We start from the raw sequence: 64,143 nt of genomic DNA, 5'->3' as shown, positions 1-64,143 counted from the left end.
GCTCGATTGTCAGGTGAGGCAACCATGCGTCGTGGGTCAACAATCCAAGAGATATGCGCCCGGTCTAAGGTAGAACGGAATTGGTTGTCAGTCACGCGTTCATAGGTGAGAATGATGATGAGTGTCACGGATCATCACATTCATCAAGTTGAAGTGCAACGAATATCTTAGAATAGGAATAGGTTGAATTGAATAGAAAGTAGTAGTAATTGCATTAATACTCGAGGTACAGCAGAGTTCCACACCCTTAATCTATGAAGTGTAGAAACTCTACCGTTGAAAATACATAAGTACAAGGTTCAGGCATGGCCGAGAGGCCAGCCCCCCTAAATGTGATCAATATGATCCAAAGGTAAACTAATAATGCATAAGATGTCTAATACAATAGTAAAATGTCCTATTTATACTGGACTAGCTACTAGGGTTTACAGAAGTAAGTAATTGATGCAGAAATCCACTTCCGGGGCCCACTTTGGTGTGTGCTTGGGCTGAGCTTTAGATTTCCACGTGCAGAGGCTCTTTTTGGAGTTGAACGCCAAGTTGTAACGTGTTTTTGGCGTTCAACTCTGGTTCGTGACGTGTTTCTGGCGTTTAACTCCAGAATGCAGCATAGAACTGGCGTTGAGTGCCAGTTTGCATCATCAAATCTCGAACAAAGTATGGACTATTGTATATTGCTGGAAAGCCCTGGATGTCTACTTTCCAACGCCATTGAGAGCGCGCCATTTGGAGTTCTGTAGCTCTAGAAAATCCATTTCGAGTGCAGGGAGGTCAGAATCCAACAGCATCCGCAGTCCTTTGTTAGCCTTTTTCCAGAGTTTTGCTCAGGTCCTTCAATTTCAGCCAGAATTTACCTGAAATCACAAAAAAACATACAAACTCATAGTAAAGTCCAGAAATGTGAATTTAGCATAAAAACTAATGAAAACATCCCTAAATGTAACTAGATCCTACTAAAAACATACTAAAAACAATGCCAAAAAGCGTATAAATTATCCGCTCATCAATGTCTCCTAGGACTAAGAAGAAGAAGGCAAAGAGGTATGTTGGAAGAAAAAGAAAACATGTTCTATCCCAACAAGAAGCAGAGAATGAGCCAAACAGTGGGCCTAGTGGAGATCAAGGTAATGGGCCAGGTGATGTCGACCCAAATGATGAGGCAAGGGATAAGCCCAATTCAGATCCAGTGGCTGAGGAATTGGACTCAGACCTGGAAAAGCCATATGAATATGAGTCTGAGGCATTTAACTCCCCAATTTCTAACTCAGATGAGGAGCATAAGGCAAGATATCCTGATTTCAATGAGGATGCAGAGTATGGTGAAGTTCAGTTTCAGGTTGGACAACACTTTGAGACCGTGGTAATGTTCAAGCAAGCACTTAAAGATTACTTTGTATATGAGGGAAAAGAGCTTATGTATTTGAAGAATGAGCCAAAGAGAATTAGAGCAAGGTGTGCTGAGGAGGGTTGTCCATGGCTGGTGTTTTGCTCTCATAATAGCTAGAGTCTAAGTTTTCAAATCAAGACATTTATTGGAGAGCATAACTGTGGTAGGAATTTGAGCAGCAACATGGCTGATAGATCTTGGGTGACAAGTAAGTTGGTGAAAAGGTTGGTAACTCAACCTCTAATGACTCCGAAAGAGGCACTAGAGCACATGAAGCAGGACTATAATGTCCATATAAACTATAGGATGATATACAGAGTCTTGAAAGCTGCTAGAGAGCAGGTAATTGGAAAGGAGCGAGAGCAATATGGAAAGCTACACGACTACTTAAATGAAATTCACAGAAGCAATCCTGGTTCCACTGGTATGGTTGATGTAATTCCTCAACCGGAGGGTCGTCCACTCTTCAATAGGTTGTACATTTCACTGGATGCTTGCAAGAAAGGCTTCAAGGCGGGCTGTCGCCCTCTGATCGGATTGGATGGATGCTTCTTAAAAGGGTACTTTGGTGGTCATCTGTTGTCAGCTGTAGGGCAGGATGCCAATAATAGTTTCTTTGTTATAGCATTTGTTGTAGTTGAAGCTGAGAACACTGATTCCTGGAAATGGTTTCTTTCAATCCTGCATGATGATATTGGTTCTGTGGCTGCCAATGGGTGGAACTTCATGTCTGACCAGCAGAAGGTTACATTACTTATTTCATTGTGTTTCCTTTTTGTTATATGGTTTGTGTTCTGTGCTTACTTGTTAATTCAACTATTCTTATGAATTGTTATTGCAGGGGTTGGCTAAGGCATTGCATGAGGTAATGCCACAAGCCCATCACAGAAATTGTGTCTTACATGAGGCAAGGGTATTGTTTGAAGTCCAGAGGAACCAGACCAGAGTGGCTGTTAATTTGCAAAGACATACATGTGCTTGCAACGTTTGGCAACTAACAGGTATATTCATCAACTCATTTCTTGGAAAAGATTTAAGTAAATATTGATTGAGTAAAAGTCATGTATGGTTCTATCCTACCAGGGTTGCCTTGCAAGCATGCAGTGGCTGCTATCTCAAGGTTAAGGAAACAAGGGCTGAGGCCAGAGGATTTTGCACATAAATGGCTTACAATGGAAGCTGTTCGGGCTACCTATGGGGACTCCATTAAACCAGTGAATTCTGAGGAGTTTTGGGAAGAAACAAACAGGCTGCGTCCAGAGGCACCAATCATTAGGAGACCCCCTGGGAGACCAACCAAAAATAGGGCAGTTGATGTGGTGGCTGAGTCACAAATGCAGCAGCAAGGTCACAAGGTGAGGAAGTCATTCCAAGTCACGTGCAGTAAATGTGGGCAAAAGGGACACTACCACATGACTTGCAAAGGACCTCCTGCAAATCCGAATTGGCAGCCAAAACGAAAGAAGGCAAAGCAACAACAAACTGGAAACCAATCATTACAGCCACCTCCGGATCAGCAGGAAGCACACGTAAAAGGAGTTCTACATATTTTTCTTTCCCATTGTAGTAGTTGTTATTTCCTCTATTCAATTGAGTGCTATAGTAGCTGAGATTGTTATTTTTGGATTTGCATAGGCCGGGGAAGGAGTTGGAAGCAATGTTCCCCAAAATGTTACTGCCAGTTCTATTGATCCAGTGGTAGTTTTTGTCTGAACTTCATGTTCCCCTAAACTTAAGTTTTTTTTTCTATCATGGCTGTGCTTACTTTGCTTCTCATATGTCTTTCACAGGGTAAAGCAAAAAGGCAAAAGAAAAAAGTCCCAAAGACCTCTAACACTCACTCAGTCCAACAAGAGACAAGGGTTGACACTGAATCTTCACTCCCTGCCCCACCACCAGTAGAGGTAATTCTTTATTTTACAGATTCATGCCCTTTAACTATAAAATTACTTGGCCCAAGAGCATATACAATAAATTGAGTTGTTTTCATGTGGTTTAGGGTTAGGACTACAATACTGAGCCCTCAAACCCTGCTACCCCAACTGCACTCAACCATGGGCCAAATTTCAGACCTAAGCAAGCTATAACTAGACCTCCAGCACCTACAGTGCACCACCCTCAACAGCAGGCCACAGTCCCAACAGTTCAGCCACCTCTACAGCAAGCAACAACCCCAAACTCACAACCATCAACTCAGCAACAAGTTCCACCTGAAGGAGCAACTGACTCAGGGACTGCCACAACTCCCTTCATGTTTATCCCCACACCAGGCCTAAATGCACCCCACAAATTCAAGCCAACATATGGGTTTAGGCCACCAAGGATTCAGAAATGACATAATCCTAGTTATAGTTATGAATATTTTGGTGTAAAGTTTTTTGGTTGTCAACTTATTGGAAGTAATACACTAAACAATATGGAACATGTTTTTTGTTTTGTGAATTCAGACATGTGCTGATGATTTTGGCTCACTATGTAAATGCCTTTGTGCTTAGCAGTATGAATATAAACATTATGCTTTTACCTTATACAGCATTGTGCAGAGTTATCTTGGGTTCAGTCTTTACATTATTACAAAGAAAAATTCACATACAATTCATTTAGAATCAGCAATTATAGAGCAAATTAACCCAAATCTTAACAGATATCCATGCATCACTTAAAGCAACACAATATACCCTAAAACACTACAAACACAACTGCTGTTAACACAATTAACATTGCCAGCATAACAAACACACTATGGCTATTACTACATCTTTTTTATTTTGCTTCATATTCATCTTCAATCTTGAATTCCAGTTGCTCCAACCTTTTATCCATCATCATCATTCTTCCTTGAATATCATTGTCATCTTCATTGCCACAACCATTAGCAATCAGTTCGTCCAGCCAAATAAAAAAGTTGCAGTGACGTTGCTCCATCTTCAAATGCCATTATAGTGAATACAACTTGTTAAACAACGTAGGAAGTTGATTACATAAACTGAAGATAGGTGCACACTTACGCCATAGTAGGAACAATCCAGGAAGATTTTGTCTGGGTTCTTGGTTGTCCCAGACTGTTGCATGACTGCATAGGTGCCACACTTGCATTTAGGGTGCTAGAACTTCGCCTTCTTGTCCTCACTTGCATTGCTACTCGACCCCACCAAATTCTTCCTTCTAAAACGGCGTGTGTTAGAGGTTGAAGATTGCTCTGGATCGCTCATGCTTCAAGCACTAGTGTTAGGGTTCAGAAATGGGGAGACTGAGATTTCGCCCTAAACGAGCAAACGGACTTCTTTTTTAAAACGACGTCGCTTTGCTGAGTCTACAGGGACTTATTTGTCCATATGCTTACAAAGCAATCCACGTTTGATGATCCAGAGCCACGTCACAGCCTGCACGTTACACCTCAGCATTTTCCGTCGACTTTGAACGGAGAAACCAACTCAAGAGCTAATTGGTATCATGGAGCAAATGGATAAGGGCCGATTTGATAATTTATAAACGTCAGGAGCGTGTAGTCAATTTTTAAAATGGACAAGGGTCAAAAAGGGTATTTACTCTATTTATAATAAATTTGCAACCCCTTCTTGATTGTATTTAAATCAACTGTTTGTTCTTTAGCGTGTTTTCATTTTTTTAATGGGCAGATGGTAAATTCGACGACTTCTTCATGATTGTTTTCAAATTAATTATTTGTTTTTTAGGATGATTTTTTTTAGTGGATGAGCTAGCGATAAAGGATATTTTATAATACAAAAATATTATTTATATACTAAAATTAATTATTAATGTATTTATATATAAATATATATAATTTAATTTTAATATAGATTTTATTTTATATTAATAACTGATTTTAATGATTAATTTTAATATACATCGACGATTTGATTGTTTTTAAATCAATCAATTGTTTTTATTGTTATCCTTATTATTTTCTTCTACTTGTCTTTTTAAATTGATTTTATAAAAAATATTATAAATCATGATTTATTTTTTAGTTAGAGATGTGAATATTTTATGAAAAGTAAATTTGTCTGTAGATGAGTTTATATATATAATAATTTTTAAATAAAAAAAATAATTTATAAACATATCTTTAATACGAACGAGATATTTTTTAAAAAATTAAAGTGTCTTATTTTATTTTTAGATTAGATATACGACTAATCTTTTATTATTTACTTATTTATGCTAAAGATAAAATACAATCATAATTAATTTAACTGTACTGAAAACGAGATATACAATAAAATTACAAATCTTAGTGTAACTAGTATCATAATTTTAATATTTATAATTTTTTTAAAAAATGTGAGATAGAGGAAGATATTTTTTTACAAATTCAACTATCGATTACTTGATTGTTTTTAGATCAATCAATTGTCTTGATCTTCATCGTTATGATGTTTTTTTACTTGACTTTTTCAAATTGATTTTATAATTATTATTATAAATCATGACTAATTTTTTAGTCAAAGTAGGTGGATGAGGATATTTTCTAATTAATAAACTTAGGGGTCTAAAATTTTTTAAACTAAATACTCAATCAAGTTATAACGTGTTACTTCTTGAAATATATATATATATATATATATATATATTATCATTTTTTTTTCAACGTCGTTTTTTTTGTTTGACTTTTGGTTTTACTTTTTTTTATTCTTTTTTATTATTATTATTGTTGTCTTTTTTTCATCTTCTTTTTTCATATGTTTAAAAAATTAGAGTACAAAAATTTTTATTTATAGCACAGATATATTATAAAAGATTTTGGTGCACAACATAAAATTTTTTAAATAATCACATGTCTAGAATATTAATATCTAACCAACAAAATACATATAACACAGAAATTTTAGTATATAACACATAAAATTTGATACACAGCTAGGGGTGGCAACGGGGCGGGTAGGGGCGGGTTTTTGCTCTACTCGACCCCGCCCCGCCATACAACAACCCGCATAGAACCCGCCCGCTTCTACCCGCGGGTAGTAAAACGTTGAACCCTAACCCGCCCCTGCGGGTACCCGCCCCGCCCCTATAATTATTAAAATCCAATAAATAAAATTAAATTTCAAAATTTATATAACTATCATCACATACATAATATAAATTAAAGTAAAAATTTAAATATGATACAATATTATTAATCATTTACTAATTATTTTACATATATTATACATATTATATATTAAAATTATATATATATTATATATATAGCGGGGCGGGTAGGGGCGGGTATTACCTAAACCCGACCCCGTCCCGCCCCTCCCAAGAACCCGCCCCGAGTGGGTAGGGGCGGGGTGGGTACCCGTGGGTTCGGGTGGTATTGCCATCCCTATACACATCACAAAATTTTTTTAATAACTACATGTCTAAAACATTGACACCCAACTAACAATATATATATACAGCACAAAAATTCTGATATACAGCAAAAAAAATTTTGATACATAGTACAAAAAATTTTGATGGACCATATTTAGAATATTGACTCACTCAACTAACAAATTATATTCGCGGCAAAAATTTATGTGTTATGTGCAAAAATTTATGTGTTATGAATAAAAAAAATGTTGTGCTATGTGTAAAAACTTTTTTATTTCTTTTGTGGGAGGTAAGGGTGTTATTGGTTCGATTTTGGACCAAAAACTAACCGAACCAATATGATCGGTTTTCTTCCATTAGCAATCAATTAGTATGTTGTTTTTACACCAACTGAACCGAATCGGACCGATCCAAAAGTAGTTTGACTCGGTCAATTATTTGATTTTTTAATCCTAATTAAATAGACCATTAATCACAATAAAATGAGGTCCAAAATAGTTAATAAACTAAGATAACAAGAATACATCATATTCAAATTCAATACAATTTTAATCCATCTCAATAACTAAATATAAAATAAACACACATAACTAAATATAAAACAAACACACTTGAAAATATCTAACAAATACTATCTTAAAACCAAACTACAAACTAACAAATACACTTTAGAACTAAATAAAAACAAAGCCAACCACCATAATTAATCTGAATCCATACCAGATTCATCATCATCTTCTTTAGTTGGTGCAATTTCTACAAAACAAAACAAAAAAATCAATATAAATTATAAACTATAAAGCAAGGAGCATAATTTATGAAAGGAATTTCAATTTTTTTTTTGTATATCTAATTTAAATTTCTCAAACTCCTCAATAAGCTCCTAAAAATTAGTTGTCATAGGAGAAGCACGAAACCAATTTTGTGTGCAAATCAATGTCTCTATTGTCTTTAATTTGGAATTAAAGAACTCCTATAATTGTTAAGAACGTTTCTACCAGTGCTAAAAGCTCATTCTGAAGCAACAGTTGAGATCAACATTGCTAAGACATCTCTAGCTATTTGGGATAAAATATCACTTTCCACCAAATCAAGATGTAAAAAGTATTTTGATTACGAGACTTCTCTAAACCATCCATCAAATACAAATTTACCTCATTCTTGTTAATGATCTCATAGAAATGCACCTCCTTAAAAAAATCACCAGCCATGTTACCTTTAAGTACTCTCACATCTGATACATTATCCGTTATTGCTAAAGTATAAAATCTACTCCCATTATTTGTATTCACATAGCAGTCAACACATGTTGGAGAAGGTCTCTTTCACTTTTGCACTCAAAAAATTAGCATCCTCTTTATCATAAAGCTTTTCAAAACTTAAGTTCACAAACTTCAACTTGTATCTAGATCAAAAATCACAGCAGTAAAAATGATCATATTGATATTTTTTTATGTTACCTTAGTATTTGTCATATTTAAGTTTCATTCTCTTAGCCATGCTCCCAAGTAACAGATTTCGACTACCACAAAAATCTTTGAACACTCTCAAAATATTACAAAACTCATGAAAATATTGAGAAGTCACAAACAAACTATTAGACACACTCTTTGTAACATCATAAAAGATTTTCAAAAACTCCACAAAATATTTTGTATTGTTCCAATCAACATTCCTCGGTATACTACTTTGCATTAGAGCATATTATGTATCTCTCTCTCCTAACCTCTTGAATGCCTTTTGAAACTTCAAACTACTTTCTAGCATGTGTACGTAGAGTTCCATCTAGTGTGGACATCTAATTGAATAGTACACTTGTCTTGTATCCTAGCCTCCTTAATGAAATTTTTGAACCTATTCATGCGATTAGTGGAAGTACGCATATATCTAATAACATTTATTATCTTGCTAATAGATTCATGCATCTCTTTCAATCCATTATCAATAACAAGATTTAGAATATGTGCACAACACTTAACATGTAAATGCTCTCCTCTCAAAGGATGTAAATTCTAATCCTCCATTCTAGTTATTAGATAAGATATTGCAGTATCATTAGAATTAGCATTATCAACAATAATTATGAATCCTCTAGATATCCCCAACCCAAAAGACATCTCTTAATTTTTCTTCCAATTGTTTCTTCTTTGTGGTTTTTAATAAGACAAAATTGAGAATCTTCTTTTGCAATTTCCAATCATGAATCAACCTTCCTTTTCTTTGATCTAGGATGAGGCGGAGGTTTGATAAGCACACCGCTATTTGTTGACGAACGCACCACAGACTCAACATTTTTGCCTCAAATTTCAGATGTGGGTTCATTGCTTACTGGCTGCATACATATAAACTAACAAATGAACAACAACATGCATTAAATTATTATCTAAAACAAATGTTATCAAAAAACAAAAATTACAACAAATCTGTTCTCAAACAATGAGAACAAATTATAGTAACAACAATAACAAATTTAAAAATTAGAAATTAGGAATAACAACAACAAATTTAACTCAATAAATTAGGACCAGTGAAGTACAAAATCATCAACAACAGAAGTACTGAAGTACATAACTTGAGATCACTAAAAGAAACACGCTGAATATTGTCAGATTTAGCGGCGACCATTAGACTGCGTTTGGTTCATGAATGGACTGAGACATAGACACAAATACATAGACATTGAAGACATAAACACAATGAGACACAAAATTTTTAAGTTGTTTGGTAATTAAATACAGAAACACAACAATGAATTACAATCATATAAAAATTTCAATATTACCCTTATCACAAATACCACCATCCTATTTTTTCTCCACTACTATCTAAACCACCACCACCACCACCACTTCTCTGTTACCATTAATAACTCTTAAATTAATCAAAAAATTTAATCAAAATAGAACGACACATATATAATAAATATCAATCAAAATTCAATTAAATAAAAAATTAAATATATAATTTTTTCTGTAAAAAAAAAGACAAAAAATCAAGGGAGGAGATGAAGTTGAAAATAGGGGGTGGAAGTAGAAAGACAGATCTGACAGGGTGCAAAGGTTGAAGCATTTTTGGCAGAGGCAGCACACTGATTCTAGCTAAAATGCCTGCATCGGCGGTTCTACAATTCCAGAAGGTAGCAGTGGTGGTTTTGGCAAAGCTGGCGACAATGGTAGTTTAGGCATAGGCGAAGAGAAAAGTTCTGCGATTCTGGGAGAGGAGTGGTAGCGGATCTCAAAAAGGCACGAACTGTTCGATCTGCTAAACTGGGAGAGGAAGCAGTGGCAACTCTGACAGAGGCAGTGGTAGGATGGTAGTGATAGCTTTGCGATTTTGAGAGAGGCAGCAGCAGTAGTTCTGGTAGAGGAGGCGGCAACGGTTTTGGAGGAGGAGCAACAGTAATTTGGCAGAGGAGTGACAATGATTCTTGTAGAGACATAGATTCAGGAAGATAAAATGGTTTGGAAGAAAAGAAAGATGAAGAAGATGACGGTGTAGAAATGGGAAAGGGATAAAGTAAGGAAGAAGGTAGATTTAGGAATTTTCTAAATTGACTAAGGATAAAATTGTCCAACATTTTATTATGAATCTGTGTCCACCTTTAAAAATCTGTGTCTCACACTTTTGAAGAGACACAAGTTACATGTCTCTAGTGTGTAAGTGTGTGTAACTGTGTCCTTCATAAACTTATGTCTCATAAAACAAACGTGGTACGCGTACCACCATGTCCATGTCTTTGGTAGACATGAACAGCAAACAAACGCTGCCTTACTGTCAGATTTAGAGGCATTTTTCACGTTGGATACAAGCAAGATTTATTTTTTCGAATTAGGTACCGTCAAATTTTATGTTCTGCCACTAAATCCGACGGTAATTAGTAGCGTGAAATCTTATTTCAATAGCGGCAACTTTACCCAGAGATTTTCCGTTGGATTCGGCTACCGGTATATCGATTTAGTGAAATGCCGTCGAAAATTTTTGCCGGTGAAATTGGGGTAAAATTCAAGCGTGAATCCCTCTCCCTCATTTCTGTGAACTCACTCTTTCTCTTCTCTCTCCCCTCTCGTCTTCTCTTTCCGGCCCTGAAGTTGCTGGCGTCGCCACCACCAGCTGGATCCTCCACTGCCGCCGCTAGAGCTGTCGGTCACTGCTGGAGCAATCAGGAACGTCACCGTTGTTTGCGTTCATGGTCACTGCCGTCTGTGATGGAGACGTTGCCGCCATCACTGCCGCCTCCTGTCACCACCATGCCTCCACCATCCTGCAACCACTATCAGAGGTAATTTTGGCATAGTTTTTTATATTTTTTTAAGATTTTTTTGTAAGTTTGGGATTTTGTTAAGTAGTTTATGAAATTATTGATAAAATTAGTGTAATGAAGTTTGTGCTTAAAATTTGATATATATTTTTTCAGATTTTTTTTGTGAGTTTAGGATTTTGTTAGGTATTTCATCAAATTATTGAGTAAATTAGTATAATAAAGTTTGTGACTAGGGTTTGGTTTAGTTTTTTTATTTTTTCATATTTTTTGTGAGTTTAGGATTTTGTTAGGTATTTTATTATCAAATTATTAATTAAATTAGTATCATGAAGTTTGTGATTAGGATTTTTTATATTAATTTAATGTAAATAGAAATTAAATTAAGTTAGTTTAAGTAGGGTGAGATTAAGAGTGTTGGAGCTGTTGGAAGACTTTGTTTGGTTTATTAAATTAGTTTTACCCTGTGAATTTAATAAGTTTTTTTTTTTTGTTATGACAGTGCTATTTCTCTGAGATCAATTGGAGTTCACTTCTTCTGTATTTTGTGCATCCATGTTTCAGGTAAGTTTTCCATCTCTAAATATAATCAATTGTTAAGTTTTATGCTGGATTTACTTTTTCTAGGATAGCATTTTAGGATAAAAGTGGGAGAAGGTTGTGTAGAGGCGCCTTCTCAAAACCCTTTTTTGCTGAAAAATTGTGGAGTTATAAGGGATTGTGCACTAGAACGGTTAGGATTTGATGTATTATTGAATTTGTGTTTGTTCTAATTTATGCCTGTAGCTGTTTTCTTTTGTGAAAGTTGTTAAATTTATTTGGTGGATGTCTCTGAATTAAGAAAAAGTTCTACCAAAATTTTGTTTAAATTATTTAAAACATGTTTGGTTTGTGAGAAAATGATAATCGAATTTGGTTGGAGATTCTAATTATAAGAGACATCCTACCGAATTTTCTAAAAATTTTAATAAGTTGTGTTGTTGGATGAATTCTAGGGTGTTTGTTGCAAGATGATTCCAAGTCATCGTCTGTGGATGTATGATAGGGACAACAGTGGACAAGAGGGTTTAAAACCTAAATTCTTTGAGAGGGTTGACACATTTTTTGCGTATATCTTCAACATGAAACTGTTTAGGTCTCAAGGGATATCTAGGTGTCCGTGCTATAAATGTCAGCTGACTAAGTGGTTAGGACCTTCAAATATAACACTTCATCTCTACCGTAATGAGTTCAAGGATGGGTATTGGATGGACAAAACACGAAGAAGTGGATGAGCAAGGAATTAACCAGTCTGCCTCGAATTTCAATATGGTTGGGGTTGATCGACGAGGGTTCGGGTGGTTAGAGAACCATACATGGAAGAAATGATTTGGGAGGGTAACCAAGAGAGATACAACGAAATGATGTTTGATGCAATAGGTGTTACTGATACGGAAGATGCTGAACAAGAGCCTAACCCAGATGAAAAGAGCTTTTATCTTCTGTTAGAATCTATTGTAAACCCCTTGTACGAGAGATCTATTCATTTGAAATTATCAGCATGTGTTAGAATGATGAGTATTAAGTTTGTGTCAAATTACACCGAAGAATCTTTAATAAGTGAGCCACCCTTTGCAATGACTTAGTACCTATCGGGACTAGTGGCATCCCTCAAAGCCACTACGAAGTAAAGAATTTAGTTTCGAAATTGGGCCTAAATTCGGTAAAAATCGATTGTTGTTTGAATGGTTGTATGTTATATTATAAGGGGGATGTAGATCTAACTGCTTACAGATTTTGTAATGCACCGGAATTTCAAATCAAGAGAGAGCGGATTAGTAAATAGCAGTTAAAAGAGAATTCCAAACAAACAAATGCACTACTTGCCCTTAATCCCTAGGCTAAAACGGTTGTATGCATCGATGTGTTCAACCCCTCATATGACTTGACATAGTAACAAGAGAGATGACGGTTTTATGACGCACTCGTCACATGGAGATGCTTGGAAGCACTTTGATCGAGTCCACCCTACATTTGCGAGCGAGCCCAGAAATATTAGATTAGCTTTGTGCTCTGATAGATTTGCACCAAATTCTAATTTCGGTAACGCATACTCTTGTTGATCTGTAGTGGTGACTCCTTACAATCACCTCCCAAAATGTGCATGAAGGACCCATATATGTTCCAAACTTGTATCATACCTGATCCAAGCAATCCAAATGCTAAAATATATGTCTTTTTGCAATCCTTGGTGGATGAGTTGATGAAGTTATGGGTTAATGGTGTAGAAACGTATGACATGGTGCACATTGAAAAGAACGTATTTGATAATATCATGCACATGGTAATGGATGATAAGAGGACAAAGGATAACGATAAGACAAGGTTAGACTTAATAGACATTTGCAGATGGCCAGATCTGAACTTAACGAGACTTGATAACAGCCGGTGGGCTAAACCAAAGGCAGTGTTTGCTCCAACGAAGGACCAGAGGCAAAATATTTGTAGGCGGATTAGAGGACTGAGGTTTTCTGATGGTTACACCTCTAACTTGGGAAGGTGTGCAACGTCTCACAAGGTAGACTTACTGGGTTAAAGAGTCATGATTGTCATGTCTTTATAGAGTCATTGCTTCCTGTTGCGTTCCGAGAACTTCCTACCAACATATGAAAATCTCTTACAGAAATAAGTGAGTTTTTTAGGGATTTATGTACTACAAAACTTAACGTAAATAATCTCACAATCATAGAGAAGAAAATTCTGATCATACTTTTTAAGTTAGAGAGAATATTTCCTCCTGAATTTTTTGATGTCATGAAACACTTAGCAATCCACTTGCCGTACGAAGCAAGAGTATGTGGACCAGGTTTTATCCTACCTGATATGAGTTTTTAAGCCTTCGTAACTATTGTATTTAGTAAGTTACTATCTTTGCCATCTAATCAAAACTTTATTACACTGAAATTTTCTTATTTATCGTATTGTATCATAGCCTATTCCAATAAACAAATCCTGATACGTCATTGAACAATTTTCACAATTAGTTCAGAGAATACATCAGAGTGTATCGAGCTGACACAACAGATTCAGAACTAGTTACATTTAGTTAGGGTCTAATGAATAAGGGCACAAGCTACCCGATATACAATGTTAATGGATATCAGTTTTTATTCTTTACAATGGTCGGTTGGAAAGAAAATAGATAACATTGGGGTTTGAGTTCGTGGGGATTCAGGCAGTGGTCGTTCTGATTGGAATGATGTGTTGCACAATATAATTCAATTAGAGTATTACAAGGTGTTTCTGTTTAAATATCAATGGTATGATCCAAGTTCGGAAAGCAGAAGGACTACAATATCACTGAAATAAATGTGACCAGGAAATATAGGCACTATGATCCATTTATTCTACCTCAAAATGCACGATAGGTATAATATTTATCTTATCTGTGATCATGCAAGTCTAGTTGGGTGGTTGTAGCTAAGACTAAGTCAAGAGATCGCATCGATTCTGATGGGACAGAAGGTCAAGAACCTTTCCAAATTCATTACCCAACTCCTTTGAAAATAGTGGTTGATACTAGTGATCCGATCACCTTTAGGCCGACTATTATGGATAATGACATTATTAACCTTAGGGTAGATGACGACACAGTACCATTGGACGATGACAATATTCAAGAAGAAGACGAGATTGATGGAGACGAAGAAGAATAATACGAGTTCGATGATTAGGAAACTACCTCGGAAGAGGAGGATAATGAACCAGAGGAAGAAGATGACGAATCTGAATAAGATTGATGTCAATATAATTCTATCTTATGTATTTCGTTATCAAACTTTTGTTTCATGTTTATGTTCTGTATATTTGATATTTTACATCATATATAAATCATTGTTTTCAGATAAAATACTAATTTATTCAATGTTAATTGAGAGTTGACTATCAATTGTTAACAATCGGGGTCCATCATACATTGGAAAAAAAATTCATACTACTAGCGGATTTATCAACGAAAAATCCCGACGGTAGCGACCATTCATATTTTTTTTAAAAAAATAAAAAATATTTTCTGTCGGATTTTCCGACGGTAAAGTGGCGCGAAGGCTCAACTTATGGCGCTAATGTTACCGTCAGATGTTTTTTGTTGGTAATGTTCATCAGATTTTTTGCCCATGTACCATCATATTCCGATGCTAAATTTGCCGTATGTTACCGGCAGATATCAAAATCTGACGGTACACATTTACCGGTGAGATTTATACCGTCGAATTTAATCAGACAAAAAATCCGCCGATAAACATAGTACCGAAGGATTTTTTTTATCTTTCCGCCGGTAAATCCGACGGTACTCAATATTTTTCTTGTAGTGAATAACAACAAATTATAGTAACAAATTTTTACAATACCAGCCATAAAAAATTAGGACCAACAACAAATTGTTATCTAATTAAAAATTAGGACCAGCAAATAAGCAATAACAGCAACAAATTTAACTCAACAAATTAGATCAGCAACAACAACAAATTAGGGCCAACAAATTGGCAACAAACAACAACAAATTTAACTCAACAAATTAGACCAGCAACAACAACAAATTTAACTCAACAAATTAGGGCCAGTGAAATACAAAACAATCAACAATAAAAGAACCAGCAACAACAACAAATTTTTTTATTCCAAAAATTGGTGAATATACTGACTTTCGAAGAAGACATTGTTAAGTTGCAGGAGAGGGCTTAATGACGGCGCAGAGTTCTCGGTTGATTGGAGACGACACGAGATTCTCAACGACAGAGAGGTCTGCTTGGTGATGGAGAGGGCTTCTTGGCGACGGAGAGGTGCTTGGTGACGGAAAAAATTCCTGCGGTTGGAAATCGCGACGGCGCGACGAGGAACACACTACCGCCACAGATTGCGTGAAAAGGATGGAGGGGCAGAAGGAAGATGGAAGAGGAGGGAGGAAGGCACTACAATCTATGACTAGATGGAGGGAGGGAGAGAGATTCTGATATTCTTCAGAAGAAGAAAAGTGAGGGAGGGAAGCACTTGATCCTTTGTGAGTTAGTCACTCCTTTAGAGTTAGTGATTTTGATGTTAGGTTAAAGAATAAAATAGTAAAATCATTGGTACTGCAAGTTAATCTTCAGTTTGGTTCGATTTAGTTTGATTTTTATCATGCCAACCGAAAATCAAACTAAATTGATCTTTTTTTAGAAAAAATAAAAAATCGATTTTTATATTAGTTATTGTAAATTTTGATTCATTTTTGTGATAATTTTCGAATCAATTCGATAACTTATATTCTTAGAGATAGATGGGTGGGATTATTCGATAATTGATAATGACGTTGCAATTTTTTTTAGCACATTTGATAACATCTAGGTCTATGGAGATTATCATTGTGATTAAGAATATTTTCACAATAATATTAGTTATACATTGAAACTTATAAATGAGCTAATTAATATGATTTAATAGCTAATTTTATGTGTATAATTATACATAGTATATTTTTTTTATTTGAGAGTTTAAGCGTATGCTTTTTATTTCTAAAAAATTTTAAAGATGTTTAAAATATTCATGATGTTTAATTTAATTTAATAATATCTTCCGTATTTGAAATCATATTGATTTTTTTGAGTGAAAAATTTTTTTTTTTTAAAATAAAATATTTTTTCTGAATTTAAAATCTATTTGAATGAATTTTTTCAAAAAAATACCTTTATTAAAAAAAATAAATTATTTGTTTTTTTAAATTAATAATATTTTTTTTAAAAAAAATAAAAATAAGAGATATTTTTAATACTTAATTTTTTTAAAAAATTTATTTAAATATAAAATAATTTTTATTTATTAAAATTTTTAAAAAAAATAAAAAAAACAAATACTTTTTTAAAAAACTAATTTAAACTGACCCTAAATCTATTATTTTATTCAAACTTTTGATAATCAATTATTAGTTAAAACTATTTTTCTTAATAGTTAATACTACATCTAATCGTATCATCACAAACTACTTTGGAAATGGATCCTCTCAATTTTTCTTCGAGAATAAAGTGTGATCTTCCATCATTAATTTTATAAGTGGGACAAAAAATAAATATGAGAGAGAAAATAATAAAATGTGAGATTAAACAATTGACACCATCCAATTTTTTCTCCACTGAAAAGGATCCACTCCCCGATGTTACCCTTCTCTCTATCCATCATGATGATTACCATCACCATCTATCATAGTTAAATTATTTGTAGTTTTATAATAATTTTTTATTATTTTTTATGGTTTAAAAATTTGAAATTAAATATCTATATTAAATTAAAACCAATTAGATCATTTTTAATTATATTTTGTTGAAAATATTCTTTAAATATTATTTCTGTATTTGACGTAAAATAAATTATGAATTATTGTAGGATTATTATATTTATTTTTAAAAATAACAACTAATAAAAATTTAATTGTAAATTTTTATCTAATATAAAATTTTAATTATAAATTTTTAAATAATAAAGATTAATTGAATATTAAACATATTATTACCATTATTATCTACAATATCGTCATTATTAAAAAATCACTTTTAGCAACTATTTATTTTATTTTTAGAAATAATAAAAAAAGTTGTTAACATAGTTATTAACAATTAATATTAGCCATCTTATATTTCATTTTTAAAAATTTTAGTGGTAATTATACAATTGTCGGTAAAGACATTTTTATTAGTCACAAAAGGTATATAATTACCATTATAACATATAACAACAACAATATTTACGACAAACACATAAGTTAAATAAAATATATAGTAATTATTATATTATTGTCACTAAAAATAACTTTTGTTGTAGTGTATTTTTACTCTTCTCTTTTTTCTTCCTCCCTTTACTACAACTATTCTCATTTTGTTATCTATTATCATCATTATGTCTTTTTCTCTACCTTCTTCTCCATTTCTATCTTTAACCTAAAAGTTTTTTTTTTGCCATCTCCATCTCCTCTGCTACTATCATAACAAACTCCTTCCTCAACCTCGCCTACATTGTCACTACGTATCTTTTACTGACACTAACCTTCATTGTTACAAGTACAACACCAACATTATCACATTCTTCATATCCAAAATCATCATTATCGATATTCAATTTCTTTTCTAAAAGAAAGGTAAGTATGCGATTACAATTAATATTTCAACAAAAAAGTTAATGAATTTATTTTTAATATTACCTTTAAAAATCATTCATCATCATCCTTAACCTCTAACTTTTTCTTTCCATTGTTAGAATAATAGAGTAAGGATGGCAACACTATCCGAACTCGTGGATATCTATCTCGTCCCTATTTATTTAGAGCCGCTTCGGTGCAGAGCGAATTTTTAACAGGCAAGGTCTTAGGCGGGACGGAGAGTTGGATTTAGTTAATACCTGTCCTAAATGATCATAGGCCAGACAGTTCAAAGCTCTAAGAGGGACAAAAACCCATGGCTTGGTATGACTAAGGAAGTTAGCTTATCCCAATTTCTAACGCTGTAAGCGTCAGACCACCGACGAATAATAGGTACCCCCACACCCCAGGCAGAGTTAGTGATGATAGTTATAAAAATTTTGAAATTTAATTTTATTTGTTAGATTTTAATAATTATAAGGACAGGTAAGAGCAGGGCAGGTATCCGTAGAGATGGATTAGGGTTCAAATTTTTACTACACGTGGGTAAGAGCGGAGCGAGTTCTATGCAGATTATTGTAGGGTGGAGCAGAGTCGAGTAGGGCAAAAACTCACCCTTACCTGCCTCATTGCATCCCCTATAATAGAGTAGTTGTTAGTTGGGAGCTAGGGAGTTAGTAGCTAGTTAGTAATTTATGATGGTGTGTCTATATGTATAGGATCATTCTAATACGACTATGTTATGGTGACTACCATGACTATAGTGTTTTAAAAAGTCTGACTAAAATTAAAGTAACACTTTTTTATTGCTAAATGTCGTTTTTTAAAAAGTGTCACTTAAAAAGTGTTACCAAAATATAAAAAAAAATGTGACTTTATTTTTAATAACACTTTCATAGTCATTGTTCATATCCTAGCTCAAAAACACAGTCAGGTCCAAAATGAATAAGGCCTAATCAAGAGGTTTGGTTTAGTCCACAACTACTCGACCTCGTAAGGTTGGATGCTAGCGATAAGAGTCTAGCTCTACTTATCCAAATAAATAACCAACTCCTAAGATATATACCATGTATCTAGAAGAAAAATCTCAACAACTTTTCTAGAAAAATGAAACGGTCATCTACCAACAAATGTGGAACTACTCTAAAAGGTGATTATCAATTCTACTATAAATATATTGACACTCTCAGGTATATTTAGAATCAAATCTAAGAAAAATCTGCCTAAAACCTTTGCTAACTTAAGCATCGGAGTCCCTTGCAGATACCACCCCCCACCTCTTCACAAACAACTCGGACGGATTCATCCTCGTTGGAGAAGACATCAGACAAACCACTTAAAAGCGTTTGAACCTCACGTTCAAGCCCAAAAACAACCAATTTTAGGTAACCATCGAAACAGTCACCATAACCACCATAACATAGTCATACTAGAATTCAATATATATATATATATATAGGATAATTTTAATATATACTCTTTTGTGTCTTTTTTCTTTTCTCTTGTCACTGCTTTGAGGATTTGTCACCTCATTGATTAGTCAATATTTTTCGTTTCATCTTTTTGAATTTAACAAGACAAAAATCACTATCATACGGCACCGAATGTGCCTTCACAAGTCCCCCTAAGTTGCTACCACCATCCGACGTTCCACGTGTTGACCAAAGCTTCCTATCTGCCACCATTGTCTTGGCAACTCCAGATTTAATCGTATCTGTTCAATTTGCACCAAAATGAATGATTTTTATTGTGTAGCATCTTTACTATTAGATTTCATTGTCTATCTCACCTTGCTCATTCGATTCGTTTCGCGACCCGCATTTGACCTACTTTTTTATGTGCACTTTGATCCGTGCTTGACGATGTCATCCTAGGGTTGAGTTAGCATGTTGATGTGTCCTTCTCTTCCATTATGGTGCTATTACGTGTCAGAATCATGTTAATATGGCATTTGATATTGTTGGATCAAGATCTTCTAAAGTGAAAAAGTTGATCAAGTAATAAAGTAAGAAATTAATTATTTTTAAATTAAAAGAGTAAATGGTTACAGTTCTTGAAAAATCACTCGTTCTCTAAATTGGCCCGTGAAAAATTTTTTTTAATCAAATTCGTCCTTTAAAGATTTTAAATTAGTCATGTTAGTCTTTTCTTCACTTTGTTTGTTGATGGTGTCAAAATTTACTAATGTGACACGTTAAGTGACACCCCAATACACACCTAGAAATCTTAATTAACTATTAATATGATTAGTTTATAAAATTAGATAAAATCCAAGATTTTGAAAACCAGTTCGAACCGGCCGAATGAATCAGTCGAACCGTGAACCGACAAGAAAAACGGTTCGGACAAATAACATAACCGCTTATTTCAAAATTCGAAATTGGACCGTCGGACCAGCCGAGAACCGGTCGATCAGACCGAACCAGGACCCGACCGATTTTCACATTTCAACTCACCGTTTTGAATTTTAAATTTAAAAAAAATTGAAAAAAATAAAAAGAGCCTCACTGAGTCACCGTCTCCCTCTCTGTCTCCCACTCATCTTCCCTCTGCATCCCTCTCTCAAAAGAAAAAACCCTAGCCTCCATCGCTACTCTCTTCTTCAAGCTATCACCGCTGCCGCCCTACCGCCGCCGTCGAATCTGGTCTAGACGTCACCCCACTGCTTTAGCGTCGTCTCCGCTCGTCTCAGCCGTCACATCGCATCGCATCGCATATGCTCGAAGCCGCCGTCCCACTGCAACTCGTCTCGTGTCGTTTCTCCGTGGAGCAGCCGCTGTTCTACCGCGTTGGTTCTGGTCCACCGCACTCCAGCCCTCCTCTGCTCCAGTTCTGCCATGCTCCACCCTCCTCTGCTCCAGTTCTGCCGCGCTCCACCCTCCTCTGTTCCAGTTCCGCCGCGCTCCACCCTCCTCTGTTCCAGTTCCACCGCGTTCCACCCTCTACGGCTCCAGTTACACAACGGTCCAGCCACCCTTCTCTAGTTCCGCGGCTGTCCAACCACTCCTTCTCCAGTTCCGCAACGGTCCAGCCACCTCTTCTCCAGGAACTCTATGTCTATACCTTCATCATTGTTTTAGTTTAGAAGATTCATATGGTTCACCCTTTTACTTCTGTTATGTTGTTGCTCTATTGTCTTTAATATTTTTGGTTTTATTGTGCTTTTTTATTCTTGAACTTGTTAAGTTGATAATTTGCTAAATTATTGGGCTGTTGTTTTCTTAATTTGCTAAATTGATAGGTTGTTGTGATTTAATTTGTTGGATTTTTCTATTCAAGTTTTGTTGTTGTTTGTTTGATATACCTATTATTGTTCTTCAGATTATTAGGTTGCTGTGTTTTTTTTTAAATTGTTAATTTGTTGATTTTTTAAATTGTTATTGTGATTCTTGGGATATAGATTGCTTTTTTTTGTTATTAGGTTGTTAGTTTTTATTCCAATCTTGCTCTTGTTAATTCATTAAATTATTGTTATTGTAATTCTTACTGTTGAGATTGTTCTTGCTAGTGAGTATATTAATTTGGATTTGTTGAAATTTGTTAGACTATAATTATATTTGGTGTGTTTATAATAGAGGAATAGAGAAAGTGGCAGCTAGCATTGTTTCATTGATTGTTGTTTCAATTCTCCATCTTCTCTGCTGCAAGAAGCTCACCTTCTCACTAATTCAATCTTCCTTCTTAATGGTTGTGAATTTGCTTGTTTTATTGATGGTTGAATTATTCACACTATACCTTATACTTTCTCTAATTCAATATAATTGTTGAGTTTGCCTGCATGGTTATATGATATTAATTTATTTATATTTATTATTTTATTATAAAATGGTTTTTTCGGTTCAACTACGGTCGAACTGGTTGAATCTATAAACCAGTGAATCAGTAGCTAAAACGGTTCGATGACCGGTTCGGTTTTCAGAACCTTGATGAAATCAACTCCAAATTGAGGGATTCTAATACCTCAAGTTCTCTCTACAATTAGATTTTGATTTGACCTAATTTCATAAACTTATTGTATTAATAGTCAATTAAGACTCTTACGTGTGTGTTGGAGTATCACTTAATCTGTCATATTAGCAAATTTTGACACTATCAACAAACAAAGTGACGGAAAGACTAATATGACTAATTTAAAATCTTTAAAGGACGAATTTGATTAAAAAAATCTTTCGAAAACCAATTTATAGAATGAATGATCTTTTAGGGACTAATTTAATTATTTTACTCTAAATTAAAATATCTTAATTAACTATTAACATGATTAGTTTATAAAATTAGATAAAATCAACTCCAAATTGAGAGATTCCAATACCTCAAGTTCTCTCCAAAATTAGATTTTGATTTGATTTAATTTCATAAACTTATTATATTAATAGTCAATTAAGACTCTTACGTGTGTGTTGGAGTGTCACTTAATGTGTCATATTAGCAAATTTTGACACTATCAACAAACAAAGTGAAGAAAGACTAATATGACTAATTTAAAATCTTTAAAAGACGAATTTGATTAAAAAATCTTTCAAAAACCAATTTATAGAACTGTTCCATACTGGAAGAGTCGAGGTATACGACGCCTAGCTGGCTGCTGGATTTGTGGAAGAGCTATAAGCCGTCCATGAAGCAGCGCTATAAAGGAACCTCGACACCTTGAAACACAACGGTGGGAGCACCTGCAAAAAGCACTCCGACGCTCAAGTTAGAATAAGTATTATCAGAGTGAGAGAAGTAAACTAGAGTGAGTGATGTAACCTATCATTTTTAGGTTGTTTAGGTTTGATTTTATAGATGAATGGAGTGTTATGTGCTGCTTGGTTTGTTCCGATATTAATGGCTTGGATGATAGTTTCGTTGTTGTTGGTAACAGCTAGGGGATAGTGCTTGACTCGTGTGTTTTTGGTCAAGTGATTGTTTCAGTTTTAATTATTTGTTTCCGGGATTTATGGTCGGTTTGTTGTTGTTGATGCTAATCCCGAGCTTAGCGGGGTACACGTCATAGCCCCAAAGCTCGGCTGGCATTGTATGTAAATGGTAGGCGAGCTTATTAGGTTGCTTTCGTTGTATTTTCTGGTCTTGGGCTTCTCCAAAATGATTTTCAGTGGAATTTTAAATGACATTGGGAGACTTTGTTGTTTCTTCTCTTGCAAAACGTGCCCGCTTTTAATGCGTTTATTTGCCGTTTGGGTTTTTCACGCTTGTTTAGCGGTTGCGAGTTATTTACCCACTAAGTTAGTGGGCTTGCAATAATTTTTCCTTGTTTTGGGAATTTCGTTGCTATTTCAAATTCTTTCTACTAGCTGACTCTTGCCATGACTTCTAAAGGTTTGTCTTTTTCTCTGTAGTTTATTTTTGTTTCTCTGTTCTTTCTTCTGAGATGGCGAGAGATAAAGAAAAAGATAAAGTTGTGGAAGAGGATAAAGCTAATCCATATTACTGGGTTCACGATGATGTGAGGACTCGCTCCTCCTCGTTTGTTAGTGTTGACTCCATGAGTGAGCTTCGTGGTTTGCATGTTGTGAAGGAGGGTTCTGGTGCTGTTATTGAATTCCTTCCCTGTTCTAGTAAAGATAGGATTTGCGAGAGGAGGGGGGATTGGCAGTACTTCTACTTTTATACACCTTGTCTTATTGAGCTTCACGATAGGTTCCCATTTTTTGCATTTGAGTGTGACGTTCTAACTCAGCTAAACTGCGCGCCCTCACAATTATACCCTAACTCGTGGGCATTTTTGCGTGCTTTCCAATGTTTAATGAGCTTTCTTTCTGTTCCTTGTTCTCTTGCTGTGCTTTTTTCTTTGTTTCAAGCGAAAGGGGTTCGAAAGAGGTTATGGATATGTTTGAGTAGTTACCCTGGTCGTTCTCTCTTCCTTCTTTATAAGTCTTCTTTCAAAAACTTTAAGTCCTTGTTTGTGAAAGTGAGGTCGGTGGAGTCCGAGTACCCCTTCTATCTCGATGACGAGTTGATAGAACGGTTTCCTCTATATTGGTGTTCGGAACCTTGCCAGATTCTTGAAGCTGTTGAACGAAGTGAGGAGGAGGAGCGATTGATAGACTTTTTGGTTGAGAGTTTTGCTGGGGGGAGTGTCTGTGTATTCCTGACCTTCTTCGCTATCATGACTCTGGTGATATGGAGGGTTTGAAAACATATTTAGGTATTTCTTGATTGTTTTATGTTCGTTTCTCATTCGCCTTATTTATTCTGACCTTTTGCTTCTATGTAGGTGGGCGAGTTCCTCTCTTTGATCCGTCACGTCTTCAGACTTTTCTTAAGAAGAAAAAAGAAAAGCTTACTGATGCTTCTATGGCTGTGAATGAGGGGGTGGTGATGTTGCCAAATCTGTTGCTCAAGCGGCATCTTCTTTCAAAAGGAAGAGGGATGATGTTGAAAAATCTGTGGAGGTGATTTCAGCGGAAATCAGGGAGGTTGCTAGAGGTGGCAGGTTTGCTTTTGATCGGCAAAAGAAACTCCATAGTTTTATCCCTGGTTCTGGTTCGCATTCCCTATGGAGCGATCAATTTGATTTTGCCGATCTTTCTGATAAGGTGTCTCAATACCCTGGTGACATGCTTATGACTCGCCGCGTTGGCATGGAAGCTCTTGGTAAATTTGTTCAGGTAATCTTTGTTATAGTCTGAGCTTTTTTAAACATTTTTGTTTGCCTTTTGATTTTGATTCCGGCTTCAAATTTATATAGATTGTTGCCTCTCGCTTAATGTATGTTGGTCGTACCACCGAGCTCATCGGCGCTGAGCAGCAGAAGGCTGTGAACAAAGTTGCTGACCTGGAGAAGTCGTATAACGTGAGGATTGCTGAGTTGGAGAAAGCCGCTAAGGAGAAAGATGATGCTGTTATCAGTGCTGTGGCTAAGGCAAAGGAATTTGAAGAGGAGGTAACTTGCTTAAGAGATCAGATTCGTCTGTTGCAGGCTGAGGTTAAGGAGAATGATGTGGCTAAGGGTCGGCTTACTTCACGTGTTCATGAGTTGGAGGAGAATGGCATGGAGATGTTCTCTTATGGATTTGAACGAGCTGTAAGTCAGATTGCTGTATTGGCCCCAGAGTTTGACAGTGATCAGCTTGATATGACTAAGATAGTTGTTGGTGGAAAATTGGTTGTAGATGGCACTGTGGAGGAGCATGATGAGAACGCTCCTCCCTTTTAGTTTGTTTTGTTTATATTTTGGATATGTATGATTGACTCTTTACTTTTTTAGTTTTGTTGACCGAGGTTTGGTTTTCTTGTTTTGTTGATACTTTGAACTGTGTTTGCTTTGGCCGAGGTTAGGCCAGGTTGATGATATCACTTTGTTGTGATTTTTGTAGCGTGTGCTTTATTGCTTTCACATTTTGTTTAGAGCTGGATTTGTTTGAGAGAATCGTTCGATAATTTGAATATATTGGGCGTCCGGCCTCATTAAAACCCTTCCTTAGGCAAAACCCTCTTTGTTTTGGGAAAAAAGCTCTAAGCGGGAAAAAAGAGTACCTTCATCCGCTGATTGTACAACTTATGATCTATACATCTTTAATGATGAAACATTCCAGTTCCCTGACACTGGGTTGCCTTGTAATATTTGAAGTTGATAAGCCCCAATTCTGAGTACTTTTACTATTCGAAAAGGTCCTTCCCAGTTCGCGGCGAGCTTTCTGTGCGAAGGAGGTCGTCTCGCATCTTCGGTTCATCTGAGGACTAAATCGTCCTTAGAGAAAGCTCTTGGGACGACTTTGCTATTGTGTTTTCTTGCCACCAATTGCTTCATGGCTCTCTGTTTGATTGCCGCGATATCTCTATCTTCTTCGACGAGGTCAAGCTCGGCGTTTCTTATACAAGTGTTGTGTTGTTCGTCATATAGCTCGGTCATAATTGTGGGGGTTCCGACCTCTACTGGAATTAACGCCTCTGACCCATATACTAGTTTGAAGGGTGTTTCGCCCATGGTTGTTTGTATTGTTGTGTTGTAGCTCCACAATATTTCTGGGATCAGCTCGGCCCATTCTCCCTTTGCATTGTCAAGCTTTCTCTTTATTGCCTGCAATATAACTCGGTTAGCAGCTTCGGCCTGCCCATTGGTTTGGGGGTGTTCGACCGAGCTAAAATGGTGCTGTATATTAAAATTTTTTAGAAATGAACCGAGCTTATTATCGGTAAATTGTCTACCATTGTCTGATATTATTTCCTTTGGTATTCCAAATCGGCATATTATATTTTTTCATAAAAAGAAACTTACCTTTTCGGCTGTTATCTTTGCTAAGGGTTGTTACCTTTTCGGCTGTTATCTTTGCTAAGGGTTGTGCTTCTATCCATTTTGAGAAGTAGTCGATTGATACTAAAAGAAACTTTACCTGACCGGTGCTATTGGAAATGGGTCGAGGATATCAAGCCCCCATCTGTGAAAAGGCCAGCTTACCTCCATGCTGTGTAATACCTCGGCCGGCTTTGTAGAGATGGCTTCGTGCTTTTGGCATTTGTCACATGTCTTGACTTTTGTTATGCAATCTCTTTTCATGGTCGGCCAAAAGTATCCTGTTCGGACGATTTTTGCGGCTAGGGCTCATCCTCTGATGTGGTTTGCACATACGCCCTCATGTACTTCGTCCATTACCTCTCTTGCCTCATCCGTGTTTAGGCATTTTAGCAATAGTTGAGAGATGCTGCGTTTGTAAAGTTCTCCCGCTATGCTTGTATAGAGACTTGCTTTTCTTCTGAAATGTTGCGGGTTAAGCTCATCTTTGGGCACGGTACCTGTATTGATATACTCAAGAAAAGGTGTTCTCCAGTCATGGAGGTGGTTAATGCTTGTTATGGATAACAATTCAATGCTGGGTTTTTTAAGTGCCAGCTGTGATAATGCCGACGTTTGTGTGTCTGCCCTAGTGGCGGCAAGTTTTGATAGTATGTCGGCTCTAACATTCTTTTCTCTATGCACATGTAAAATGATAAATGAACTAAACTTTGAAATGAGATCCTTTGCTACGAGCCAATATCGCTCTAGCAAGGGATCTTTTACCTGATATTCTTCTCGGATTTGTTGAACCACCAAGAGGGAATCACAGTGTGCTGTCAGGCTTTATACCTGGAGGTTGAGGGCGAGCTTGAGTCCAGCTATGAGGGCCTCATACTCGGCCTGGTTGTTGCTTGCTAGGAAGTGGAACTGTAGTGATTGCTCGGCCACCACGTTGTCTCCTTCCTTCAAAATTATCCCAGCTCCGCTTCCTCCTCGGCTGGATGCTCCGTCAACGTGTAGCTCCCAGTACTTGTTGTGTTCATCCGAGGTTTGTTCCGATATGAAATCGGCGAGGATTTGTGCTCTTAATGCCGACCTTGGTTGAAATTGGATATCAAATTCTGAGAGCTCTATAGACCATTTAGTCAGTCATCCAGCTAGTTCTGGCTTTGTTAGTATTTGTCGTAATGGTTGGTTTGTCCGTACTATTATTGTGTGGCTCTGAAAGTAGTGTCTGAGTCTTCTTGCCGTTATTACAAGTGTTAAAGCTAGTTGTTCTATCTTCGGGTACCTTTGTTCCGTTGACTGCATGACTCTACTGACGAAGTATACCGGTTGTTGTGTTTTTCCTATCTCAATAACTAGAGCCGAGCTTATAGAATGATTAGAAATAGATAAATATAAGTATAAAGGTTTACCGACTTCTGGTCTTTGCAGCACTGGTGGTGATGACAAAATGGTTTTGAGCTCGGCAAACGCTTTCTCGCATTCCTCTGTCCATTGAAACTTTTTATTCTTTGTTATTGTTTGGAAAAAGTGGTATGATCGGCTTGATGCTGATGGTAGGAACCGAGATAGTGCTGCTACCCTTCCTGCCAGTTGTTGTACTTCTTTTATTGTTTTAGGGCTCGTCATGTTAAGTATTGCTTCGCATTTTTCAGGGTTCGCTTCGATTCCTCGTGAAGTTAGCATGAATCCGAGGAATTTTCCTCCTTGCACCCCAAAGGCACATTTCTCTGGGTTGAGTCTCATCTTGTATGCTCGTATCTATTCAAATATCTCTTTGAGGTCGTCGCAGTGTGACCTCTCCTGGGTGGTCTTGGCGACCATATCGTCGACATAGATTTCCATATTCCGACCTATTTGGTGATGGAACACCTTGTCCATCAGTCATTGGTAGGTTGCGCCTGCATTCTTTAGACCAAATGGCATTACTTTATAACAAAAATTTCCATGTTCAGTTATAAATTCTGTTTTGCTTTGGTCTTCTGGATGCATAAGTATCTGGTTGTAACCAGAGTATGCGTCCATGAAACTCAAGCTTTTGAAACCTGATGCACTGTCTACGAGTTTATCGATGCAAGGTAAAGGGTAGGCATCTTTAGGGCATGCCTTATTTAAATCTGTAAAGTTGACGCACATGCGCCATTTACCTGAGTTTTTCCTTACCATTACCATGTTCGAGAGCCATGTGGTGAATCTGATTTCTGTGATGAAGTTAGCTTTAAGAAGCTTTTTGGTTTCTTCTAGTGCTGCCTTTGATTTTTCTGCTCTGAGGATTCTTTTCTTCTGAGCTATAGGTCAGCTTGTTTTGTCAGTGGCGAGCTTATGGCAGATAATGTTTGGATCTATTCCTGGCATGTCTGCTGGAGTCCAGGCAAATAGGTCAGCGTTATCTTGTAATACTTTTATGAGCTCGGATCTTTCTTTTTCCTGTAGTGCTTGACCAATATATGTGACTTGTTCTGGTTTCGCCGTTAGCTGGACTTCCTGTAGTTCGTCTGCTGGTTGAGGCATTTCTTGGGTGTCCTCACGAGGGTCCAGCTCTGCTAGAGACAGTACCTCACTTGTGTTATGAATTGCTTTGACTTCTTGTTGGAACTCTATTCTTGGAGCCGACCTTTTTAGGCTTGCATTGTAGCATTGCCGAGCTTGTTGATGATCTGAGTGGAGTGTCGCTATCTCTCCATCCTGTGCCTGGAATTTGACACATAGATGAAAAGTTGAAACTACTGCCCTGAACATGTTCAGGGCAGGTCTTCCAAGGATAATATTATAAGGGCTAGGGCAATCAACTATAAGATATTGTATGTCAATGGTCCGTGACAATGGGTGGTTTCCCATCATTGTCCTCAACCATATGTAACCCTTGATTGGCACTCTTTCTCCAGAGAATCCGACTAATTCTCTGGAGGAAGGTTGTATGAGTTTTTCGGATATTTTCATTTTCAAAAAAGTAGTATAAAACAGAACATCGGCACTACTACATGGGTCGAGAAGGACTTTTCTTACCAATAAGTCACCTGTTTGGATAGAAATTACCACTGGATCGTCTGAGTGTGGTGCGGCCGAGCATATATCTCCCTGGTTGAAAGTGATTTCTAGGTCTGAGGCATCCTTGTTGCTACATGGTGTTGTTCCTTTTATTGCTAGCATTGAGCGGTAACTACACTTTCTTGCCGAAGTTGTTTCTCCTCCCCCGGCGAATCCTCCTGATATGGTGTTTATGACCCCCTTAGGTGGCGTGTTGTTTGACCATTTATTGGTTTCTTTGCTTCCTGGGGTCTGTTGGCGTTCTTCTCTATCGCCTTCTTTATGTTTTCTTCCTTCGATGTACTTGTCTAGGAGGCCTTGCCGGGCCAATCTTTTCAATAGGTCTTTGGCTATCACGCATTCATCGGTTGTGTGGCCGTACTTTTGGTGGAAGGCACAGTGCTTGCTCTTGTCGACGAATCTCTGATCTTGATAGCTCCCAGCTCTTGCTGGTGGTTTTATGATTTTAGCGTTGAATATTTCTTTGATTATTTTTTCCCTCTTTGTGTTGAACTTGGTGTAGTTGTCAAACTTTGGGGTTAGCCTGAAGGGCTTCCTGGGGTCTTTGACATTTGCAGACCTTGTGGCCCTGTCGTCTTCTCTCTTTGGTTGTTTTTTCTCCATTTTTTCAGCTTCACGGGGTTCTTCGATCTCCATCTGTCCTGCCGCCCTCTCTCGGAATTGTTCCAATGTCTTCGGCTTTGTTACCGCAATTGTTTCTCTGAATTTTTCAGGTCGGAGTTCGGCCTTTATGGCATGCAGGTGGACGGCGGGATCTAGATCGGGTATCTTCATTGTCGCTTCTGCAAATCTGGTCAGATAGTCTTTCAAACTTTCTTGGGGACCTTGGCGGATGGTGCCAAGGTAATCCGATCTGTGTACATATATCCTTGCTGCAGCAAAATAGTCTATGAAGGATTTTGCCAATTCCTCGAAAGAAGAGATTGATCCTACAGGTAGTTTTGAAAACCAAAGTAGAGCTGCGCCATCAAGGTAAGTAGGGAAAGCTCTGCAAAGAACAGGTTCGTTATTAGGGCCATTAAAGAACATCATAGATTGAAATTTCTTAATATGAGCCCGGGGGTCACCAATCCCCTTATACGGCTCGAGTGAGGAAGGTAATGTAAAGTGTTTTGGCATCTGGTAGTTTGTGATTTCCTCAGAGAACGGGTTGCCTAAGGTCAGCCTTTCCTTTGGAGGATTGACTCCCAAAAGGTCTACGCCTCCTTGGGCCGGGCCTTTGGAATTATCCTCTTTCTTACTGGCGTTGTTCTGGATTGACAACTCAGCGAGTCTCTTGACTTCTACTTGCAGCTCGGCCATCTGGGCCATGAGTTCGGCCTGAGTGGGTTGGTGAACTCCGTTATCGGCTATGCGCGAAGGTTTGAGAGATCCTGCGTAAAAGGAAAACACAAAGTACTATATGGTGAAAAGAGTGGGGTTAATATGATTTTCGGGCCCCACGGTGGGCGCCAAATGTTCCGTACTGGAAGAGCCGAGGTATACGATACCTAGCTGGCTGCTGGATTTGTGGAAGAGCTATAAGCCGTCCAGGAAGCAACGCTATAAAGGAACCTCGACACCTTGAAACACAGCGGCGGGAGCACCTGCAAAAAGCACTCTGACGCTCAAGTTAGAATAAGTATTATCTGAGTGAGAGAAGTAAACTAGAGTGAGTGATGTAACCTGTCTTTTTTAGGTTGTTTAGGTTTGATTTTAGAGATGAATGGAGTGCTATGTGCTGCTTGGTTTGTTCCGATATTAATGACTTGGATGATAAGTTCCGTTGTTGTTGGTAACAGCTAGGGGATAGTACTTGACTCATGTGTATTTTTGGTCAAGTGATTGTTTCAGTTTTAATTATTTATTTTCGGGATTTATGGTCGATTTGTTGTTGTTGATGCTAATCCCGAGTTTAGCGGGATACATGTCATGAACGAATAATCATTTAAAAACTAATTTAATTATTTTACTCAATTAAAATAATAAACACATTTTATAAAAATTACAAAATTAATATTAATTAATTATTTATTTTACTACTTTACCAACTTCTCATATCCAAATTGGACTGGCTAATTTTCCGACGGTTCGAAGCCTTTTCGGTTCACCACTTTTTCAACAGTTTTTTTTTTTTTGAAACAAAGGAAGCTCAACACATTAAAGTGGAGCAAATAAAAGAAAAAAGAAGACACATAACTAGCTACCAACAAATAAACCAACCCCTACTATCCCCAGTACTCTCATCCTCCCCCAGGATCACCACCACTCCATTCCGTGTAGCTCATCAACGTCCTTGTGTGTATGACCTCCAGGCTTGCTCTTGCATTCTTGAAGATTCGTGCATTCCGTTCCAACCAGATGTTCCAAATCACTGCAAAGAACACTGACATCCACATCTTCTTCCGTTCCACTTTTTCAACAGTTTTGCGGCAGTTTGCCTCCTTCGGTCCGTTCCGCCTGCGTTTCCTTCTCTCTATATATATTGCATCTTGTATGATATTCGGAGGACAATCTCCATATGTACTAAACCATTTCCTTAGTCTCGTGTTCTAACACCCATCATCTTCCCATTCTTTTTCCCAAGCCCTCCCGTTGTTGCCACTGTTCATTCTGGTAGTGCACAAACAAAGAATTTGCTATTTCTGAGAGCATTAATTGAGTTGATTTATGTGAATTTTGAGGCGAGCATAGCTGCAAAGTGTCTTGAAAGAAATGAAGCCAGACGAGACGGCATCAGCTTCTGGTTATGCGAGTTGGTCATGGACGGTGGTGTGCCTTTTCATATCAGGTATAGTTGTTGGTTCATTCATAGCAGGCATGTTACTCAATTGGAAACCCTTACTCAGCAGCAAGTTCTGGGCTCTACTTGGTTACCAAGATGAGGCGTTGGTTATCACCGAGGGAAGTTCGTCTTCCCCGCGGGGTTACAAATATGATGTGTTTCTGAGTTTCAGAGGTTCTGATACCCGCCGTAGTTTTGTTGATTATCTTTACCGACGTCTCTTGGAAGAAGGTATTTTGGCCTTCAAAGACGAGAAGGAATTAAACAGAGGAGAAATCATTTCATCAAAGCTCCTGCAAACAATTAAAGATTCACGGATTTCTATCGTTGTGTTCTCAAGGGGTTACGCTCGCTCAAAGTGGTGTTTGGACGAACTGGTTGCTATAGTTGATTGTCACAAAGAGATGAAGCAGGAACTTCTCCCAGTTTTCTATGATGTCGATCCACGTGACGTTCGATATCAAACTGGGCCATACGAGGATGCCTTTGACTCGCATAGGGAGAGATTCAGAGAAGAGCCTGACAAGATCTACAAATGGAAGAGTGCTATGACGTATTTGTCCAATATTAGTGGTTTGATTTTAAGAGATCAGTATGTATATAAACATTGTCTTCCCTTTCTCTTTCCATTTGAGACGGATTAGTGGTATTTTCCTTTAATTTCTGCTCCTCTCCTCTTGCAGAGCAACAACTGAAGGGATTGACAAAATGATTGAGGCGGTGTTGGACAGACTGGTTTATAAATTCCAAAGTTCAAGGTTTGCTGATAAAAATCCAGAATCCCCTCAAGGAAGACCATCATCGCAGGAAGTCAACAAGTATGACGTGTTTCTCAGTCTCAGACGCGCCCACACTCCTCACACATTTATTGACCATCTTTACCAATATCTCAACAAGAGAGGATTTTCCACCTTCAGAAGTGACGAGGTGATGTCAGAGTCACAGCTCCGGCAAGCACTTAAAAATTCAAAGATTCTTATCATTGTCTTCACAAGTGATTATGCTGACTCAAGATTCTGTTTGGACGAAATGGCTACTATAGTTGATTGTCACCGGGAACTAAAACAAACTATCATCCCAGTTTTCTGTGGTGTGGATCCTAGTGATGTTCGAAGACAAGCGGGTCCATACCAGAAAGCCTTTATTTCGTATACAGAGGAATTCAAGCAAGATCCTCTCAAGGTTCAACAATGGAGGGAAGCTTTCAAGTATATCACTGATCTACGTGGTGTTGTTCTAAGAGATGGGTACGTATCTAAGGCATAGTTTACGGAATCTTGATTATTTCCAGGCAGATCATAAGTCATAACTTGTGCAAACCACTAATCAGGTGGATTTTGCATTCTAGTTTCATCATATTAAGTTAAACTATTTTACAAATCATGTTGTAAAAATATACGTTTGGCTTCTTATTTTTTAATCTTTTCCCTTTCAGGCCAGAGACTGAAGCGATTGGAAATATCATTCAGACAGTGGAACAGTTATTCCCTAAATTCCCAAGGCCTAGTAGCCATAGTCAAGGTTGGATACAATCCCGTTTAGACGGGCTAGAGAAGCTTTTGAAATTAGAGGATGATTGTATTTTAGTGGTTGGAATTTGGGGCATGGGTGGATCTGGAAAGACAACCCATGCTTTAGCTTTGTATAACAGAATCTTTGAGAAATTTGAGGGTGCTTGTTTCATTCAGGACGTAAGCCAGGTTTACAGAGTTGGTGGTGCAACTGCTTTGCAGAAACAAATACTCTGTGAATCTTTAAATGTAGAACTTTCAGATATCTACAATCCTTTAGAAATATCTGACCTCTTAAGAAAGCTATATCGGAAAAAGATCCTTATAGTCCTTGATGGTGTTGATGAGCTACGCCAGTTGGACTTATTGGCTATAAATCGCAACATGCTTGGGAAGGGAAGTAGGATTATCATAACCACTAGGAATAGGCATATTTTGGATGCATATAAAGTAGATTTTATTCACGAGATTTCACTGTTGAATAATGATGAAGCTCGTGAACTGTTCCTGAGTGCTTGTGGTATTGTGGATGATCAGGACTATACTAGGTTGATTCCTAGAGTGCTAGAATATGCTCATGGTCTTCCGTTGGCAATCAAAGTACTGGGTTCTTTTTTGCAATACCGTGATGTAACCTTCTGGGAAGATACCTTGGATAGACTGAGAAGAGAGCCATCTTTTGAAATCATGAAGACTCTTCAAACAAGTTTTGATGGATTAGACGATGAAGACAGAGAAATCTTTTTGCACATTGCTTGTTTCTTTCATGGGAAGAAGGTAGATTTTGTAAAGGAAGTTCTAAGTTGTTGTGGATTTTTGGTTGAAATAGGGATTCAAACTTTGTTGGACAAATCACTCATCACTATCCAAAATGAGGAAATTCATATGCACGATCTGTTGCAAGATTTGGGAAAGAAAATTGTCCATGAAGAATATCCAAATAATCCAGGATTGCGGAGTAGATTGTGGCTTTACGAGGACTTTAGTTTTGTCTTGAAGTCAAACACGGTAACGATTCCTCTTGCGAATTTAGATTCCCTGGCTTTTTTGTGTCATTGGAAAACTTGGTTCCTATTTGTGGATAATTTTATGAATATAACTGATTCAAGTACTTCCATTAGTATGCTTTTTTTTTATAATTATTTTATTTAGTAATATTTTTCTGCTCGTTTTTCAGGCAACAAGCAAGGTTAAAGATATAGTTCTATATGAGGATGCCTCCATCTCTGAATATGAAGATTTGAACATTGAAGGATTGTCAAAAATTAGAAATCTTGAACTGCTCATATTATATGATCTGCATTTTTCAGGAAGACTTACTTCTCTTCCCAATGAATTACGGTATCTTTTTTGGCATGGATATCCTTTCTATTCTTTGCCTTCATTAGAACCGTATAATCGTCTTGTTGGATTGAATTTGCCTAACAGCAACATCGAACGCCCATGGTATGGCTGCAAGGTAGTTTAATATCTTCCTCATTCTTTTTATTTTCTTTTTTCTTTTCTTTTCTTTAATTAAAGAAACAGTGGAAAGAATAATCATCTTTAAAAGAGGCATAAAGAGTTTAAAGAGAGTAAACAAAATTGAAATATTTTAGAAGATATAACTTGGATGTTTAGATAGGTAAGAGACCACATTAAGCCATATGGGATTATTAATGAGTACTTTACCCTCAGAGGTGTGGACTTGTGGTAGCGCCAATTGTTAAACAATAGTAAAATCATACCTGAGATGATAAAGACATGTTTGGAGAAGGACTAAAGACTTAAATTAGGTGAGTTGATCAAATGGAGAGTATGCTTACAACTAGAAAGAGGTAGAAACTATCCAAGACTAGCTATGGATAAAACGTTAAAGTGGGTTGAAATATAAATGATTTTAAATTGGATATCAAATATGATACATAATAGAGCATCATGGCATTATTTGATCCATGTTCTCTTACTACACCTAATGTAAATTAATGATATTGTTCATTAATGCTTTAGTGATAATATAAAAACAATGTTGATAATGTGTCAGAAGTAAAACTATTTTGTCATAATATTGTTTCTATTATATAATGAGAAAGTGTTTTTATATCTTCTGCACAGATGTTTAATATTTCACATTTTATAATTCTAATTTTCTTTTCCTGCTTGGTATCAAAGTTAAGAGATTTAATATATCATAATGACATGTTGGTATCTAATGATTCTTTTCACAGGACTTCCCACATTTGGAAAGGGTGGATTTGAGTTACTCAAAATACCTCAGGGAGACACCAAATTTTGAAGGGAGCCCAAGACTTAAGCGTCTAGATTTCACAGGATGCAGAGAGCTAATGGAAGTCCATCCATCTATCGGACATCTTAAAGAACTTGCTTACTTGAGTTTCCGTGACTGTGATATGTTGGTCACCCTCAATCTTGATCATAAATGCAAATTAAGTTCTTTGAAGGTTCTTGACCTCTATAGTTGCAGACATCTTGAGAACACACCAGATTTTACAGGACTACCCAATGTTGAGCACATTGATCTTGGAAAATGTGAAAGTTTATCCACTGTTCATCATTCTATTGGGAATCTTGAAAAGCTTAAGTTCTTAAATGTGCCAGCCGACATAGATCTTCCTAAGTTAGGTGGTGTCAGAATTATTCGAACTCCATAAGTTCCTAGTCGCGTAGAAAAAGTACTGTCTTCCTGGTAGATATACCACTGAGAGGCTTTCCAGGCTAACGTATCAAAAAGTGATGTGTTATTGTGTGCTTACAAGATTGCATAAGCCCTCATTTGGTCTTAATTTGATTGCAACTGGATCATGACAAGGCACTTGAATCATCGAATGCATGGTGAGCAAGAATAGTTGAGGTGCATACTCTCTGCCTTTCTCCTCTTATCACAATTTCTTTATTATATTTTGTCTGTTTATACCTTTGCAAGTCGCAGGTATATCACTTCCATTGTGGTTGAGTTTTGACATTGCAGTTCCTTTTGTGAGTGAAATTCCAGCTCAGTGTTTCAAATTGAGTTGAACTCTCATTTCTGGAAGTAGTGAGTATGTAGAAATAGAAAAAATGTTTCGATATTCCACCTTGATTAGTGTTTTAGTGTTTTATCTTTCCCAGTCAATTTCTTTTGCGAGAGTACTTCAGAACTATGAGTAGTTTCAAACTCTAGACTCCAAAGTTTGATGGTGAAATTATTATGTCCTATCAAAGATTTGTTAAGATAACATATTCCAAGGGCAATAGCCTAATAACCATTTGTCAGCATCCACACAGAAATTTGAAGAGGAAGAGCTTAATGAGTATCTGATGGCGGGAACTTGGGATTCAATAGAGAGAGAAACAGATGAAGAACCAACACAAATCTTGCCACTTTTAACAAAAAATCGTTTTATAAAGAGGTCAGTCAACAATTATGACAATTATTTTTATTCCCCCCATTTCAAAGTATAAATCATTTTGGTTTTTCAGGTTCATCAGAAGATGTTTAAGGGAAAAAACTCAAACACTCTACGCACACAAGTTCTCAGTGCCGCGAGAGCTTCCCTGCTCTCCCTTGACTTTGGGTGTGTCGATGGAAGGTAGTAAGTGATTGGTGAATAGTGCTTCGGTTTGAGCTTCCAAGAGATGTGAAAGGGAAAGAGGGAACAGAGGAGTGAAGTGTGGTGCTTTACTTGCACACAACTCACACCCAATCATGCTACACTGCCCTATGAATTAAGGCTCTTTTAACCATACAGGGAATCCACTCTGGTGTGGCTCCCTTCTTGGAACATGATCCATTACTCTGTATTAAGAGTTCTTATTATAGCTGTTATTCTTGAAGGATATTCCCCCTTGTTTGTGTTTTGTACTCTCTAGAATCTCTTTTGGCAACATGACTAGAAAGAATGGAATTTTAGGGACAGGAATTTGTTTTGAGAACACTTTTTGTATACGTACTAGATTATTTCTGAATTTGTAATTTCGATTTAAATATCTTTTTTAAACCTTTAAATTAAATTAATGTCTGTAGTCACCAAAAAAAAATGTCTGTTAAACTTACCTAGATATACAAGTAACATCACTTTTTATATTAAAAAATAGAGAAAATTTCACTCTCATCCCTTGCAAGATGCTAAAATGACACCCCATCCCCTGTATTTTATAAATGAACATTCCTCTCCCTTCTAATTTTTAAAAAACATTCTTTTTAATTTATTTTAAATTTTTTGTGTCAACTAATATTAATTTTATCCATTTTTTAAGAAAAAATAAATTATTTTTTGAAAAAATATCTATTAGAAAAAAATTTATTTTTTATCATTAAATTTTTCTTACCAAAATAGTCTTTAATAAATTATTTTTTTATTGATTAAATTGTATTTTTACCAAAATACTTTTAAAAAAATTAATAATTAAATTATTTTTTTCTAAGATATCTACTCTTCAATAATTTTTTAATTATTAAATTGTGATTTTACTAAAATTTTTGTTAATAATTATTTTTATATTTTATTATTAATATATATTATTTTAACATTAAATAAAAAATCTTACACTGTTAATATGTATAACAATTAATATATATTGATATTGAAAAATAATCTTATTAAAATTTTTTATTTAATGTTAAAATAATATATATAGATATCGAAAAATTAATAGTAAAATATAAAAAAATTGTTAACGAAAATTTTGGTAAAATTATAATTTAATAATTAAAAAATTCTTGAAGGGTATTTTTAAAAAATAATATAATTATTAAATTTTTTTAAAAATATAATTTAATAAATAAAAGAATAATTTATTAAAGGGTATTTTGGTAAGTAAAATTTAATGATAAAAACTAAAATTTTTGTTAATGGGTATTTTTTAAAAATAATTTATTTTTTCTTAAAAAATGGATAAAGTTAACATTAGTTAACACAAAAAGTTTAAAATGAATTAAAGAAGAGGTTTTTTAAAAGTTAGAAAGGAGAAAAATGTACATTTATAAAATAGAGGGAATGTGAGTGTTATTTTAGCATCTCGCAGAAGAGGGGAGTGAAATTCTCTCTAAAAAATATAAAAGAAATTTTAGTGGATATGTTTACTCTTTTTATTTTAGGATTTAGCTAGGATATATGATAAGGTTACTAATTAGAAAAGTTTTTGTAAAAAATTGATAAAATAATCCTTTAATCTCATCTTTGAATTATGATAGTGAATCTTACAAAAAAAAAATAAATAAAATAAAAGTTATGAATTCAAAAGTGAGTAAATTACTTTATGAATCTGTTCACTTTAAAAGATTTTTTTTCTCGACTACTTTTATCAATGACAATCAAGTCCCGTGAGAAAATAAGTGGTTAATCAATTTTAAATTAAGATAACGTCGTTCACATAAAAGTTAAAAATTTAGTTATGATTAATCATTCACTTTATTACTTTATTAATCTTGTCACTTTAGATGATGTTTTTCCTATCAATGAAATATCCAATAATTGATAATGAATTAATGATACATATCAAACGTAGCACAAACAAGAAGAAAAAAATCACAATAAATTAGTAATGCTAAATTGCCAATGAAATCCTAATTGTTGGCAAAAAAATAAGATGTTTGCTACGGTATGTTGATAAATTAATACGTACCGATACGTTTAAGATATGGATAAATAACAATAAGACATGTTTACACGTCAGTATTTAATTTTTTCTTTTTTAAATATATAGTATATCACCACTTTTATTAAAATACCCTTTTAATTAAATAAAAATAAAAAATATTTATTTATTTAATTTTATAAAAAGACTTAAACATCCTTTCTCTATTTAATTAGACAAAAATACCCTTTTAAATTAATCAAATTTTAGAATTCAATTAATTCTAATTTTATAAATTTAAATAATTAAAATAACAAAATAAAAGTATATTAAAAAAAACAAAAAATAAAAATTATTCTTCATCTACCTTAAACATATTAAAAAAAACAAAGAACCAAAATTGTTCTTCATCACGCCTCTGAAGGTTTAACCTTCTTCATCTTCTTCTCTCCTCTTCCTATCCTCTCTCTCTCTACTTGATCTCTCTCAAACCCTAGCTCGTCCGCCTACTTCTCCTTCTCCGCCTCTGTCACAGGATGAGGTCGTCACCAAGCAGAGGAACAAAGATGAGGTTCGAACCATGTTTGAGAGCTACCGTCGCATCAAGCTCTTCTTGTCAAAGAAGCAAGGTGACTGTGTGAACGAGTAGAGACTCTAGTGAGACCGAGAGAGACTCTAGTGGCAATGAGAGAGAAGAGAGGGTTTGAATATCAGAATTGGGAATGAGAGAGACATTCGATGGGAGTGTGCTGGTGAAAAACCCAGAAAGATGAAGACATGAAGCTCTGTTCTTTTATTTTTTTTTCTCAATTTTTCAGATGATTTTTTTTTGGGTATGAACAATTAGAGATGAGGTTTGCGTGAGAACCCAGCAAACAAAGAACAAAGTGATTTTGTTTAGTACTTTTTAAATTTATTTAATTTTTTTGGTATGAATAATTGATTAGGATTTATAAAGAGACAAATGATTTTGTTAAATGTATTTTTGTTTTTGTTTTTTAGATTATTTAAATTTTAAAATTATAAAATTAAACAATTTAATTAATCTAAAAGAGTAATTTTTGTCTAATATATACAAAAAAGAGTATTTAAGTCTTTTTATAAAATTAAATAAATAAAATATTTATTTAATTAAAAGGGTATTTTAATAAAAATGGTGATATAATATATATTTAAAAAAGAAAAAACTAAATACTGATGTTAAAAATAAATTCTACGTAGCTTATTATTACTTGTCCATATTTTAAATGTATCGATACGTATGAATTTATCATCGTACTGTAGCAAACACTAAAAAATAATGGAAAGAAAAGAATGGAATTCCCGATCCTTTTGATAAGGCAGAAGGTAGAACATATTCAAGCTACCCAAATCTGCAACAGTGAAGCATTGTTTTCCAAGTTTTACTTCTTCAAATGTGCAAGGGGTAGCAGATCTATAAAACGATGCAACTATTGAAGTGACCTTAAATTATGTACCAAACAACGATAAGCATCTGGGTAAAGAAGAATAATTAAGTAGGAGAAGAGAATTTACTTATTTACCTGTAATCCTTTTAAGGATAGTTTACCTCGGAGATAAATCACTCATGTAAGAGCAATCACTTTCCTCATCAAAGGCTACCTGCAATGCTTTGCCTTTCATTTTCATGCTTTCCTCTTCCTCCGAGGAAGAATGGCCGTTCACAACTTGCTCTTCCTCTATGGAAGAATGACCAAGATTGTAAAGATTAATTTCCTTGGCCTTAGCATCCAGATTCTCCTTTTCCTCTTCATCAGTTACATTCCAATTGTAGGGTAGCTGGATTTTAGGCCCTAATCTATTATAGCCCTCATTCTCATGCTCATCCATAGTATAGAAACAATTATGGGGAAGACAGATTATCGGATCAGAGATTTCTTGTATACCACGACGAAACCAAGGATCATAACCTTTACAATCCATTTCACGGAATTCTCTCCTTATCAACACTATATCTTCCATGCATACCATGCGTAGGCCCCATTCCTTCACCTGTAAGCCCGGGCATGCTTTAAACGTGATACAGGTTCCTGTTTTCACAAAATGGCAGTGTGCACGAGAGATATAGATTATCCAGCAATATTTTGATATTGGACCAACATGCTCCTTCTCCATGTCTAAACAAGCCGGCAAGTCAAAGCATTCTTCTGTGTTTTCACTTTCAAATGAAAGATACAAAGGGCGTGGCAGCTTTGAGGAGGAGCCAGGATTTGCTCGACTATTTTTGTTCACCTCAAATGTTACACAAAAGGCAAAACCAAGCCAATCATTTACATCAGTGTCAATGCTTAATATCCTTATTATTGAGCCACCTACAAATCGATGATGGAAAAACCATTTTGGAATTTCAATACCCATAAAAGGTACTATAATGTCAAAACCACATCGAAAATGACCGGGTTCCTGCAATCGAAAGAAAGAAATTCAAGCATAGATGTGTAAACTAAGAGATTGTAGTAGGATAATAAAAAGTAAAACAATTAGAATAGTCCTCACCTTAACAAGTCTTGCTAACCATGAAATTGCAACTAACATCCAGTGGCATTTCATAACCCTACTGCAGTTGAAAATATATAATCCCGATCTATGATTACGAGATTCTGATACTTTCTTAAAATACCTTCCCCCTGATGAAGCACTCTTAAATGGAAGATCATGCAATTCAACAAGCTCATGGCAACCTGACAAGTTTAAATATGCCAGGCAGGAAAGGCTCTTGATGGTTTCGGGTAAAGATTGAATTCTGCTTCCTTGAAGATTTAGTCTTTCTAAGCACTTTAGCGCTCCAATAGCATCGGGAATTACTTTTATCTTGCTGGATCCAAGATCCAAAAATATCAAATATCTTAGATAGGGGGATAACATGCTTATTTGTCTTAGCGGAAGATTCATCAGTTGGAAGCAGTCATGTAAATCTAGATTTTGAAGACATGTCAAATTGTTGACACTGGCAGGTAGCTGGACAAGATTTATGCACCCTCTCAAACTGAAGAACTTCAGCATTACAAGAGCCCCAATAGATTCATGAACTGCGGATAAACTTATACATTTTTCAAGGTCAAGGTACTCCAGATTTGACAGCCCTGTAAAATCTGGGGTGTTCTCTAGTTTTGTGCAGCCAGAGAGGTGTAGAACTTTCAAAGAATATAACTTATATTCAGTGTTGAGATCAATGCTGACCAAATTGCTACAATTACGCAAACTGAGGTAAGCAAGTTGAGTAAGAAGTCCAATTGAGGGGTGAACCTGTGATAGATTTGTGCATCCTGAAAGATCCAGCCACTTAAGGTTTGGGATCCATTCAAAATTTGGCGTCTTCACGAGATCTTTCGAGTTGCTCAAATCCATCTTTTTCAAACATGGGAAACTCTGTGAACAGAGATTTTCTACCAACATGTCAGCTTGTACTAAAGGTTGCATTCCTTTGAAAGTAACCATAACAAATTAAGTATAAAAAAACAGAGAAAAAGAGGAATAAAATTATTATTTTTTATTTCTTTAACCAAAAAGGGAAGATTTATAATTCAAATACCTTTGGGCTTTCCCATAGTAGTTTGATGTTGCTATCACGCAAATTTAGTTCAACAAGACTATGTGGGTCAAAATTTACTGGTAGAGAAGAGAAAGGATAGCCATGCCATGAAATATATTGCAAGTTGTCAGAAAGAAAATAAAGACTTCCTGAAAAATTCTTGTGATGTAATATGAGTAACTTAAGACCCATCATTTTTGATAATCCTTCAATCCTCAGCTGACTATATTTGGAAACATCCTCTTTCTGATCCAAAACTATGGCTTTAACACTATAAGATCCCTGAAAAATACAAGGTATCCACGTGTTCAATAATAAAGGAAACAAGATAATCATGGAATGCTGGAATGTTATTCTGCAAGAAGGTATAATTCATTACCGTTGCTGAAGTCAATACACGGTAGAAATCGTGATAAAGCCACAACCTACTCCATGATCCTGGTTCTTCTGGAGATTTTTCCCGAACAATTTTCTTCCCCAATTCTTGTAACATTTCATGCATATGAATCTCTTGATTTCTAATGGTTACGAGTGATTTCTCCATAATAGTTGGAATTCCAATATGAGGATGTAATCCACAACTATCTAGAATTTGTTTTACATAATCTTCTCTCTCTCCATGAAAGAAACAAGCAATGTGTAGAAATATTTCTTTCTCATATAATTCCAATCCTTCAAAGCTTATCTGAAGCACGTCCATAATATTTTTGTTTGGAATTTTCCTCATTCTTTTCAAGGCATCAGTCCACTGGGTAACATCTCGGGAATGCAACAACGAACCCACTATTTTGACAGCTAATGGAAGATTTTGAGCATATTCCAGTATTTTAGGAATTAGATGCATGTATTTGCTACTGCTAGAACCATCATCACCCAATGCTTTTCTTAAAAGAAGTTCACGAGCTTCATCATCATCCAACAGTGCAACCTTATCAACTTCATCTGCTCCATAAACTTTTAGAATATGCTCATTCCTAGTGACTATGATAATTCTACTTCCTCTCCCAAGTGAATTAGGACTTATAGCCAATTCCTCCAATTGCTGCAGTTCATCAACATTGTCAAGAACTATAAGGACCTTTATGCAAGACAGCCTATTTCTTAAAATGCCAGATATCTCAAAGTGACCAAACATCTCTAGATTTTGTTCATCTAGAGCTTGATTAAGAATTTGCTTTTGAATAATAACAGCACCTCCATTTCTATAACTTTGGCTTACATTCTCAATAAAACAACAACCATCGAATTGGTAAGAGATTTTGTCATATAAGACCTTGGCATGAGTTGTTTTTCCTATACCACCCATGCCACAAATTCCGATAACCAGTGGATTATCATCTTTTGAGCTTAATTTTAGAAGCCCTTCTAATCTTTCTACCCGGGGCTGTATCCCGACCAGATCATCATCAAACCCTGAGAATCTGTGGTTCAATGTTTTCACTACCTTTTGAATAATTTCTTTAATTTCTGTATACTCTGGCCTGATACAAAGAACAACATGAAAGCAAGATTATATCATATAAAAATTTTGATCAGGGTGTGCAGTTAATCTAAGTTTAAATTGTTGATTAGCATGAATCATGACTAGAACTATTGAACAGGACTCCCCAAATTTTATAGAAAACAAGAGAAGAATTTTATATGTACGTACTTGTTTCTGACATCCCAACCAACCGAATTGGCCAAGCTCGTCATAGCGCTTTTCCACCTCGCAACCCGGTCAAGATTGTATTTCAATGCATGCGGCAAAAATGCAGATTCATACGCTCCACTCTGATTTCGAACATGAGAAGGATCTACATCATAGAAAATGGAGAAAACTTTCTGTCCCAATTCCTTCTTGCATTCAGATATTGTAGCCATTTCCTCCAAACACCATGCAGAACCAGCATAATCTTTCGAGAACACGACGATTGAAACCCTTGAATCTCGAATTGCTTGAATGAGCTGCGACGAAATTGGTTCTCCCTTGTCGAGCCTCTTGTCATCCATAAAGGTGAAGATACCTTTCCTGATGAGATTATTGTAAAGATGATCAACGAAAGTGTTGCGAGTATCAGTGCCTCTGAAACTGAGAAACACGTCATACTTGAAGACAGGACGAGATGAAGGTGCTGCAGTTTCGATGACGTTAGCAGAAGTAGAAGCGAGGTGTGGATGGCCCAACGGGCTTGAATCTGAAGGTTTAGGAAAGCCCAGTAGGGCCCTGAATTTCCGCCTAAGTGAGGATTTCTTAGACTTATTGCCAGATTTGTCTGAAGAACTGGCAGAGAGTAGCGTGCTGTCATCCTTTGAACTCATTTTGCTTTTTGGTTTTTGCTGAACTCACTCTCAATCAAGAACTAGAAGATTTGGAAGCAAAGTGGAATAACCGCCTCGGCTATTTCCGTTCAGAAGCTACTTTAGTTGACTTTTTGACTTGACTTGGGGGTCAACTAAACGCGTACTGCAAGAACCAAGAAGCTGATGAGAGTGAGCAAACAGGGAAAGTATAAGTGTATAACGGTTTTTCTTGATCAAGTGCAAGTGAAAATCGGGTAATAAATTACAACCAATTTACAAAAGAAAAAATTCTAGTGAACAATTAGTTCTTTTTAACCGTTACTAGTAGCATTTGTTGTTTTGATCGTTGTAAATTGCAATAGAATACAATTGAACTAAGTAAAATAGGTAAACTAAAAACAAAAGTAAATAATGGCATACACGTACCTTGTTACAAAAATTCATGGATGATCAGACTATGGAAATACAGAGTTTTGGAAGATGACCATGAAAATATTTATACAAACCTACCAAGCTAAATAGTGCAACCCTTGATGAGTTTCAATTCTGAAAAACAAAGAATGCCACCCAACATGAAATTAAGATAGTGGAAGATCACAAATAATGTAAGATACAAAATCAATAAAAATTAAATCTCAGCTTTCTTACTTTACTAACATTTTCACTTTAGAGAATATTTTTCATCGGGTTCAATCATCGACATGCAAACCCATGCACCATGCCAGCTGAAAAGCTGAGATCGTTCTTTTTCTAACAGATGGAATTGCACCCTTCTGCATAAAATCATAATAAAAAGATTTTGTGAAATGCAAGTGTGGACGAAACAACCACAGACAACAAAAATATGCTTTGAAACTGCTACATTTATAGTCAAAGGTTCCAAAAGTTCGTGTGATGGGAGACAGATAATTTTCTTTGGCCTTGGCCTGTATATCCTCATACTCCTCTTGATCAGTAATCAACCAATAATAGGGAAGTTGGATGTTGGGTCCTGATTCCTACTCTTTTATGCACGTAGATAAACGAAAGAGATGCTCTGAGGTGTCAATCTTGTGCATGTCCATGTCCAAACCAAGTGGCAGGTTGAAGGTTTCTTCTGCCTCTTCAGTTTTAAAGGAAAGATAGAAGGGATGCTGCAAAGTTAATGGAGCTTTTGCCTTTGCCTTAAAGGATGCGCAAAAGGCAAAGCCAATCCAGTTGCCATTCACATTGGACTCTGCTACCCTTATTATCGAATCACCTTTATATTGATGACTGAATCATTCTGGAAAGACACTACCTGGAACAACAATGTCAAAGCCGCATTGGAAGTGACTGGGAAAATAGGGAGAGGGACAAGTATATAAATGTATGTTAGAGGTAGAGAAAAATGTCGGAAAATATCAGAGAACCAAAATTTCTGCTAGAATTTTATTATGAAAATGAGATGCCGTTGTCCCTATTCATTATGTTGTATTGGTTAGTGTGTTAGAACTTAGAACTTAGAACAGAAACATCAGGGATTTCATGTAAGCTGCAAAAGCCTAGGTCCAGAGACATCAAAGATTTAGATAGGATCTTATTCATATACTTTTGTATTCTTGGCAACAAGTTCAACTTCATGAGTTTTATGCTCCCGCTTAACTGCAGAGTTGTAAGAGATTCCTTTATCATTAATGCTTTTGGGCGTCTCAACAAGATTCGTACAGCCTCTCAAACTCAAGAACCTAAGCCTTGGGAGATCTCCAATAGACTCAGAACCGTTGATGAACTCGTGCACTGTTTAAGATAAAGGTATTGAAGATTTGATAGCCCTGTTATGATTACTCTACTTGCACAAAGTGACTTTATAACCAACTCCTCTAGTTCTTCTAATTGATTGACATTGTCAAAAATCATAAAAACTTTTAAATTATACAGCCTATTTGTTACAATCCCGGATATCTCAAAAGAACTGTACATCTCTAGTTTTCCTCTGCTAGAGTTTGGGAAAGAATTTGCTTTTGAATTGCCATAGCACCACCATCTTGATTTAATTTGCTTATGTTTTCAATAAAATAATAACGTTCAAACTGATAAAAAATTCTGTCATACAAGACAGTAACAAGAGTTGTTTTGAACTGCCATAGCACCACCATCTTGATTTTGTATCTTACATTATGTGTGATCTTCCACCAAATTCCTAAAACTCTGAAACCACATCCTTGTCGGCGCTTAACTCTAGAAGTTCTTCTTATTCTTCTACACGTCTTTGTATCCCGATTAAGTCATCTACAGACCCTGAGAACTTATGAGTTATGTTGCAATTCTTTTATAGTGTTTGCTATGGTGTCTAAAAAGTATGGCCTAATTACTAAAATAGGTAAAATAATTAATTTTTAATTTAAAAGTATAAAAGTTAAAAAATTTTAAATATTAAAGTTACTATAAAAAATAATTTAGGCAAAAGTTAGACACCAAACAAAATGCACTATAGAATTGGTCTTCTTTTATTACCTTCTGAACAATATCTTTCATTCACCAAATTCTTTCCTGAAATAGAGTGGGAAAACATTATCACTAAATTATCACCCAAGCAAATGAGAAAATGGATACTCTGTTGCAAGTCTTCCATAGGATCTGGCGTTGGGAGGAGTCGGAATGCTGTAACACTCGAAGAACATGGTTGGAGTGCTATGGAATCCCTTTACATGCATGGTCGACGGACACGTTTAAACAAATAGGAGAGCAGTGGGACGACGTGCTACAGTGTGATGTGACGATAGGGGAAGGAGCTTCGTTTACAGCGGGAAGGATTCAAGTTGAGATGGGGGTGTTTGATGTGATTCGCGAGTGGGTGCAAATTGCTGTTGGGAATGCTGTGTTTGGGGTTTTTGTGAAGAAGGTAGGCTCCCAGGTTGGTGGGGCGGACAGTGGGGAGAGGAGCTGCGCTGTCTGTGATGAGAATGTAGGTTCTGACGCCGCTGGCAAGGTCCTGACGAAGGGGGCGGAAAGTTGGGATCCGGCGGCCGAACTGGTTGACGGTAGACCTATGGAGGCTGTGCACGGGGAGGACAGAATAGTAATTAATGATGTGTTTTTGAATGATGTTAACGTTGATTATTTGAATTTCAAAAAGGATATGTATGTACCAGAATCAGTTAGTGGTACCAAGGACGGTAGGGAAGCGGATTCTCAGGGATTTTAGGTGATTAATGAGGGGGAGTCGGAAAACACGGTCACGCAGGTGTGTGGAACGGGGGGAGGAGGGGTTCATGCAGTGTGTGCTAGTCCATATGGTATGTATAATGTGGGCCGTCAGGTGTGTTATCAGGCTGGGAGGTGTGAGGGGTACGTGTTGGGCTTGCCTTCAATTGGCCTAACAGCAAATCAGGAAGGATGTGGGCTGCAGCACGCTTATGAAGAGCACCTAGTGATTGGGGCAAATGTTGGGCTAGGCCAGGGTTGTTTACTGGCTGCAAAGGTTCATGGACCTCTCTCCATGGGAGGCACGGGTGGGTCGGGTGGACTGAGGGTCCGGAGAGCTCCACGAGCGCTGAGTGCAACGGCGCCTTGGGAGGGTATGTGAGGCGGGCAAGGGTACCCAGAGGTGGCTGCTACTGCGGCGGGAGGGGCGGCGCGCAGTGCTTCGCGATCGCTGGTGGCGGGGACCCAGGAAGTGAAGGGAGCAGAACCGTTGGCGGAGGCGGTGGTTGAGCGTGAGTGTGGAAGGGTGTCGCAGGGGGAGACGACCGCGGGAGAGGTAGTACTCCGGCGGGAATAGGTGGCGCAGGACGGGGGAAGGGCGGACAGGCTCCACGATGTTAGGTCCCACGAGAGCCTGGGACGGCAAACTGGGAAGGGTAGAACCTCGGTAGAAAATGGCAAATCAGAGGGGGGCATACCGGCTGTGGTTGACGGGGGTGGTCCCCTGGGGGGAGGAGCAGGGTCTCAACCAGAAACTGGTTGTCATTCAGAGGGCGAGGAGTACAAGGGGACGCAGGAAGAGCAGATCCAGGAAATCAAGCAACCTGGGCACTGGCTATGGAACCGGGGGCGGTGTTATACGATGAGGAAGAAGATATTATGGGATTTTGCAAGCACAAAATGAAGAAATAGCGGCGAAGAGAAGACTGGCGAAGAAGAAGGAAAAGGCGAGAAGGAATTGGCCAAAAAATCAAAGTAAGGTGAGTAAAAATTTGTTTAAATGATTGTGATATGTTGGAACATTAGGGGGTTGAAGGGGGACGGAAAATTGAGCATGGTGAAATCTTTGAAGAATAAATATAACTTGAACATGTTAGGACTGCTTGAAACAAAACAAGAAGTGCTTACTAAATATGATGTTGCAAGGCTTTAGGGAATTAGTACTGCTGGGTGGGAGTTTGTGAAATCTGTCGGGATGGCGAGGGGTCTGTTATTGATTTGGGATGATGGTGTGTTTCAAATACATCACAGATATAAAGGTGAGCGGTGACTGTGCGTTGAAGGAGTATTAACAAGGACCAACTTCCGTTGTGCTTTTTGTTTGGTGTATGGGACGCATGGGAGGGAGGCGAAGTGGGGGGTGTAGGAAGAACTGAGCTATGTGGCGGGGTTGTGTCAGGTTCCTTTCTGCTTTTTAGGGGACTTTAATAAAATTTTATACGTTGAGGATCGCAAAGGAGTTACTAGCTTGTCGGCATCATCGGAAGAGTTTAAGGGCTGGGTGCATGACATGTAGTTGATAGATTTGCCTCTTACTGATAGAAAGTATACATGGTTTAGGGGTCGATCTTGTAGTCGGATTGATAGGGTGCTGGTTAATATTGAATGGACTGAGAAGTTTTCGGATATTCGACTAAAAGGTGGCCCAAGGGGGTTGTCCGATCATTGCCCGTTGATCTTGGAAGTTACAAGAATAGGAGGGGGCCCTAGGCCATTCAGAAGTCTGGATTCCTGGTTTACGCACGAGGAATTTCTGAGAATGGTGAAGAATGAATGGAGAAGCCTCGGAGAAGCACAGTTCACGTGTAAACTGAGGGCTTTAACAGTATCACTGTGGCAATGGCACAAGGATAACTTCCGAGACATGGATAAGAGACTCATGAGGTTTGAGGAGGAGATCACCAGGCTGGACAATTTAGTTAGTGATGGGATATATGATGGTACAACGGAGGCTAGAAGGAAGGCGCTGGTAAGCTTTTGTGCAAAATGGTACAATAGAAAGAAAATCCACTGGAAACAGATGTCTTGGTCCAAGAATGCTGCAAACATGGATAAGAATACCAGATACTTTCATAACATTGCCTCGGCCAGAAGACGGAATAACAGGATTGATGCCCTGATGATACATGGAAGACTTGTGCAAAATCAGGTGAGAATAAAAGGTGCGATTAGAGGGTTCTACAAGGAGTTATATAGAGAGAGGAATATGCTCCGAGGATTGGAGTTAGGGATGGCTTAGTGAAGCATATACCGAGGGATGAGGTTGAAGCACTGGAAGTGATGCCATCGGAGGAGGAAATCAAGGAGGCCGTGTGGGACTGCGAATCATCGAAGGCCCCGGAGAGTGATGGGTATAACATGAACTTCATAAAGAGATGCTGGGAGGACATTGGGCCGGAATTTATTGCAGCGGTACAGCTGGTACTAAGGTTCTTTCATAGTGCTAAGATGCCAGCGGATGTAAATGTAACGTGGGTGACACTAGCCTCGAAGTTTGAAGGTGCAAAGGAGGTGAAGGATTTTCGACCGATTAGTATGGTGGGGTGTGTGTATAAAGTTATTTCGAAGGTGTTGGTGAGAAGAATGCGATATGTGATGCCAGGGTTGGTCGAGGAGACTCAGACTGCATTTGTAAAGGGTAGAAAAATTCATGATAGAGCACTCATAGCCTGCGAGACGGTTCATTGGCTGAAGACTCGGAAAAAGAAAGCGGCTATTATCAAACTGGATTTTCAAAAAGCCTATGACAGAATAAGGTGGAGTTTTGTTGATATTGTGCTCCAGAAAATGGGCTTCGGCCAAAGATGGAGGAATTGGGTGAAGGAGTGTGTTACTACGGCTACCATGGCAGTCCTGGTAAATGGGTCACCATCCAAGCCATTCAAGATGGAGAGGGGACTAAGACAAGGGCACCCACTTTCTCCACTTCTGTTCGTACTAGTTGTCGATGTTTTGCATAGGATGTTGGGGAAAGCCATCAGGAACGGGCGCATTGCTCCGCTGCTGGTAGGGGGAGATCATATTCAACTGTCGCACTTACAATTTGCGGATGACACCATTTTGTTCTGCCCGCCGGTGACTGAAACAATTGTAAACTATAAGAGATTGTTGTGGTGTTTTGAGTTGATGTCTGGGCTGAGCATCAATTTTGATAAATCGAATATGATATCGGTGAACTGTGAGCAAGGATGGATTGATCATGCGTGTGGGCTACTGGGATGCCAGCAAGCCGCTCTACCGGTAAGATACTTGGGGATTTCTCTAGGAGCGAACCCGCGCCTGGTGAAGACTTGGAAACCAATCATCGATAAGGTGGAACAGAAGCTTAGCCTATGAAAAGCTAAGGTTTTGAATAAATCAGGTAAGCTTGTCCTTATCAAATCGGAATAGCCTCCCCATATATTACCTAAGTCTGTACAAGATGCCGAAGGCGGTGGCGGACAAGCTGATTGCTTTACAAAGGAACTTTATATGGTGCAAGGAGACTGGTAACTATGGTATACCTTTGGAAGTGGGAGCTAGTCCAAGCTCCGAAAAAGGCTGGGGGCTTGGGGTTGGTGATGCAGTGCTGAAAAACACAGTGCTCATGTTTAAGTGGTGGTGGCAATTTTCAAAGGAGGATTGCTCGCTGTGAAAGAAGATTGTTTGTTCGTGCAACAAGTTGAACCCGGATGTAATGCTAGCAGCTCAGCCTTTACCAGTAAAAGGAGGGTCTTGGAAAGACATATGTCAACTGAATATAAAAGAACAACGTATTCGTGATAAAGTGGTTAATGGTCTGGCGATGGAAGTAGGCAATGGTATGCAAACTCGATTTTGGGAAGAAAACTGGGTTCAAGGCGGTGCTCTCAAAGTGAGTTTTTCAAGACTCTACTCTATTTCAAGCCAGCAAGGGGTTGTCATTGGGGATTGTGGTTTCTGGGATGGGATAGAATGGATATGGAATTTTCAATGGAGGAGGGAGTTGTTCCAATGGGAGCTGGAACTTGTCCATAAGCTCCATGAGAGGTTAAGGCCAGTGAAATTGTCATCTGGTCAGGAGGACAATTTGGTGTGGAAGTTTGAAAATAAAGGTGTTTTTTCTACTAGATCTGTGATACAGGCCATACAATCGGAGACGCTGTCGGCCGAGATCACGAGCTATAGTTTCACGAGTTCCCTTTAGAAAGGTTTCGTACCTCCGAGAATTGAGCTTTTTGGGTGGTTTGTGCTAGTTGGTAGAGTTAACACCAAGAAAAGGTTGTTAAAATTAGGAGTTAACATTCTGAGTGATAGTATGTATGTGTGTACTGTGTACTAAGGAAGTAGAATCTGCTGAGCATTTATTTCTTCGGTGTGAGGTAACATGGCAGGTGTGGTGCAAGTGGTTGAGGTCACTTAGTAAAGAGTGGGTAATTCCTGGAACCATTAAAGAGTTGTTTGAGAGTTGGCGCGGCATGCCCAATAGACAACAAGGGCAGCAGATGTGGATGACAACGTTCTTTGCAGTGATTTGGAATATCTGGTTGGAACGTAATGCACGAATTTTCAAGAATACAAGAGCAAGTATTGAGGTAATTTACACAAGGACGGTGTTGAGCTACACAAAATGACGTGGTTGTGATCCTGTGGGAGGCTAAGGGCAGTATTGGAGATGCCAGGAGTTGATGTATTTGTTAGTAGTTTTTTATGTATTTCTTTCTTTTGTATGCTCCACTTTAACGTGTTGAGCTTCTTTTGTTTCAAAAAAAAAAAAAAAATAGACGAGTAATGCTTGCAACTTTTGTTAACTCAAGGTTTTGATTACTTAATTGTCAAGACATGTTGATGCCTGTATGCATTTTTTTTCTTTATAAGGGAAAGTTTAGGTAGGTCTAGTATTGTTTTGTCCACCAAGGCCATTAGATTAATACATTCTTTCCAGAGAGTTCTTATAGTATTAGTGACAAGACTCAAATTCATGTCTTTCTAGAATATGTTTCGAATTTTTACTAGAATAAGAAGAAAAAGTGGCTTATGTACTTGTTTCACTTCTTTCCTGCATTCAGCTATGACGGCCATTTCATCCAAACACCACCTAGAGTCAGCAAATGTAACATTTTGAGAAGACAACGAGAAACCCGTGAATTTTGACTTTTGAATTGCATGGACTAGCTCTGAGGAAACGGATTCTCCTTTCTGGAGACTCTAGTCATATTTGAAAGATGGTTCTAAAGATGACCAACAAAACCTTTGCGAGTGTTAGTACCTCTGAAACTGATAAACACATCGTATTTGCATTTATGACGAAGCGCTGAAATGCTTTGATTGTTTTCAGCATCCATTGCAGTCACGAAGAGAAAGGATGAGAGGACATCAGTGAAATAAATCTGACTTGCAATATAATGCGTAGTCAATGAACTGGATAAGAAAGACTGAATTAACTTGACTTGGATAAGCGTGAATTCTAGATACAACACTTGATTCCATTCTTTATTTAGTAGTCAACCAAACTTTCAATTCAATTTCCTCTGTCTTTATTATGCTTTACCAACAAAAAGTGTTTATTTGGCCTCTTTAAGTTTTTTTTTTTTTTTTTCTCTTTGTTATATTATAATTCATGTAGGCTTAAAACATTTAGTTGTAAGTTTGATCCGTCCCATAGGTTATTCCTATTCCAACTTTGGCTTAAAACTAACCATTGAAGTACACAGTCTAGAATTCTACAAAGCATGCATATTTAAATGTTAAAAAAAAAAGAAGGATAAAAATTAGCATCTTCATGACACGCAAGTTAACGTTATTTATATTTTATAATTAAAAGATTATGTTAATTTGTTTAAAATTGGTGATTTAAGTGTATACGTATGGATAAATAAATGTTAAGAAAAAGGGATTAGGGGGAAAAAGTTAGAGGTGCTAAGAGAGGAGCATAAGAGAGTAGTGAGTAGTACGCAAGAGAGGAAAACCACAATCGGGATCCCTAATTTCTAGTGTAGTGTACAGTAGCTGATCCTGATCCCACCTTAACAATCCTTCCCGAAATTCCCTCCCTTCTTTTTTCTCTCTTTCCGTAACAAAGCGTCAAATCAACAAAGAAAACAGAGAGAGTAAAACCCCTTTTGAAAGTGGTGAGTGGTGTGAAAGAGAAGATGGCCGCGTACAGAGGCGAGGAAGAGTACGATTACCTGTTCAAGCTGGTTCTGATCGGCGATTCGGGTGTTGGCAAGTCTAATCTCCTTTCCAGGTTCACCAGGAACGAGTTCAACTTGGAGTCAAAGTCCACCATAGGTGTTGAGTTCGCTACTAAGACCTTGAATATTGATTCCAAGGTCGTCAAGGCCCAGATTTGGGACACCGCTGGACAAGAAAGGTCTCTCTCTCTCTCTCTCTCTCTCTCTCTCTCTCTCTCTCTCTCTCTATTTTTACAAAATTAAAGCTTTTTATTTTTTGTTGGAGCTCTGATTGTGATCATGATTGTTACTAAGTTCCCGTTGTTGCTTTGATTCTGTAAAGTATGGTTATTTATCTAGAGGTAAATCATATTGATTTGATTTGATCTCTAGGTTAAGCGATATTATTGTTTCATGCCATTTCCTTAGCTTATGCTTGCCCTCGACATGCTTGTGAAAGAAAATTCAGATAATTTGAACTGCTTTTCCGAATTATGCAATCACTATTCACTACCCTGCTATGATAGGCAACAAGATGGAATGGATCTCATCCTTTTTGGGGCGTTAGTTGCGTGTATAACATGCTTCTGAAGCTAAAAGTACCTCCCAGCAATTCCTTTGTACTGATTTCTTCGTAAAATTAAGATGCTTGGTTCTTGCAAAGTAGTTGATGCTCATGTTAATTTTGAGTTACCTGCTGTCCCTTTACCATAGGGCAACTCCCACAAAGCACAATGGAATGTCAGCTTTGTCAGCCTCTAACTCTAATTGAGTGAATTACACATATGCTAAAGCTTATACGATACTTGTAACCTTCACCAAATAGAGTTTGGGCGGATGACATCTAAGATATATTGGATGAGGGTTTCTTCTTTGTTCCATATTATTTATGTGTAAACTAGTCATAGCGTTCTTTTTGTTGTCTCTACCTTTTTATTTGAAATATATAAGTGTTATGAAATGATTTTAATATCTCAACCACTTGAAATTATTCACAAACTATTAGAAAAGTAGATACTAGATACTTGTCAATAAATTGATGGTACTTAAGCAGTTGGAAATTGACGCTTCTTTCTGGTATTATTATTTGCATAGTTGAGAACAGGGCCTTATCATTCTAAGTTTACTTCCTTAACAGCATACAAGACTACAATAATTTTATGGAATAAAATGCAATTGCAACTTCATTCATGGCCTTAGCAAATGCAATTACTTGGTCAACATGTATCCTACTGATAGAAGGTTTCTACTTGGAATCCTCCCTTCCCTTACTGATATTGATCATTACTTAAGAAGGAACAAAGAATGAAGATAGTTACCTTGCTGTCTTGTTCTTATGAATTATGATATTATGCCACATGTACTCATTGGTATTCTTTCTATGAAATGTCGTCACAAGTTAAATATGTTCTGCCAAGGTGGTTCTAATCTTTTATGATGTTTTGAATCATGTTTTCTAACTTTGGAGACTAGAGAACATAAGAATTTTTCTAGTGGAATATCTAGTGAGAATATATTGATCCATAAATTTCTTTTGCAATTTATTAGAGAACACAAAGTTCCATTGCAAATCAGGTTGGAGAAGTGATGTTTGTTGTGCTAAACCAAACAAAAACTATCGATTCCACTCAACTGAATTGTGAATTTTCTATGATAGGTACCGAGCCATTACCAGTGCGTACTACCGAGGAGCTGTTGGTGCCTTACTTGTATATGATGTCACACGGCATTCTACATTTGAGAATGCTTCAAGGTGGTTGAAAGAGTTGAGGGATCACACAGACCCTAACATTGTGGTCATGCTAATTGGAAACAAATCGGATCTCCGACACCTCATTGCCGTCCCAACAGATGATGGAAAATCTTTCGCAGAGAGGGAATCTCTCTACTTCATGGAGACTTCTGCTTTGGAGGCAACCAATGTTGAGAATGCATTCACTGAGGTTCTTACTCAGATATATCGCATAGTAAGCAAGAGAGCTGTCGAGGCCGGGGACAACAGTGATACTTCCGCCGTTCCCTCTAAAGGACAGACAATAAATGTGAAAGAGGATTCTTCGGTTTTGAAGAGATTTGGATGCTGCTCAAACTAAATGGTTGTGCCATCTTGTAAATGCTTTCACGTGAATCCTTATAGGTTCTTGTAGAATAATGCTAGCTTTTACCTATTGTTTTTGGATATTGTTGTTAACAAACCATGCACATGCAGCATTTATGTTTTGCAAAACGATTATTCTAAAAACGTGCTTGAAACAAACTGATCCACCCAAGTTGGTAGAGGTCAGTTTTATTTGCAATATTCAATTCTAGTGCAGTTGTAAGTTTGAATCTTACTGTTTTGGATTTAGTTTTCAACACAATGGAGACAGTGTTCGGCAGCAACTTAGGAAAACGATAAAAAATCTCATTAGAACTTTTGTGCTTGCAATGCAGAACAGAAAATCCATCTCATTTTGTTATTGAGAGTTAAATAAAATGAATAAAATGAAATTTTATGGATAATATAATTATATGCCAGTAGACATGTCTGCTAATGTGGTGCATGTGCATTGATTCAAATGTACAAAACACTAAAAGGAATGGAGGGATGAGGGATTAAATATACGCAAGTGGTAGCCTGCCAATTATTAATTATGTATCTGATTGATTCCTGTTTACACAATATAGATCCCTTTCTGGCGATAAATCCACAAATGAATATTCTCAAAGCAATTTTTCGTCAATTTAATTGATATTCAATTTAGTATTATTTCGTAGATAAAGGTAATCTAAAGTTATATAACATGAAAAATCGCAATTCGTGAATTGTTTTTCGCCAGTCTAGGAAAATTAATATTCTGAAAATATGATTTACATTCTTTAGAAATGAATGTGTGATACAAGACCCATTTCTTTTCTTTCTCTTTTTTTTTTATGATTATTTCTCATTGTTCAATTGTACAAAACAAGAAAAACAACTCCGAATCAATCCTGCACAAGTGGTGGCCGGCTAAACAATTTTTTATTTATTTATTCAAATGTACAAAACAAGGGGTAAAAAAGAAAAGAAATCCCATGAATCTAAGATAGTTTATTTCTATTATATTCTCATTTTTTTCCTTTTTAAATGCGCACGATTTTCAGGCCATGAATATTATAATATATATCGCTGGACAAAAACCGAAAAAAGGTTCCCAGCACAGTCTCACTGTTATCCTGTGATGCCACCGCACTGGATCGCGCTGGCGCTTGGAATATTCCTTCGCCGGAAAACAGCCGAGCACTCCGGCAGCTCGCCGAGGCCGGCGAAAAGCGACTCTTCCCCGTCCTCCTCCTCCGCCGTCAGCGCCATGTCATCAACGCAGCCACAGATCGGACTCTCCAGGACGCCGCCGGCTGAGGCCACGTCGTCGAACCACCCGAATCCGTGGTGGTTGTGGTGGCTGAGAAGTACTGCGGAGTCGCCGGAGAGGTCGAGATCGACGTGGCTCGAGAATACCGTCAGATCCTCCGGCGGGAAGCCAGCGGCGGACTCGGAGGGAGAGGTGGCCACAACGACTTCGGTGACGGCGGTAGCGGTGGCGTTACCGGTGGCAGAAGAGGAGGAAGAGGAGGAGGAGTGGGATTTGGTTACCGGAAGAGAGTGGTTGTGTTCGTAGTTGTAGGTGACGATGAGCTTTGTGGGGTCCACACGGCTTCGTTCAACTTGCTTCCTCGCCGGGCACCCTTTTGAGCTGCTGCATCGGTAATATCCTCTGCAATTTGTACATCATTCAAATTAACTAATTAATTAATTATTAATGATTGATGATTAATCGATAAATTAATTTTAATATAAGGTTTTTTTATACTACCATTTAATTGTTTATTAGGGTTTGATTAAGGTTTCTAATGTACTACTACCGTCTATAAGAAAAAACAAAAGAAACAAAAGTTATTAATAGATTTTGGATTTAGCTCATCTAAAGACTAAAATAAAAAAAAAAATTTGTTAAATCAAAAAATAAATAGTAACCACTCTATCTACTATTACATATATTTTAATAAATAAGACACCAAAAAATATATTTAATAAATAAAATAATCTATTAATAAACACGTAAAAGCAATTATAAATTTATAATTGATAAATGTCAAATATGTTTGCCATCAATAAATATAAGACCGAAGGACTAACATAAAATAAACATAAAAGACTTATAAACTATACATATTTTTTTGGTAGAATTTTATCCCCTTTTGTATGGTAGAGTTACAAATTAACATATTTGATTAGATAAAAAAAAATGGGTGAATAATTTTTTAATTCAGCTAACGAATTCATGTAAAATATTAATGGCATAATTAAAAAATGTTTGTGAAGTCACCAAAAAAAAAATGAAAAAAGAAAAAACGTTTATGGAAAAGCATAAGAACAATGAAGAGTGATGTGGACTGGATGACAAACGGACAATCCAATAGACTAGAAAATGGCACTTTCATGGATCGGTTTCTTCTTTCAAGTTTCAACATATCCAAAGCTTGCGCGTGTTTCTCAAACACAGCACCTCAGCGTTAGCTTGTGCATCCTTCATTTCCTAAAATAATATGCTTATACCTATGGTTAAAAATGTCATCTATTTAATACCGTTTACACAAACTTTACTTTAAGTTCAGAGTCAAATTTTCCTTCCAAATTATATTGTTTCCCTAAAATTAAATGCAATTCTGCAAGAGAAAAAAAAAAACTTTTCAAGTACATAATACATGCACAGGCACATATGCCCTTAGCCACATACAAAAACTCATAACTTCCAACAACCTACTTGGTTAAAGTTGAAACTTTCAAGTTGAAACGTTCATATTCGTGGAAACGCAAATCACTTTCTATTAAAAAAATGAACTCTTCTTCGAAAAACCAAAATATCAAACTTAGATAATGACGGCTTCCAATCGGTCATATTTTAATACTTAAATTATTATTGCGTGACGGAAACGCGGTTAAGAGCCCGCGCGTGCTGCAGCATCACAACAACCCAAGTTTCTAAGTTCTAAATTCTAACTACCCACCACCACAACACACATGGCGCATTTTAGCTCAGCCGCCTGCACAAAATGTTTCTCTTCGCCGGCACCACCGACAACCGCCGCAACACTCCAGTATACACATCAAGTTCCTAATGACCACCGTTAATTCTTTAATTAACATCCAAATTCCCGGTTCTTAATTACTCCAAAAACAATCTGCATTAGCCTTTAGTAGTTTAATTATGTTGATTGCTTAAACATGGCTAATTACTTAATTAAGCTGAGAAATTGATGATTAAGGAAGGTAATTAAGGGTAGCATGAGATTAGTAATAATTAGTAGTATGTAGTACCTTGGGTAAGGTGAGCCTTTGATGGGCTTCTGGCCGTACTTCCTCCAGGCCCATGAATCGGACGGTGGATATGATTCTCCTTTGCTCTTAGATCCGTCCACGTCACCGATCGGTATTGTGACCACTCTCTTCTTCATCTCCCTCCTACGTACCGTATTATGAAACCCCCTTCAACGGTTATTAACTTCCCAATTCAACAGAAAACTAAAAATATAATAATAATAATACAGAAAAATTAAGGAAAAGAATAAAGTGAAACCTTTTCTTAGGTGATGGTGCTTCAAATTTTGTGTCATCACCTGAGGAAGGAGAAGCAGGCCCGGCTTCTGATGCGGGCTCGGGCTCGTTCTCCTGGTCCTCTATGTCAGCCACGTATAATGGTCGGGTGTTGATTCTACGGTACATAATGGGCTTCGAATTATTGTGAATCTTGTTGTATGGGTTTGATATATATATTTATATTTTATTTTATATATAATACACAAACTCTTACATATGCATCTTCTCTACTATATAGGAGTTGGTGTTGTTGGGTGCTAGAAGTGATGGGCTCGCCGGAAAAAGAGGTGGTGGTTGGCCGGAGAAGCGGTGGTGGTGAGGGAATTGTTATTAGTGGGAAGAGGGTGAGAGTGAGAGAGGAGAAACGGGTGGGGGTGGGGTTGTTGTTTAATATATGAGCCGCCATGGTGACAGATTGGCACAAAAAGAGTTTTAATTTGTTTATTGTGGACGTGCAAGCAAAATACCAATTAAAAACATTATTTATTTGATTGGGGTGTGGGTTAATGCTAATTGGTTAAACAAGAGTTTTTCATTCATTTCATTGGTTGATGAATCTCTCATTACATATTATTACTACCCTATATGTGTATGCGTGTGTATATTATTATACGTATGTATTTAATTGCTATAATAATATTAGGGTTAGTAATTCTTAGTAGAAAATGTGTTAATTAATGCGTGTAGTAGTGTTGCACATGTGCATCTATTTTTGTCGTGTTTTCACATTGTGTATGTTGTGTTTGGTGGCAGGGCGTCCAAATTCAGAGGGTTAAAGCGAGACCAAAATATTATATACGTTAATAATTATGTATATAGTCACTACTCACTAGTAGTGTATGTGCCTATAGCTTTTACATTCTCTTTTAAAAAAAAAATGTATAATTAAGAAGATAAAGTGCGCCTTTTAACCTCGGTGATTGAAGCTAACAATGAGTGTTTATATATAATCGGCTTCTTTAAAAGATTTGAGAATAAAAGCTTCACCTTTTCTTTTTTGTATCCTCTAGTAGTTCACATACATTTTGTTTTCATCCGACACTTTGTGTTTGTGAGAGGAACAAAACAAAATAAATCGTGTGGGAGTCAGCACTTGTTCGCTCTTACGTGTGTGGACAAATTAATTATGTTTATATAATCAATCATTAATTTGACAAAAAAAAAAAGTGGTACCAAATTTCATACGTATGTCTATAAGAAAATTTAATCAATAAAGCCATAAAGGAACTAATAATATATATATTTAATCAAGTTATTCACAGTTTCACATCTTATACAGATTTTTTTTAAAACTATGTTCCTATATAAGTAAAAATATCTAACTAGATAATATAAAAAATATTTACATTGTAAAATCATATAAATTAAACTCAAAAAGTATAGACATGCATGTTAACGTACAAAAATTGCTACAGCATAATGAGAAAAAAAAAATACCCTATAAGGTAGTATGGCTATCACATTTTCTTGTTTAACATATTGTGTTTTTTTCTTCCCATTTTATATGTCTGCATCGGGTTTAGAGGGGAAAAAAAATATAAGATTTATTGAGAAGTGTACGTGTGTGTGCGTGTGGAGTTAAAGGGTTTTTTTTTTTTTTTTTTTTGTGTGTGTGTGTGTCCGAGTTAAAGGGTTTTAGTTGAATTGATTTAATTTGTTGGATATGCTTAATTATTAAAGTCATTTTGTCTCATAACTATAACTAGAAATCTTAATTATGATGTGTTAGACTCTCATGTATCATGGTCATTCACTATAATTTAAGAAAAAGTTGTATTAAAACATGGTTGAGTTTACTAAACTGTGTGCCACTATAGTTAATTTTATAACCAGGTGTTGTTACATATATACTTCATTTGTATTTTTTGGTTTCTCGTCCAATAATACACGGAAAAGAAACTAGTAAAAATAGAATAAAATGGGAAGGAAATGAATGGAACAAGGTTGTATTGTGATGGAGTATCATAATCTAACTAATAAGATAAAATTTGAGTTTGTTTCAAAGTTAAATCAGAAGATATAATCTCTTCATTCTTACTTAAAGGTCTCGAATTCGAGTCTCACTTTTAATTAAAAAAAAATCAGAAGGAACTAAATAATTACACTATATAGAATTTAGAGTTATTAATTTCTCACTTTCTTATTGATTCTGTTCCATTTTACACTTAACATACCATGTATTTAATTTATAGATAAATCATGTTAGTACGTTAAAAATTAACTATCAAATTAATTATTAGTATAAAATATATATTAAAATATAAAATATATTAAAAATAAATTAAACATAGTATATATATTATCTAATTTTTAATGTGCATATAATATTTTTATTTATAGATATAGTGTAAAAGTAAAACTTTGTTCTATATTAGCATTTTGTTTTTAATTAAAATCACATGTATCTTCTTATTATCAAAAGTAATAATCATGGTCAGATAATTAATTCAAATTTTATAAAAGACAATTATTTCTTAAAAGTGATTTTTAACCAACAACTATCTCATAAATAAGGGTGGTTATTAGAGAATCTCAATTATTTTATTATGATGAACACTAATAATTTATTTAATTTGAGTTTTGAAAACAAAATCAATTAACCATGATAACGTCATTTTTGCAAATTACAAGAGTTCTCAAAGAAGTTTCATTTTACAATTTTTTTTTCCTATTTTCACAAACAACCCAATTCCTTAATTTGTTCCGACCAAAAAAACTAAAGCTAAATAGTAACCATCTATTTTACCATGGCTAGGGTTTTAAAAAGGAGATTTTTACCATGGCTAACTGAGTTGGCTAAAAATCACCTCTTTAAAAAATGTTGAATTTTATTTCTTTCATCAAAACTTAAATATGAGATTATTATTATTAGTCAACAAAGAAAAGACATTATTTGTCATTCAACAAATATGGGATGATTCTACATTAGTATATTGTAACACCACTTCAGTCAGTACCAATTAATAAGGACATGTGTATCAAGAGTAACCATGTTTTAATATCCACAGATATTTTCTATTTTATTTTATTTTGTTTTGTCTTGAACCCTTTTCAATCTTCGTAAGAGAGTAGTAATATAAGATTCTCACTCTACTAAATTACTAATAGCCCATAGGATTGAGATTGAGCCTAAAATACATTAATGCCATTGAACTCTTATCTAGTACGTAGTAGATTATAATTTCATTGAAAACAACGTTATTTGAAATTTGAAAGATAGTTATTGTTTTTTCCTCCAATATATCATGTTTAAGATAGGAAGCTTTAATTTTATCTCGAATTCCTTTTTGTTTATTTTTCTTTTTAATAATTTTAAAAATATTTTAATTTTGTCACTACTATAATTAAATTTTAAATAAATAGAGAAAACAAATGCCAGTTTTTCTTAATTTATTTTGGTTATATTTATACAAAGGTATATGTAGGTATATCATGAACTGGATTGCTAAATAATATATATAGTTATTTCAGAGTAAATTCTCAAATTTATAAATAAATTTAGAGATATTTTCTCTATCTATCTATCTATTGTGATTTTATAATTATAATTACTCCGCGATATTCTTTCGCTTGGATTTAATTAGTTTAATTTTCCTCTGGTCTAACTAATGTATAATTAATTAATCATTAAACTGTTGCAATCTTATCTTATAAGTATGCCAGCTGGTCATTTATTATATCATGCCATTATTTTTCTTAGGTACTTTATAATAACATTGTTATTATGATCAATTATTAAAATGCTAGGTCGTCTGACATGCATACAACATATATTTAATTTTATACATTGTGATCCATTGGTATTAAAATAGTGATTTGGTTAAGCAAGAGCTTATTTGTTTTTTTCCTTGGACAAGGTGGGTGATGAATTAAATAAGAAAATAATTAATTTTAAATCAAATGGTATTGAAATCTACCTAATTCTGTTTGGACTTTGGCATAGATCGCAATGCATTATTGGAAAGCTCATAGAAGTTGGAGATGAGTTAATTAAGATTATTTTATATTTTAATTAATTTAACAATTATTTCGTCGAATTCCTTTTAAAATATTTTAGATGGCCAATATTTTTAGAAAAAAAATAAAAAAAAATTGACTAAGATTAACTAAAATATATATAAAGCAAATACAAAAAAAAAATATTAATCACTTAACAGTTTTTTATATCTTTGCCTTGCAT

The 64,143-nt window shown here is 36.3% G+C and overlaps 6 protein-coding genes across 11 annotated transcripts; 3 read left to right on the top strand and 3 right to left on the bottom strand.

Moving 5' to 3' along the window:
- Nucleotides 1-25,783: 25,783 nt before the first annotated feature.
- On the bottom strand, nt 25,784-28,081 carry LOC107610542 (uncharacterized). Its single transcript, XM_016312587.1, has 3 exons — nt 27,748-28,081; nt 27,179-27,459; nt 25,784-26,206 (listed from the first exon to the last, which is right to left on the bottom strand). Exons 1-3 carry the CDS (start codon nt 28,079-28,081, stop codon nt 25,784-25,786), a joined length of 1,038 nt encoding a protein of 345 aa, XP_016168073.1.
- A 3,439-nt stretch (nt 28,082-31,520) lies between these two features.
- On the top strand, nt 31,521-37,622 carry LOC107613257 (disease resistance protein RUN1). 6 transcript variants are annotated; one of them, XM_088496697.1, is made up of 8 exons: nt 31,528-32,739; nt 32,831-33,394; nt 33,583-34,666; nt 34,836-35,117; nt 35,866-36,509; nt 36,627-36,692; nt 36,923-37,047; nt 37,118-37,622. In XM_088496697.1, the coding sequence occupies exons 1-5, from the start codon at nt 32,078-32,080 to the stop codon at nt 36,307-36,309; spliced, it is 3,036 nt and encodes a 1,011-aa protein (XP_088352823.1). In that variant the 5' UTR covers nt 31,528-32,077; the 3' UTR covers nt 36,310-36,509; nt 36,627-36,692; nt 36,923-37,047; nt 37,118-37,622. The 6 variants fall into 6 exon arrangements, with proteins under 6 accessions (XP_088352824.1, XP_020964571.1, XP_088352823.1 ...); XM_088496696.1 differs by having other exon boundaries at nt 36,912-37,047; XM_088496698.1 differs by lacking the exon at nt 36,627-36,692 and having other exon boundaries at nt 31,521-32,739; nt 34,836-35,104.
- Nucleotides 37,623-39,442: 1,820 nt separating this feature from the next.
- On the bottom strand, nt 39,443-45,327 carry LOC148547279 (TMV resistance protein N-like). Its single transcript, XM_088496693.1, has 5 exons — nt 44,419-45,327; nt 43,147-44,248; nt 42,768-43,049; nt 41,732-42,604; nt 39,443-41,638 (listed from the first exon to the last, which is right to left on the bottom strand). The coding sequence occupies exons 1-5, from the start codon at nt 45,066-45,068 to the stop codon at nt 40,781-40,783; spliced, it is 3,765 nt and encodes a 1,254-aa protein (XP_088352819.1). The 5' UTR covers nt 45,069-45,327; the 3' UTR covers nt 39,443-40,780.
- Nucleotides 45,328-49,410: 4,083 nt separating this feature from the next.
- On the top strand, nt 49,411-50,454 carry LOC148547278 (uncharacterized). The gene is made up of 2 exons (XM_088495370.1): nt 49,411-49,481; nt 49,758-50,454. The coding sequence occupies exons 1-2, from the start codon at nt 49,411-49,413 to the stop codon at nt 50,452-50,454; spliced, it is 768 nt and encodes a 255-aa protein (XP_088351496.1).
- A 3,588-nt stretch (nt 50,455-54,042) lies between these two features.
- Nucleotides 54,043-56,667, top strand: LOC107613302 (ras-related protein Rab11D). The gene is made up of 2 exons (XM_088496688.1): nt 54,043-54,546; nt 56,004-56,667. Exons 1-2 carry the CDS (start codon nt 54,326-54,328, stop codon nt 56,437-56,439), a joined length of 657 nt encoding a protein of 218 aa, XP_088352814.1. The 5' UTR covers nt 54,043-54,325; the 3' UTR covers nt 56,440-56,667.
- Nucleotides 56,668-57,328: 661 nt separating this feature from the next.
- LOC107614096 (putative WRKY transcription factor 69) lies at nt 57,329-60,538 on the bottom strand. Its single transcript, XM_016316329.3, has 3 exons — nt 59,944-60,538; nt 59,685-59,828; nt 57,329-58,080 (listed from the first exon to the last, which is right to left on the bottom strand). Exons 1-3 carry the CDS (start codon nt 60,087-60,089, stop codon nt 57,537-57,539), a joined length of 834 nt encoding a protein of 277 aa, XP_016171815.2. The 5' UTR covers nt 60,090-60,538; the 3' UTR covers nt 57,329-57,536.
- Nucleotides 60,539-64,143: the final 3,605 nt, after the last annotated feature.

The sequence above is a fragment of the Arachis ipaensis genome, chromosome B8 (assembly GCF_059453495.1).
Source record: "Arachis ipaensis isolate K30076 ecotype BB chromosome B8, ASM5945349v1, whole genome shotgun sequence".
Taxonomy (NCBI): domain Eukaryota; kingdom Viridiplantae; phylum Streptophyta; class Magnoliopsida; order Fabales; family Fabaceae; genus Arachis; species Arachis ipaensis.
This window is presented reverse-complemented; position numbering and strand designations above follow the sequence as displayed.

What these genes read in the sequence shown, in the direction of transcription:
- LOC107610542 (XM_016312587.1), bottom strand. Translation starts at nt 28,081, where the DNA reads ATGAGACTCAACCCAGAGAAATGTGCCTTTGGGGTGCAAGGAGGAAAA. An exon ending in GCTGCAAAGACCAGAAGTCG is followed by an intron (nt 27,460 to 27,747) that starts GTAAACCTTTAT and finishes AATGGTCTATAG; the next exon opens with AGCTCTCAGAATTTGATATC. An exon ending in AGCTCGCCCTCAACCTCCAG is followed by an intron (nt 26,207 to 27,178) that starts GTATAAAGCCTG and finishes TTTAATATACAG; the next exon opens with CACCATTTTAGCTCGGTCGA.
- LOC107613257 (XM_088496695.1), top strand. Translation starts at nt 32,078, where the DNA reads ATGAAGCCAGACGAGACGGCATCAGCTTCTGGTTATGCGAGTTGGTCA. An exon ending in GGTTTGATTTTAAGAGATCA is followed by an intron (nt 32,740 to 32,830) that starts GTATGTATATAA and finishes CTCCTCTTGCAG; the next exon opens with AGCAACAACTGAAGGGATTG. An exon ending in TTGTCTTGAAGTCAAACACG is followed by an intron (nt 34,667 to 34,835) that starts GTAACGATTCCT and finishes CTCGTTTTTCAG; the next exon opens with GCAACAAGCAAGGTTAAAGA.
- LOC148547279 (XM_088496693.1), bottom strand. Translation starts at nt 45,068, where the DNA reads ATGAGTTCAAAGGATGACAGCACGCTACTCTCTGCCAGTTCTTCAGAC. An exon ending in GTGTATTGACTTCAGCAACG is followed by an intron (nt 43,050 to 43,146) that starts GTAATGAATTAT and finishes TGTATTTTTCAG; the next exon opens with GGATCTTATAGTGTTAAAGC. An exon ending in TACTATGGGAAAGCCCAAAG is followed by an intron (nt 42,605 to 42,767) that starts GTATTTGAATTA and finishes CTCTGTTCACAG; the next exon opens with AGTTTCCCATGTTTGAAAAA.
- LOC148547278 (XM_088495370.1), top strand. Translation starts at nt 49,411, where the DNA reads ATGGCGAGGGGTCTGTTATTGATTTGGGATGATGGTGTGTTTCAAATA. An exon ending in CACAGATATAAAGGTGAGCG is followed by an intron (nt 49,482 to 49,757) that starts GTGACTGTGCGT and finishes TCTTACTGATAG; the next exon opens with AAAGTATACATGGTTTAGGG.
- LOC107613302 (XM_088496688.1), top strand. Translation starts at nt 54,326, where the DNA reads ATGGCCGCGTACAGAGGCGAGGAAGAGTACGATTACCTGTTCAAGCTG. An exon ending in GACACCGCTGGACAAGAAAG is followed by an intron (nt 54,547 to 56,003) that starts GTCTCTCTCTCT and finishes TTTCTATGATAG; the next exon opens with GTACCGAGCCATTACCAGTG.
- LOC107614096 (XM_016316329.3), bottom strand. Translation starts at nt 60,089, where the DNA reads ATGTACCGTAGAATCAACACCCGACCATTATACGTGGCTGACATAGAG. An exon ending in GCACCATCACCTAAGAAAAG is followed by an intron (nt 59,829 to 59,943) that starts GTTTCACTTTAT and finishes TACGGTACGTAG; the next exon opens with GAGGGAGATGAAGAAGAGAG. An exon ending in AAAGGCTCACCTTACCCAAG is followed by an intron (nt 58,081 to 59,684) that starts GTACTACATACT and finishes TACAAATTGCAG; the next exon opens with AGGATATTACCGATGCAGCA.